The sequence below is a fragment of the Parasteatoda tepidariorum genome, chromosome 1 (assembly GCF_982258835.1).
Source record: "Parasteatoda tepidariorum strain Cologne lab strain chromosome 1, Ptep-v5.0, whole genome shotgun sequence".
In the NCBI taxonomy this organism is placed as follows: Eukaryota; Metazoa; Arthropoda; class Arachnida; order Araneae; family Theridiidae; genus Parasteatoda; species Parasteatoda tepidariorum.
The window spans coordinates 83,683,250-83,755,338 of record NC_141755.1 but is presented as its reverse complement, the minus strand read 5'-3'; the positions used below and the strand labels follow the sequence as shown (position 1 = coordinate 83,755,338).

The 72,089-nt window shown below is 29.6% G+C and overlaps 2 protein-coding genes across 2 annotated transcripts; both read right to left on the bottom strand.

Moving 5' to 3' along the window:
• Window positions 1–1,612: 1,612 nt before the first annotated feature.
• Window positions 1,613–17,726, bottom strand: LOC107444243 (uncharacterized). Its single transcript, XM_016058337.4, has 7 exons — window positions 17,589–17,726; window positions 10,082–10,161; window positions 8,785–8,871; window positions 7,656–7,736; window positions 7,089–7,202; window positions 4,756–4,783; window positions 1,613–3,740 (listed from the first exon to the last, which is right to left on the bottom strand). Exons 1-7 carry the CDS (start codon window positions 17,644–17,646, stop codon window positions 2,761–2,763), a joined length of 1,428 nt encoding a protein of 475 aa, XP_015913823.3. The 5' UTR covers window positions 17,647–17,726; the 3' UTR covers window positions 1,613–2,760.
• A 25,198-nt stretch (window positions 17,727–42,924) lies between these two features.
• Window positions 42,925–71,685, bottom strand: LOC107443793 (uncharacterized). The gene is made up of 7 exons (XM_043040867.3): window positions 71,527–71,685; window positions 69,226–69,308; window positions 54,609–54,695; window positions 52,138–52,221; window positions 49,637–49,756; window positions 48,458–48,503; window positions 42,925–45,006 (listed from the first exon to the last, which is right to left on the bottom strand). The coding sequence occupies exons 1-7, from the start codon at window positions 71,576–71,578 to the stop codon at window positions 43,604–43,606; spliced, it is 1,875 nt and encodes a 624-aa protein (XP_042896801.2). The 5' UTR covers window positions 71,579–71,685; the 3' UTR covers window positions 42,925–43,603.
• Between the last annotated feature and the right edge of the window lie 404 nt (window positions 71,686–72,089).

The following is a 72,089-nucleotide window of genomic DNA, read 5'->3' as shown; positions in this document are numbered from 1 at the left end:
GGAATTTTTCATCGTACATTTTTTGTTTCTTATGATCCAGAAAACACGGTCCATATTCAGGAAGTTATGACCGAGCATTTTTTACTGTGTAACTTTAAAAATTTTAACCATTTTGATTAGAATGAAACACTTTAGTTCAACTCTGTTGAATAAAATAACTGCATCTTATTAATTTCTAACTATTTTATTCTATTTATATTGTGCAATAATAAATCTTACTGGTTTTCTTGCTCTCTGATGCAGATATTTGCTCAAAAAACTTTCATGTCTTAAAATTCATTTACCACTTTGGGATTTTTACTGAATTCTGTAAAAATGGCAAACAATTTGACAAATCAATATGAGTGAAACAGAAAGAGATAGAAATAATTGTTTTGCTGTTTTCTGCTTAGGAGTTTATTTAATTTATTTTCATTGCTTATCTAAATCTTCAACTGAGGGCAACAGACAAATAATATAGACCGTTAAAGAATGTTTAACTTTCCAACACAAATGGCAACGTCGGATATCAACTTCAACAATGGTGTCGAAACGAGATGTTTTGAGGAAATCAACATTTTATTCGAAAATAACAATGTTTCATTATGCGTTTAGTTGGGAAAATGTATGATCTTCGTTCTATTAGTATAATTAGGCAAAGAAAAACTGCATTGTATTATTAATTAGAAATAAAAACAAATCCGTTAAATGCTTTCATTATTAAGCATAGTATTTACGAAAAATCTACATGTATTCATTAGGATAATGCTTCATTAAAATATTTATCATCTAAATGCAATGCTTAACTATTTAATTTAAATACATGAATAAGTAATTTATATGTATGTTTTTTACATGATTCGCTCATTGACCGTCCTCTTCTCTTTATTGCTTGTTTTCATAACGACAAACAGAAAGTTATATAAAAATTAAAAATGATTCAATTAAAAGATATCAATTGCCTTTATTGTATTAACACAGATTTGCTTCAACCAATTTAGCTTCCAGTCCTATTGGAATAAAATTTAAACTTACTAATTTACTCATATAATTGCAAATTTATCTGAAAAATTGCTTTTCGAATCCTCTTTTATATTAAGTCTGAACTAGATTATTGTTTTCCATCGTATTAAACTCGCTCATAGAATAGTTCAATGTAGAAGTATTTAATCACTTATGTTAGAATTTGATTTGTTTTGGGACTCAACATTTAAACCATTTTTAAGTAAGACTTTTTATTATATTTTGTTTAAAATCAAACATTAATATAACATACGTTGTCTCAATACTTTTGATAAACCGCTCTATGTTGAATTTTCTGCAAAAATATTATTATATCAGTTTGAAATTAAAACAAATGGTTTAAACATCGTGTTATATTTTCGTTATTAACTTTTCTTCTCACTTAAAAACAAATATATTTTTTTCTATTTTAAAAAGTTAAAATTATTTATTAACTGACAACTTAATATGTTAAAAGGATTTTTATAATCTGAGTACTGTTCAAACCTCTATAAATTTTGAAATAAATTTTTAAGAAAAATTAAGATGAAAAGTATATACTTGTACCAGTATTATTACCAAACAACTTGTAATATTGCTTTTAACAAATTTAAAGTACAGTACAGTAGAATTATACAAATTATAGGTTTATTAATAATGATTTATTGAAACAAGCAAAACAAAAACTTGTTCAAAATAACATGCAGCAATACAATTTCAATATCATCATACAAATTAGTTGTGTTTTTAATCTATCTATATTATTAATTGAAGTATTAATAAATTTGTTAAAACATTTATTTTCAAAACAATAAAGTTTTGGTAATGACATTTCTTTCGGAGATACCAATTTTATTGTTTAGTTATTTACAATTATTACAGAAACTAAACAGAAAATTACTTAATTTCTCTAACTAAGTTCGACTGCTAAATAATACTAATAACAGACTTAAACTTTTTAAAAAGTGTTATTTTCATAAATTTTGTCAAACATTTGAAAATATCATTCATATATTGTCAAACATTTGAAAATATCATTCATTCATATCAATTTCCTTTAAAAAAAATGGAAAACGTCAAAGAGGCAATATCAACAATTTATACTTCAAAGCGGTGATGCTATTTCAAGAAAATACTATGATCAAAGTTTTCAGATATTAGTTTTTTTCTTTATATAATTTTATGCGAAAATTGCTCATATTATATATTCACCGTAAAAATTAAAATATTTATATCTATTTTAACAACCGTATTTTTCAAAACATTTTTCTGAATTAAAATTAAGTCACTCCTATCTAAATACTTTCATTTTTAAACATATTTTGTCTAAAAATAAATATTTTTTTTTTACAAGTATGTCTGTAAATTAGTAAAAAAACAGAATTTAAATTTTCTTTTTTTTTTTAATTAAAAGAGCTATTTATGAGCTACTGCTTAATTAAAAAAGTCATTTATGAACTAACTTGGTGAGCTATTTATTAATTTCAAAAAGAAAAAGCCTACAGAGCTATTGTTTAAGAAGAAGAAAGATTAATTTGGCAAAAAGTCAGCAACCAGGCATCTTTTTCTATTAAAAAACAAAGCATACAAATTTTTCTGAGACTTGTGAAAAAATTATTTTTAGTTTCTTTAACCATAAGCCTTTTAACATTTTCGAAATTAAATTTATTTTCGTAATTTTAAAGAAAAGAAATATTGTTCTGATGATAATGCAGTGCATGAAACGAAAGATTGTAATTCGTTTTTATTCGAGATATTCGAAAGACCACCACACTAACATTAATTTATAAATGCGGAGCTTCCAGCAAATGCTGCTGCATTTGCTGCTGCGGAACCACCTGATTCAGCTGGTGTTTCTCCGGATGCTTGATTACCACTAAAAGCACCAGCTAATGATGATGATGAAGAAAGACTGCTAGCAGCTGTATTTACTCCTCCGGCGGAGTTGGCGTAACTTCCAGACTCAGCGAAACTGTTTGCTGAGGAGATTGCGTCACTCCCTCCGGGGTTTCCAGAAGTTGAGTAACTGCTAGCAGCTGCGTTTGAGTAACTGCTTGCACTGTTTCCTGTGTAGCTGCTGGCGATTCTGTTTGAGTTACTTCCTCCACTGATTCCGGAAATCGCGTTGTTGTTGGCGGCTGAGTTTGAGTTACTTCCGGCACTGCTTCCTGAAGCTGCGTAACTGTTGGAGACTGAGCTTGAGCCGATACTGTTTGAGTTAGATCCGCCTCCGTTGCGTTCAGCAAAACTATTTGCTCCAGCGGCGCTGTTACTTTGGGAGTATGAGTTACTTCCTGGGGCTGATACGCCGCTGGCAGAGAAGGAACTGGAGGAGGACCCGGCACTACTGCTTGCTCCTCCATTCCCAGAGGTTCCTGCAAATGACTGCGATCCAGCTCCACTGGCGCTTCCAGCTGCAGAATTTCCTCCACCGAATTCTGAGTTGCTGTTTGAAAAAGATTCTGATCTTGAACTGGAAGAGCTGTGGGAACTGCTTCCTCGTCCATTTCCGTTCCCTGTATTGTCTTTTTTAACCTTTTTACCAGAAGCATTGCTGGACGAAGTGCTCTTACTATTAGCTGTAGAACTCCCGTTAGAAACTCCACTTCCTTGCCCGCCATTTGTTGATGAGCTTCCTGCCGAGGCTGCTGATGCTGCTGAACTCGAAGATCCGTTTGAACTGGAGGCCGAAGATGCTGACGCGGCTGCCGCAGCAGAAGATGTTGTTGTCTTCGAGCCTCTGTTGAAAATTAATCCTCCTGAAGATATATTATTTCCATTAAATATAATACCATATAAAAACTTTTATTTCTGATTAAACTTTTATTTTTTCCTCGATAATGATAAAATTTACTACCAAAGAGGCCGCCCTTATACACATTACTTTTTCTAACAATATTACTACTTTTTCTTAACAATATTACTACTTTTTCTTAGCAATATTACTACTTTTTCTTAACATTATTACTATTTTTTCTTAACATTACTTTTTTTTCTTTTAAACGTGATCAAAATATGTTGTCAGCTTATAGTTGAGGTTCAATTACTTTTATTATCATGCATGCACTAATGAAATTACAAAGAGTTTAGAAAAAGATAACTTTACTTTCACAATGAGTTCCCTATAAGAAAATACTTCGAGTTGAAGTTTAGTAATGAAGCTGTTGAGATTCAAAAGTATTTCCGTATTAAAATCAATCTTATACATCAATATTTATAAATTATCACGGTTAGTTTTAATACTTTGAAATAACAACTTAACATTTGTGTTAAATTTCATTGGAAAACTTTTACGCGGCAGATTCAAGGCAAATGATAATTGAATACTTCCTCTGTTCCTAGCATTTTAAGTTTAAAGTAAAAATCACAACATAGTGATTTAGAATAAGGTTGATCCAAAACTAATGAAATTTAGTACCTAGGTCGGTATCATAATTATCCTTTTTTTTCCAACTTTTTAAAATTTTTCCACCTTATTAACATTTGTTTATGCATAAAAATGCTATTAAAAAAAACCTAATTAATTTCAAGTCAAAAGTGGCGATTTCATTTTTCAATTTGAAATTCATTAAAACTGTATGGCAAGCATATAACTTCGAAAGTTACCAAACTCTTGAGATCAAACTTTTATTAGAACAAATAATTTAAGCATAAAAAACGAATATTCAAATTAAATTATACCATACTTATTCTGAAATGAGATACCTAAAGCACTGTACTAACTTAAAATTACAATAAAATTTGCTAAACATAGATTTAAAGAAATGTGCTTACCTTCAACGCATCTTCCCTTCAAACATTGCTACAAGATAAATACATTTTCCATTATAATATAATAATATAAAATATAATCAATTATAATCAACTCAATGTAATTCGTTTCGTTTCACAAGAAAAAAAAATCGTAAAATTTTCCCAAACTTAAAAAGAACTTCGAAAAATAATTTTTTTTTAAAAATTCGAAAGTTATGTTTTGCAAAATTTAGAAACGTCTGAATAAAACTGTATTTGTAAATACTTTTCTATTTTTAAAACCAGATTTCTGATCATTTTATCATTGATAATCAATGCTAACTGATGTAATTAAGCCATAAATTTTGGAAAAAATTATTCATTAAAAGACAGTCCTACCAATTGGCTCGTTTACTATGTTTTTTTTTATTTTTATTTCTTTAGGGTGTAGTGTACAACTTGCTAACATCCATGAGATTTTGTTCCTGTTTTGTGCCACTCGATAGCATACAAAACAAACTTGTTACAGCTGTTCCTAAACGTAATTATTTTTAATTTTTCATTTCCTTTGATAGGACTAGCTAATTTCTGACACTCTCATATTTGGACCATCTAAATGGGGTTTTTTCCGAACACTCTGAAAATTTGATTGTTCTCCATGAGGTTTCTAATTTTGTTTTTGGGGGAGTGATCTAAAATAATGATTCTTTTTAAAAGTTCTGATAAAGAAAAACAACCTGAGTTTCAACACTCTCCGAAACAAAACTCTCACTTTCGACGATTTAGCAATCCTTGAGCAATATTTCATTCTGGTTAAGAATTATTTTGTCATGAAATCGCGTGATTTGTGACAAAATAGGAATCCTCAAATATAAGACGAAAAATGTTTCCTCCACTCCAAACCTCATCAAGCCTCATTGTGAGAGATTTTCAACTGGAACGACAAAGCTAGATTGAAGACTAGACGATCCAAAGTAAAGTGAAGGAATAAGCCGACTTGCTGTATGGTAGTCAAGAAGATGGTCTCGCATCAGGAGGACCTGGGTTAGAATCCTTCTTCGGGCATTAGTGTAATTCATCTCTGTGTTCTATTTGTCTTTCTTAAAATAGCACAAGTGTCATTGACCCAGATATATGGTACACGCGATAAAGTGATTATCGGAGCCATGGTGGCTCAGAGGATGAAACTCTCACATTTCTGTGAAGTGAACGGGATTCAAATCCCCGCGATTACTGGTTGATACGAATTCCGCAGCTGGCTCACATCGACCACAGTGCTGATGTAAAATGATGATGTGGTATAGCTCGTTCACCAGGAGTTGGCACTTGGCTCCGCCTTCATCACGTGGTATGCGACGATACTATTTCGCTATTTTTGGGAGAAGGTTGTGAGCAATCCTGAACAATGTTGCTATTTGGCGATCGTTTGGCAAAAATATTTATTTCGCAAACTTTATGTGCATTTTTTTAACAATGAATATTTCATAAATTTGATGATATTTTGCACTATTTTTTATGATATTTCTTTCTTGTGAGTGAATAGTTTGTCCTTTATGAGACATTTCGCTGGGAGAACAACAGTTTTTAAAATTAAACTATATTTAATTAGCTAGTGTAACAAAAGGTATATTAGCAGATGATAAAGCAAAGTAAGTGACTGAAAAAGAATTCACTTTCTGTGTTTGGCGCAAATGAAGGGTTGTCTCAATTTCAACAACGGAGATGTTTCTCTTCTAACTCCCGCGCTGAAATGAACTCTGCGTCCGAGGAGGTGGAGCCAAGTCTCAACTCCTGGTGAACGAACTATAGATGGATCATGGGTTAGAGTCCCCTTGCTATTAGGCTAACCCTGGGTGATTTTCGTAGTTTTCCTCTCCACGTAAAGCTAATGCGGGTTAGTTCCACCAAAAAGTCCTCCATGAAGGCAAATTTCTCCCACTACTTGATCCAGAAGTTCCCTTGTCTTCTGAATTAGGTTCTAAATTGTAAGGCTATGGAGTTGAACATTAGTAGTCGTAAAACCAAAATTGGGTCTGCTGTTCAACGACGGTTATAAAATAAAATAAAAAAGTAAGTATTAGAAATGGTAACACTATACGAGGACTTATTTTTGGAAAGCGACTGCAAAAATTCGTTTATTATTGAAGAAATTCATTTCCTCGAAAAAGAGACAATAATTATTTCGTCACTTTGACGAAATGTTCGTTTTAACCTATACCAGGAAACTGTTTCGTCAAAAACGAAGAAAGCTTAGTTAAATTTGAGTATCCATTTTTTACAGTGCATCTTATAAACAACACTCTGATTAAACGATTCTACTCAGAATAGCATTGTTTCAGGCATGCAGGAATTTACAGTTTCAATTTAAAACTTACCCCATAAACATTATTATAAGTAAAGCAACTTGCTCCATCTTGAAAATTCTCTTCATATTGCTGACAGGGCTGATTTTCGCTGTAGCAGTAATACACACATGGATTGGTAGGATTCTAAAACAACATAAATATCGATATAACTTATAAATAAAATACTAATGTTTAAAGTTTGCTCAGGTATCCATAAGTTATTAAAAGACTTAATAGCAGAAAAAAACTAAAATATTCCTCATAAACATCTGAAACGATCTAAGATTTAAAGAAACTGTCAGTGTTAAGGATTTTGAATAATCCGAAATAACCCGAAGACCTAAACTTTTAATACTGAAATATATTTCTAAAATTTCATTAATTGAATAAAATTGTAATTTTAGCTTGAAATATAATATGTAAAAACTAAAAAATAAAATATTGAAAGAAGTACACGCACTATAGTGTATTAATATTTATGAACATATAGTCCTCTTATATTAATTTTAGTGTTTTTGCATAATTTGTGAATAATTACATTATATATAACCATTTAATTTTATTAAGCAAATATATTTTATAGTGATAGATATTTACCAGAAGACCAATGAAGTGTTTCCCATATAATTTTTCACACTGATCAGGAACTACGGGTAAGCAATCTCCTTGATAGCAGAGCTGAGGAAAAAAAAGAAAAGAAACAAAAATCGTTAAAGCAATTCTGCGTTTTCTTTATATATATACATCTAAGATACAACAAATACGAGTTAAAAATACGAAGAAGACATTAAAATACATGTATACATTTTTTAAAGAGAAGAACACTTATTAATAAATAAAATATTTAAAAAATAAAACAGAATTAAAAATCCGGAAAGCAAAATAATTGAAAGATATAATCTCGTCATCAGCTCCAACAATTATATCCGCAAAAAGAGTGCTTTCTAATATTGCATTAATATTACCAAAGCAAAATATATCAATACGATAGCACTGACGTATTGTATTGATATATTTTACCTTGACTATAGTAATACAATGTTAGAAAGCACTCTTTTTGTGGATATAATCCTGGGAGCTGATGAAGCGATTATATCTTTTACTTGTTGTGTTTTTTGGCTTTTTCTTTTTTTCCTTTTTTTCTTTTTCTTTTAAACTTTTAAATATTTTTTAAAAAAATCTTATATATTAATAATTTTTCTACTTCTCTTTAAAAAAATTAATGTATTTTTTTTTCAATGTCTTTTTCGCGTTTTAAACTTATTTTAAGGGTCCTATGTACTTGCAGCTTATTAATATTTTTCTTAATTTTCTTCGCTAATCTCTCTTTTTTTGTCTTTATGTTTTACATTCTAATTACATTCAATCCCCTAAGCCCTCAAGGCTCACTAAAATTTATTGACGAAAGAATTTTGATTACGTTTAATGACATTTAACTTATTGATTCAGGTGTAAATGCGATTAAAAAAGGGAAATCTGTCTCCAAACCACACCATCTTTAGAAATTCATAATAAGCCTCAAGACTCGACGGATTTTCTCCATAGAGTTATTATTGTCTCATAATTTGATTTTTGAAAATTCATGTGATAATAGATTTAAGTACCAGTGTGAGCTGCCTACCTAAGTCATTAGTCTATCAACACATATTGGTAGTAAACAATTCCAATGATAAATACTTACTACAAAAAAAATGCCAAAAATTCTTAATTAATAAAATGTACTTACTTTGCCGCTTCCGCAATTAGTAAAGGTTTTTTCCACGGCATACGTATAGTTACCATCACAATTACAACTATACGAGCATGGTGTTATCTATAAAAACAAATAAAATATGAAAACAAAAAAAAATTAAAATTTGAAAAAAAGCATAAAGTTCAATACACAAAAGCACTACATAAAAATATAACTATATTATCTTAATTTTCTAATTAAAATTTTATAATACGATTTGAAACAAATTTGTTCATAATCACTAAATTAAAATTGCTTGAAATCTTCTTCTAAACCGAATTTAAATTATGTATGTAAATAAAAATTAAATAATAATTTGTTGTATTTTTTTATTAATATACTTGTTTCTATTTATGCTATAAATGTATAATTTTTTTTTCATTGAACCAGTATTTATTTGTGAAAATATTCAAGTACGTATTCGAATAAATGAAATATTTTCAATTCAATAAACTAACCGCATCAGAAAATACTGGATAAAAATATTATTTTCAAATATATTTCTTTAAAGCAAGAGTTACGTAAGAGGTTATTCTGTAAAGGAATATTATGAAAGTTTGGGATTTATGGGATTATGTTATGTAATTCACGTTTCGGTAAACTGAAAGTAAACGATATCGTTGCAACTCCGAGTTGTAATCTTTTTTGCATTTCAAATTCTTACTCTATCTAAAATATTACTGTAAGAACCACAACCATTAAGATAAATAATGGAAAGAAGTATATTATATATTTCATGCGTTGTAATATGTAATATTCTATAACATTTATTTTTATTTATGCTTCTATTAAGTTATGTAAGAAACAGTTAATGAAAGTTAAAGTAAATTACATCGACAAAAAACAACCTTTGCACAGAAAATTGAACAGTTCTTAAGAAATTTATACACAACACAAAATTAAAAAAGAAAGTCGTTTAAACGTTTATTTTTTAATTAATAATGACTTATTTAAGACTTCTTTTACTTTATGTAATTTTTGATTTTTTATATATATATATATTTTACAAATAAGAATGTTTCAAAAGTAAATTATATAAAATAATATATTTGTTACAACAGAAATATTTATAAAAAAAACAGTAGGTATTGAAGAGCTCGTAAGTTGTACATATACTCTTTGCAATATTGCGACGCGGACGAGGTGTACCTCTTGGCTGTTGTTTATTAAACTCTTGCACAACTCAGACTGTTTTACCCGTTTTAAGAATATCATTAAAATAAAATGCTGCTCAGTCCTTCCGTTTATTTAATTAAAATTATTGAAAACAATTTTTTAAGCAATATATTACCTGCTCAAGAGTCAATGACTTACACGAGCCTTTGACTTGATCACAGCATTTGTCACAGCAGACTTCATCACCGGGATGAGCTATAAAATAATGTTTTTTTCTTTGAAATTTTGCTTTCAAATGATAAATAAGATTCAAAGTTAAATGATTGCATAACATTTCTAACTTTTATTTTCATGAATTGATTCAGGCATTTCACTTTAATTTTAAAACATCACTTATAGCATTCTTAAAATACATATCGCCCAGGAACAATGTTTTCATGGGGCACATTAGGACCCATAATCCTCATAGAACAATCCCTGACGTCTGTAAGCTACTTGAACATAGTTGCAGACCAGGTTCACCCATTCATGGCAACAGTTTTTCCTGCGGGGGATGGTGTTTACCAACAGGATAATGCACCATGTCATAAGGGTCGAATCGTCATGGATTGGTTCGAGGAACATTCCAGTTACTTTCAAGTCATGTCTTGGCCTCCACATTCACCTGATTTTAATCCAATAGAGCATTTGTGGTCCTACTTGTAAAACCAAATTCGTGCTGCCACGCTACCCCCTCGCAAAGTGAGGGAATTGCAGGACCAGATGGTGAGCGCTTGGTACCAGATACCTCAGACTACCTATCAGACTACTATACCACGGCGGGTGCTAGCAGTTTTGAGGGCTAAAGGTGGTCCTACATGTTATTAGCCGCTCATTAATAGATATATACATATATTACGTATTAGATGGAATATATATATATATACGGTGTCCCACGAGCTTGAAAGTGTTATAGACTATCGTCTTCACAATTCGCAATCTGACTGTATCTCTTTGTATTTTTAGTTTCTTTTTACATTTGAAGTAAAATGAAGCTCATATGGATAATCTTTTACAGAATAAAATAACCCACATTAGAATAATCTTTTATTAAATTGGAAAATGAGCAATATGAATAAAATTATTATTTTTCTAAAGGGAAATAAAAGAAAATATGTATGAAACACTAACATTATTAAACTCTCCCGTAATAATAGTTTATTGTATTAAGAAAATGCAATCAACAGTTTATTATTAAATAATAGCCTTTTACTCATTTTGGCAAAAAAAGCCTTTCCATTGTGATAAGGAGAATTCTTAGCACTTCTCGCTAAATGTTATTCTTTCAGTAATAAATGAAATTGCTTCTTAATAAAATGGTCTCAAGAGAAATAGTTGGCACTTTTTTTATTATCCAACACATTATGTTTAGTGGAGAAAGACTTCTTCTTCGGTCTGATGTTGGCTTTTGTAGCAATGAAAGGCAGCTAAAAAACTTAAGTGTTTAACCCTCTTCTAATCAAAAAATTACCACGTCCGTTAAATAGCTACAATTCATAGATTCCAAACGTATTGTAAAAAAATGTATTCAGTTAAAGCTGAAAATTAGAAGAAAGTCTTCCTTACAGTGTCGTAAAAAACACCCCCGCAATGCGGGGGGGTACAGCAACTGATTATAATAAAAAATAATATTAATATATTTTAGAACTTAAAGTGCTTAAAAAAACAATTTTTAATTTAACATTCATGAAATCTCATATAATTCACTAAGTATAAATGTTCCAAAGTTAGAAGTGTACTAAACTGAATCCCAACTGAATGTTGAATATTATTTAGAACTGTAATACGTTTGTTTTGTTTCAAATAACTTCAGACCTCATACAATTTTCTAATTAAAATATTTAATTTTCATTTATGTTACTCAATAAAATTTTTATCTATTCTTCATTTTTTACTTTCATTCAAGAATATTGGAGGTAATTTATTTTAAAATAAACTTTTGTGTTACATGATATGATTAAAAAAAACTATCACTACCTCCTCTCTCTTTATATTTTTTTTCAATATATCTGTTTTTTAATAACCTGTTTCTGGAGAAAAAAAATTTCGAAAAGTATCAATTTGGTATTTTTTAGTTTCAGATGAATTTTAGCATTCATATAATTTATTTTTACGCAAATATATTACTAACTTAACTAATGGAAAGAAGAAAAGAATTAATTAAAATAATTCAGATAGTAAAAAAGAAATTATAATTATTCAAAATAATTTAATTTCATGCAAATATTTTATTAAGTTGACTGCTAAAAAGAATTGTGTCTGAAACACTAGCATTTGAAAAATTATCATAATTACCATCAACACATCTAGGTTCTTGGATTTGCGTTCATTCAAAAAAGGGTCGTTAGCCCAACTATTCGAATCACAATAGTTTTTTTTTTTCCTTTTATAAGATTTTTTTAATTCACTTAACAAATAATAATAACCCTTAACTAACTTTTGTAACTTAAAATATCGTCTGCTCTAATTAATGACCATATTTAAAGGCACCCCTTTAAATCATTAAGATTAAGTCCTAGACGGTGAAAATTGATCAATAGAACAAAAGTTATTTGTTCTAGTGATTATCATGATGTTACTTTTCAATGCTTACTATTATCATGATGTTACTTTTTTTCATACTATACATTCTTAAAAGGTACATGTTCGCAATTTGTGGTAATATTATGAAAGAAATATCGCTTAGATAATGACAGAATTTTTAAATATCAATCTTGTGCTTAGTGCAGTTAAACCAACTAAATATTCTCTATGATTAAACTAAACTTTTAATGAAAATGAAACAAAATTTCACAAGTGTATCAAAATACAATAGATACATTTATTATTTTATTGATTAATAATTTTAATATATAATATGGGTAAAACCATTTCTATTGGCGACGTTTCCCATTAACCTTAGCCAAACATAATGGTCTGTATACTTTTTGTTCATGCATGAACAATTTGTTTTTAATAGTATCTAATTTATATGACCCAAAATGATGCTTTGATTAATATAGCATTTTTTTGCAAAAAGTAAACCAGATATAAAAATGTAATTTCTTTTGCAGTTTTTGCTTACTGTGCGCAAAATAAAAAACTGAATAACTTTTGGTGTAATGGTTGAATCTTCACGCTCTAGGGATCAATCTTAATGGATTGAGGAGATGACCTCTGACCTTTAGACTAGATTACTGATTCTTAATTAAACAAGAAAAACATCGTTCAAGGGAAGGGATTTTCTTTATTGACAGTTTCAATAATATTTATAGGATCTCTCAGGTTCCACAATTCAACTGTAAACTCGCCAAGAAATTTATCACTGCTTAATGAACAGTGAAAAAAAGAGTTCTAAAAAATTATCAAACAGCAGCGGTTGCCATAGCAACACATGCAATGACGACGCGTCTGCACTGTTTGCTCTTGAACATACACCCAGTCTTGAAATTTGAGAAGTTTCAACACAATAAATGCAAGTACTAATTAAATACAATAATATTTATTCGATATATTCAAGCAAGCGCACATTTAAAATGATTTTAATGATAAAAATTAAATGTTATCGATATACGCATTACAATTTTTTTTTCTTTTTTTTGTCGTATGCCTGTTTAGGCAGGGGGGGTGCAATTGTTCCTGTTTTTCAGTGGCGCCATCTATGGCCAGGAATTCGACTTCTGCCACGCCATTCACACAAACACAACCCGTTTATAGGGCGGGTCACATTCACACACAAAGGAAAAAGGACATAGGACTCCCTGTTAGCCATTTTGCTCAGGATATTTACTGCTCGTACTTTTCCATCCTTTCCGCAAATTATTTCAGAAATTCTCCCTGTTAGCCATTTTGTACTTGGCATAAGCTCATCTTAAAGTAAACTAACTTTAAAATTATTCTTTGTAAATATCCCCTTAGATCGTTGTAGTAAATTATTCAAATAGTCCCCCTTCCATAGTTTCTGAATTCTTTGACTATACTTAGATACTTTTTGCCATTTAGAAAGTCTGTTCTCTGGTAACTTAACGAGTTGAGGTTCAGAGTCAAAGGTCTCCCTATTAGAAAGTGACCTGGTGACAAGGTTTCAAAGTCATCAAAATCAGCAGATGAAGGAGTAAGGGATCGAGAGTTCAAAATACTTTTAATTTCTAAGATAACTGTAAGAAATTTTTCTTAAGTCAAATTAGCGCTTCCGATAATGCGTTTTAGGTGATATTTAAAAGATTTTACCCCGGCCTCCCCAAGACTACCAAAATTTGGTGATATTGGGGTTATGAAATTCCATTCAATATTTTCCCTGGAAAGGAAATTAGCTAAAATTTGATCTGAATGTGTTAATGATCCAAAATTTACATCTAAGGTGATACGATAATGAATCAATGATAATGATCCAGCATATAAATATTTTACGTGATAATATCTTGCAATAATTAGTGTAAGGGAAAATTTATCTGGCAGAACCATTGGATGCTTTAGATATGTACTTAATTCAGAATTTTTAAATATACCTCCAACTCGTAAGACATTACAATAGGCTAAAAAAACAATCCAAAGGTTTTACCTTGCTATTTCTGGAAACACAGTATCACCTTTCATGAGATTTTTCACTTCTCCTAGAAACTCATCTTGTTTAATCGGTGATAAAATTAAAAGTGGATAATGACAGACGAGGAGGAGCTAGTTTGTTATTGGAATGATGTCAACAATTACTTGGATGTAATTATCGGATGCATTGAAGATATAATAATTTATCCAGAATTTGTCAACCTCCAAAATTATTTTATGAATAGACATTATGAAATATTTGAAGAATGTGAAGAAAACAAGCTTGAGTACATGGATAACCGCTGCGCACTGTTTGCTCTTGAACAACCTCAAATATGCTAATTAGTTAGTACAGACGATATTTTAAGTTATGGAATAAGACATAAAAATGCAATTTTTCAGCATGAACATATCTTTTCTTCGACGGATTCGAATTTCTGACCCCAAAATATAGGCAGTAACCACAATCTGAAAAATATGGCCCCAATAGTTTGGTCAGAAGAACGGTCCAAAGTTTGGACATAATAATGCTAATTTTACTTTTTGCGTATTTTCGCCATATCTATCTTTTAAGGTGAAATAAAAAATAATTGCGCACAATCATAAAGTGCGTTTATCAGAAGATAATTCCATGCACAAAATAATTTTTAGCAAACCTTTATTGCTTAATATTAGTTTAAAATATTTAAATTGTAAGGCATACATTTTCTTATGTCATTTTAAAAATGCAATTTTAAATGGCAAACTACAAAATCTGAGCAAAATCAGTCGAATAGTTCCAAAGAAATCGAATTTTAAGAAAGTCGTACATTTAAAAAATGAACTTAAAATATTGTCTGCCCTAATTAACTAGCATATTTGAAAACATCCCCTCAGACCATTAAGATTGAGAACGTGTAGATCCGACTATTAGATCAAAAGTTATTCTGAGTGGTCAAGTAATTTAAAATGGCAAAATACAAGCGATACGAAATAGAATTGAACGAAATAGATAGAATACTTTCTGAGTTATCTAATTGTAAACCCTAGTATATTTAAAATTTAGTTTTTCAAACTATAATCTGCCGATTTCATTCATATTTTGTGCTTTGCCAATTAAAATCATCACTTTTAAATTATATAAAAATTTGTATACCTCATAATTCAACTTATTTTCGGTTATTATAAAATGAATTAGTATTAATAAATAATTATTAAAAATAATTTTAAAAGCTTTATATTTATCAACAGGAAAGTTTTCTGCTTTAACTGTAATAGTCCAATTATATTACTACAGTCTTGTTATGAAAGCATGATTTCTTTAATCTATAAAATAATGTAAATGCACAGATTTTTACTTACGATAATAAATCTAATTATACTGTAAGTTTCTGAAATATTTAATCGTTCTCAGAAATTTAATCAAGTATTTATTTAATCAGCAAAATATTAATGCTTCCTTATGAAAATTACTGAATTAAGTTCTTCAGTAGGCTTAGAAATTGCAGTAACTTGTCTTAATATGATTGAAAAAGAACAAATTATAATTCTAAACATATGCTCATTTTCTGTCGAAATCCATTAAAATTGCAAGCAATTATGAAAATGAACAATTTGTAATATGTAACTTATTTTATCTCTTTCTTGATGAATTGCAATGTACATAAATGCATTGAAAAAAATCGTGTTCTGAGATGATAATTGTTCGTTTTTAATAATAAAATTATCAATTTCCAAGAATGTAAAACATTTTCACAGTTTACAAGAAAAAAGGAAAGAAGAAATATTATATTCATATTATGAAAATATCAAACAGTAAGAAATTGAATTATAGTTCAATTTAGATTTATTAGTTTCAAAAATATGCAAACGATTTTTATCAAATACCATGAAAAGTTATAATTATTTCTGCCTCGAAATATGAAAGTACACATGGAAAAACTGTCTATTTATTGATCTTTAAAAATAAAATGTTAAACATGATTTTGAAATTTGCAATAAACATACCATTATCTTAGAATATATTGCAACATAATAGCGTTTTGTGTGACTTTAATTTATTAAAACTAAAGTTTAATAATAAAAATTAGAAAATGATTTCAAAATCTTAAAATATTTTCCTCAAAACATTGTGATCTTTTTTCTCTTTAAAGTTCTATATTTTAAGATAAACTAAGAAATATAAAGACACTTTTCGTTGTAAATTATACAGCAGCAATTAGTAGTGCAAAATTTGAAATCTAATTTTATACTGAAAAGTTTCTAAAAAAATTTGTATTACTTATAAAAAGTGACAACAAAGTGGTCATTTTTAGTTATATTTCGAGTGTGTTTTAAATCATGTTTTTATTCGCATAAAGCTCCAATGCATGCTTTATCAAAAAATTACGGCTCTTTCTATTATATGAACGGTTCATTTAAAAAAATGCATTTTGCCCCTGATGAAAAAAATATTTTTATGCAAAATAATTAATAACTTAAATAGGAATCAAAAGGTACCAATAGTCAGGTATAACTTAATTCCTCTAGGATGAGTTTATCTTTTTTTTCTCATTCAAAAAAAACTCAGAAATAGTTCTTCCTCTTTGATGAAATATCTATTGAATTTGAGTCACGTATATTTTGATTTCTATGAAAATATTCAATATCTTAATTTGAAATAGTAAGTCATAATGTTATGCAAAAATTTTGAAAAGAAAAAGCAAAGATTTTTTAAATACAACTCGTCATTTTTCTTGTCTCTATGTTAGAGTAAATTTCTGAAATAATTACCGTATTTTATTGCAGAAAAATATAATTTTTAAGGAAATACTCAAGATTATGATTCAAGACAAACTCATCATGGTTTTGTAATAAATATCCAAGAAAATAAAAAGGAAAAAAAATTGGAAAAAAACTCATTATTTTTTATGATACTATAGTAGAAAGAATATATTTGCTGAAATAATTATCATGTTGAAGTTTCGAATAATTTGATTTGTATTAAAATACTCTATATCTTAATTGAAAACTGAAACTCACTATTTTATAATAAATATTCAGAAAAGTGAAAAAAAGGTTCTTTAAAAAAAAGACTTGTCATTATTTTATGATACTGCAATAAAAAGAGCACATTCCCAAAACTTTCTTAACTAACTTACCCGAAACTGTCAAGCATGAGCACCCTAAAAGCAAAATTACCCCCACGAAGTAAAGCATTTCCCTGACTTTGATGTGCCAAATACTTAGCAATTTGCATTTTCGTCTTCTATATAAGATAGTTATCCTCAATAATGAATAACAGCACCTGTAGACACTAAAAATTTTACGACATCACGAAATTTTAGCGCTGACGAAAGAGCTCAGGCTTTTGATTTCAGGAATAACTTGATGCACTTAACTATATTTTAGTTGGTAGCACTAAATCTAAATCTGATCACATCTAAACTAAAGTTTGAAGAACTTTAATCACTTGTTGGAATTTTAATAATGAATCAAAGAGTCGTAGACATTGAATGATAAATTTAAATTTAATTTGTTAATTTAATATTTGGATGAATTTTCTATGCTTTTTTAATTAATATTTTCTAAATGCAATATATTTACTTTTATTTCTACTATCCCATTTTATTTATTTTCAATATTAATCATAAGTCATTCATATTTTAAACATATAAAACATGTAGAGTGCATACATTATTTATGTAAAATGCTGATAAACGAGGCAGATCGGTCGAGTTGCTAACCCTTGTTTCATTTATCACTTTATTTTTTTAAGAAGATGTATGACATTTTTGTGTTTATGACATTTTTGACTTGTGACTTATGATATTTTTGTGTTTTATTTCCACAACGGATTAAATTTAAATTTAAATCATAACAGTTTTAAAAAAACATTGTTCTTAGGAAAAAGTTTATTTGATTGAATAACTAGATAAACTATGTTTTGCATAAGTGAATTTTTTTCTCGTGAATTCTAATAGAGGAATTATTTTTTCAAAAAACTTTTTTAGAAACAAATTACATCTTTCATGATAAAAGTAGTAATAATAAGAGGTAACTCAATATTTTATTTATTTTGAGTTATGTATGCATTAAGATTGGATTCTCTAGTCGCATACGGAACTGTATTTACATGAGTTGGTATCCATTATAGTACACAGTATTTTCCCCTGCAATGCAGCTGATTTAGTAGATTGTTGATAGAGGATGTGATATTACTTTCTCCATTTTTAATAGCCTGTGAAGCTGAATAGGAGTCAGAGAAAACGATTACCCCTTCTAAAAGGTCTAGAGCTAAAGTGTTGGTCAAGTATAAGTTGACGGCTTCTTTATAATCGCTAGAAATTCGTAGGAGAGATTGGAGGCAATTTGACCTATACTGATTTGACGTTTGATGATGTACTGATTTGATGCTCTGGAGGCAGCTTTACCACAGTATTTAGGCCTTTTTTGCCTCAGAGGGTTGGGATCTTCATTTTTGGAGGCTGGTTTCTGCAGGCTTAGAAAAATCTTCGTATTTTCAGGTGTCTTAGTTGGGAGTATGGGTTCTTGAAGAAAATTCAGGGAGGAATATTCCAATTGGATACGCTTTCTAATGCCGCTGTCAACTATTGGACCTTTTAAGTCTAGTATAACAATTCCAATCGTTGAGAGCTCTTCTGGAGATATGATCAGAGTTTCTGCAGAGAGTCTTGCTTATGAACCTTATGATGGTCACGTTACGCCAAGTTAAAAGTGGTATAGACCACATCCCTGCAAGAAGCGGCGCTAATAATAATTTTAGAAGCCCTGTGTTGAACGGAATCAAGTTTCTGCTTGACTGTAATCGAGGCTGGGGCCCAAATTGGGGCAGCATATTCCAGGACTGACATAATGATTGTGCAGTTAGTACTTTTCATTGTTTGTGGTCTTGAGCCCAAGTAGTACCACACAGTTTCCTAAGAATATTTAACTCCCTAATAGCTCTCTATTAGCAGTGTGATGTACTTAGTGAAGCGAAGTTATGTGCTTAGTGAAGCGAAGACTTACTATAACTGCAAATATATTTAATGAAATTAAAAAAAATTTTGTAGCAATTTTTAATTAATAACAAAAACACCATTTTAAAATTTGAAAGAAATTTGTTAAAAACCACAAAAGATCTTAGAAAGAAGCTCTTTCATAATGCACATGGGAGAAAAATTGAAAACAAAAATAATAATTTTGTTATGAATCGTATTGAAAAAATGAAATGATTCCTATGAAAAAATGAACTATGAACTGAATGAAAAAAATTCCTATTTGAATACCTTTAAAATTTGAAAATTTCCTAGGAATTTTCTAAGTAATTATGTTACTTCTAAGGGATTTTCTAAGTAATTATTGTACTTTTTTTAATAAAAGCTATGGTTGAAAACAGATTCTCTCCAAATTTAATTTTGTATTATAAAACAAAATCTAAGAATAAATAATACTACCCTATAAAGATCGGGCAGCAAGATGTGATGGTAAAAGGATAAGAAACGCGTGAAATAGAACATATTTTAATGGGGAAGTGTTCCTTATACTGTCTGTGAAATCTTATTTCATGGCGAAAATTGAAATTTGGGGAAATTTCATAATCATTTAGAGCTTCTTTTTCAAAATTCACTTAGAAAAATGTCAGAAACTTTTCAAGCTATTCCAAATTTCCAGATATTCAGAACGGACTTTTTTATAAGTAACATAATACGATTCACTACAGAATTGTGAAGAAAATTTAAATTTTATACGTGCATGCGCAGTATTAAAAGGCTGCTTTAAATGCTGATATCTCATGCAACTTTTAACAGCATTCTTTCAAATTTCAAACTGACATTTCTTATATTGTTTAATATTTTTAAAGTTATGGTAAGTCTAAAAAATTGGATCTCAATGAAAATATCCAGATTTCAAAAATATTTAAGCTAAAATCCAAATTTTATGCCCTAATTGCATTTAATATTCAAAGTATCTGTTGCAAGTTACATGCTTATTGCTATATTTTCTGGTACAGGGAGTCCAAAAACACTCTTTTTCGTTCGTAATTTATTGCTGGTCCCTCAAAAATCTAAAAGCCTTCAACTTTTTTTTGATGAGTGTGAGAAATTTTTTGCCCTAAACACACCAAAAGTTATAACATAACTTTTTCAGAGTTTCATGTAAAATTTCAAAAATGTCAAAAACTGAAAGTGTACGTTCATTATTGTAAGGTATTGTACATAAAGTCTCTTCCTCGCGTCCTACTTCCTCGCGTCCTCTTCCTTGGTCCTCGCGTACCAAGTTAACGCGGTTAATCAGATGTTGCGAAGTAGCTTTTACTATACTTGACGCAAACTGGATATGTCTTAACAAAATGGAAAAAACTGAGGATTTTTAAATGCCCAGTAGATAGTCGAGTTGAAGTAGTCTAATCACCCCTTTCAATTTTAAAACTTGTTGAAGAGTTAGGACTCCTAATAAGATACTACGGGTATGATGGCATTTGTTTCCAAGAGGTACTTATGGAATCCTTACTTCTCGAGAATAGCTCAAGGTACGTCAGAGGTCCCGTACTAAGCTTAATCAGTGAAGTACCTTCGTTCGCTAGACCATCAGCAGTATCGCTATATTTTAAAAACGGTAAAAAAATATTCTGGTCACCGGTCTGCATGTTAATGACATTTCTGTTAAATAAAAAACAATAATAAAAAAACATAATTCTAGTTAATAAAACCAAAATATTTATTTAAACCATTCATTTGATAATTTCTCCGTTCCTATAATAACGGCTTATTGAAAATTCTGGTTTTTAAAAATCATAGTTCTTACTACCACACATTTTGAGAAAATATAAAATGACAATAAATTTCACCAAATTAATGATTTCTATGTATCCAAAAATTCAAAAATTAATTTTACTTTTAATAAAATAATTAAAAGTTAAGTTAACCAGATTATTGGTTTTTAAAAAATTATTATATTTTATCATATTATTATACCATATCTCATGGTTAATTTTACCGAAATATTTAGCAATAAACTTCGGTTAAAATTATCGAGCTTTTTAGTGTTCCCACAGAGCCAGAAATACGGTACATTTTACCATATGATCATACGTTTTACCTAGGGACAGAATCCACTGCAGATGAAGTACAGAAGAACGAAACGGAGTTCTGAGCTTCTCCAAAATTCTTATTTTCTTTAAACAATGTTAACAATTACTTTATTGCTACAACAATGTTAAAAAATATATTATTATTTAACGTATCCGGAATGAAATTTACAGAAAAATACCGGATAATAAACTCAAAAATGTTTGGAGAATATCTTCATTCATAATTTATAATCGATACTTCTTTGTTTTTTACTCTCTTTAATTCTTAGGATAAAAAAAAATTAAGGGGATTTTTCCTATGTTTTATAATTGAACGTTTCTTATGCTACTTTTCTTTTTTATCTGAATTTTTCTGAATTTATAGGTGTTAGTTTTTAAGGCAATTAAGATTTTATTTTTGCTTCGTTTCGTAATTAAACCTAATGAACTTAAGATACTTAAGTTTTATGGTTTTTCTTAAAAAACAACTGTTGAAGAAGATTTAAATGTAATTAGTATTGATAAATTAGTAAGCGATTGTTTTTTATGAGCCATTTTTTAGACTAGTTTTTGTTTTATTTGATTTTTTTGGTATTTTTAACTTATTTAATTCTACTTTATCCCTTTCAGTTTGTTTTTCCTTTCTAATTATTTTAGTAATACGGTGACATTTAATATAATACCTTTTGCAACAAATATTTTAAATTTTTTTTAATTTTTCAAGCCCTTTGGAGCTATGATAAAAAATGCATTTTGATGAAAAATAAAAACGATTTAAATTTTTCCTTTTCCAAAAAAAAAACTAAAGTGATATCATAAAAAAGAGGCATACAGTACATTATTAAATTGCTGATTTAAAATTGCTAACTACACTTTAGTGTTTTCAATTTTTTGGGGGAAAATTTAATAAATAAACTAACGATAGTAATGTCTTTATCCATTGAAATTGAATCTATTGTTTTCATTTTAATGGGAAAAATCTAAATCTATCATGACATCTATTATTTCTTCCTTATCAGATTCCTTTGAACTATTAAGGTATATTGTTCATTAAAAATAAAAAAGGCATGTAACTAACAACTAAATGATAAAAAATTAAAAAAAGTTCAAAAGTTTGTTTCTTTTTTCAAACAATTATTTTTCACCGCGATCGTTTTCAGTAATTATTAGTAAATATTTTAATTAAAGTCATTTTAATTTTCGACACGAAATATTTTCAAAATATTTATTTGTTGATTTATATCTTGTTGCCATCTTCAAACTGATAAGCAAATAAATCCAACATAAAACAGTTCACTTCAAATTTAAAAAGCATAATTTAACATTTATTAAGTAAAAGAAGTTTCATAAAACGGAAAATATACTAGTTGTATTAGTCCCTACAGCATAAAACGTTGATATGCCATTTCAAATATATTACTTTCGCATCATTTGTATAAAATTGTTTCGCAAAGTCACAGATTATTTTAATGCTAGCTTTTTTGAAATATTTTATAGATAGAAGTATAGAAATAATTCCTTTTCAACCAAGCCGAAACTTTTATACGATTACATTTTAGAAATATTTCTGAGATATGTTTGTTTTCTGAGAAATTTTCAACGCAAATGTAATAACAACGTTATGAGTTTTATGACGATTGCTAAATATTTAGTTGCTAAACTTCAAACAGATTGTTAACACATTATTACGAAACATGTGGTTCTGAATCATTTGAAACCAGCAAGAGTTTTGCAAGGAAATATTTTAATATCTTTAGTAATATCTAATGCAAATTTAATAAAAATGATACACTTACCTAATATTGATTAGAAGTGAAGAAAAATAGTTCGAATTTCTGAATGCAAAGCTGTATTAGAGGAAATATAACCGTTTGACTGATATGTGCTTAAGAATAGGTTATTTCGTGTTTAATTTTTGACGGATAAGAAAACATATAATATAATATCCTTATTATGATAAAAAATGCAAAAACATAATTCAAAATTTTTGAACTAATTTTGTATTAATCTTTACTCGTATTTTAAGTTATGGATCATTCTCACAAAAAGGTGATTTTTTAAGTCCTTTGGTAATAAATATTAGGAAATACAGCAGATTTCTTAATATTTTTCTTCATCATTTTTAGTGAAGTTCTAACTAACAAATGATATGCATTTCTTCTAAATGTATTTAATATTTCATTCTTATTTTTTAATAAACATAACTTCAAAATCCCCTCTGTGGACGTCCCTACGTCTGTGACACAAAATAATTTTTAATGGCTGTTAAACAATTCAAATGTTATTTTAATGATTTTTGTAGTTTTACCTAGTTAAATGTTTAGAGTAACTTTTTATTTAATATTTTTTTGAAAAAAAATTATTTTTATAAAATAAAGGACTAGTAAACTTTGTCCATCAAAAATGAAATCTCCCTCCATGGACAATTAATATAGTTCGGAAAAGAACTGACCCATTTTTGTAACTTTAAAATTAAAAATCACTAAAATTCAAGAACTAGTTTTTGTTTCCTCCGTGGTCGTTCCCTCCGTGGACATGACAATTTCACGGAGGAGAAGACACAGTCAATGGAAGAGACAATGTGTTAGATAACCATAATACAATTTTAATAATAAAAAAAACTATTTTCCTTTAACTGATATTTTTTAAAATGGAACAAATGTGTTAATTTGTTCGTATTTTTAAAGAAAATCAATTAAGTTTAACTTTTTCTTATCGGTGAAGTAAATATTGACAATTTTTCTAAGTAATTTCTGAGATGCTTAACATTTTTTTTCTCTACGAATTTTAGGAAAAAAATGGCAAAACCAACATGTAAAAAAAGAAAGCAATCAAATGTTCAAATGCAAAGGAGAAGGGAACAGAAAAAACTTAGTATGAGACAAGCTAGACAGAAATTAAAAGAAAACCCTATATTGTTTGAAAAAAGCAAAAAAAAAGAGCAAGAAACTTTAAAATCTGTATCAGAAAAAGATTTAACAGAAAAATCGTGATTAAATGTACTTAAATTTCTAGAAATTGATAGAGCAAGCCGTTTGTGCCCAAGGAAAAAAGAAACAATAGCAAGAAGAAAAGAGAAAAAACAAAAACGTCATTTGGATGACAGTATGTTTAACTTGCATAAAATGTTCATAAAAGAGTACCCTCAACACTCAACTTTCATGTGGAGTCTGAATTTTTATTTAAATAGTCCTTACATTTTAATTTATAAATATTCAGTAAGAGTTACTTAAAAAATTGTACACTTAGGTTAAAAATGGATGTTTCCTTTCATAGCAGCATGATTAATCCGAAGTAGCTCTATCTCTAATAATGAAATATTTTATTATTTACTTATTAATGTTAAACTCATATCAGTTGTACCCAATAATTAATGAATTAGTCTTCATTGACATTTTATATTTTATAACATAAAATGTTATAAATGTTTAAAATATTTTAAATCTTGCAAAAAATAAAATAGAAAACTTGACCATTAGTATAAGGACATATAACAAAAATAAATAAAGGCATTTATGTAATTTTCATCATTTTTTTAATTACTTCAATTTTAGAAATTTTTTTAGTCTATTTATACCTTTTCAGTGAGTATGATCCTTATATACCTTGAAATATATATTAAAAAATATTTGAAATGAGTGGAACAATTTTATTCTGAACAAAATTAAATATTCTCTTCATGTATGATTCCACATTATGCTTATATGCATCTAAATTAATCAATGTTATATATAATCATATGTACATACATATTATACATATATACATAATTATACGTCCTTAATAATTGTTATATGACCACTTGGATCAGTCTGCGTAGGGACCGAGGGTGTGCGGTATTGGTCCTCGTTAAACTGTTCTACCGTAAAGTGCTCGACTTCGCATGCAGGTCTTCAGGCTAGAGAAGCGGGGGTGCCAACCTCTCTGCAGAGGATCAAAATTGTGATGGCATGTCTTTTTATCATCCTCAGGGGTGTTTCCCAGACCGTCGCCAATAGCCCACCATGCAGCTCTAGTGTGAGGTAAATTAACTACAACAACAACAACATAATAATTGTTATACTAAAAGTGTAGTAGTGCTACAAACTATCATTAAAAACCAATGGGTCAAATCAAAATAAAATGTAAAAATTTATGAAACTTTTGGTATTTTTTAAGAATGAAACTTTATGGAGCTATCAAATATATTTATTGCACATATTACAAAACATACCCTTATAAAAAATTGATTATTTTTTCTAAGCTCAAAAAATATTTCTTTTTATATATTTTTTTCTTTCGTATACACTTTAATAATGATTTTACATTTTTCAGAAGGGAATTTTCTTATTAAACTAATAAAATTAATTTTTATTTAAAAAGTAAATGTTAAACAAATATGACATGAATGTTAAACAACTGTATTTACTCTGAAATAAATCTAAATCCTTCTTTTTACGTATTTATTTTCTTGAATAATGTTATTATAAAATAATATTATCAGAAAAAGTTTTCAATTTAAATAATCAAATTTGCTGTTACATCTGACTTTATTGGAAATATTAATCCATATACAATGTTCAGCATTAAGTGGACATAAACAAGGAGTAAAAAGGAACACAATTACATTAACAAGCAAAGAGAACACATGACAAACGCATATTAACACAAAGATAAAATTAAAGTAAAAGAAATATATATGGGTCATTCTCACAAAAACAGTCATTTTCATGTCCCCAGTATATTTTATGTTTGTTTTACAGCTTACGAAGAAAAAAAATTTAGGGAAAGCGTCCTTCAGAATGCAAGCTAACAAAAGAATAAAAATAAAATTATCAATTTTCATTTTTTATTTATTTTAGGTAATTAAAATATACCAATATGTCATTCCCTCACTTGTCCCCACTGCTGATTTAAAAAAAGAAAAAAATTGTTTCTGAAATAAATTTTTTTTTTTTTACAAATTCGTGTTTTTTATTTCAGAATACTGAAATATAGAATTCAGAAAATCAATTTTAAATTTAATTTCTGATAAAAATATTAACATAGCACTATTTTAAACTTTGTCCCCAGTGTTTCGCGTCATTCCCTCACAACAATGTTCTTATCACCTGCAATCTTCTTAGAATAAAAATATTTTAATAAAAACTTCAGAAGTTAACAACTGGCAAAATAAACTGGCCCATATATGAGAACAAAATTGCAGTATGTTTCCATCTTCAACTTAAAGAAGCTTTGCTGTGGAATAAATTTGAATGAATCAAACCAGGTAAAATTTTTTACATTTGTCATTTCCTCATGTCATTTTTTAGAGTAAAATAAAATACAACTTCATCGAGAAAGTGGATAATTATATGTTGCTTTCTTGTATGAATATAATTGTATGTGATTGACTTCAGAAATTAATTAGGCCTAACTGTTATTTTTATATTTTATGGAATTCGTCATTCCCTCACTTGTGTATAAAGTGAGGTAATGACGCTGAAGTGAGGGAATGATTCAAGATGAGTATATTATTAATTTTTTTTTTCAATCGTGCCAGTCAATTTTATTTCCCAAACCTGTAAAAGCTATTAAATATATAAGACTAAATTATAATAAATATTAGATATACTTAGTATGTTATCATTTTCAATCTTTAGGTAGATGTAACTTAGATAAAAACATGTATTAAAATAAAATATCATTCCCTCACTATTAGTGTCATTCCCTCACTTTTTAAATAGTGAAAATAATTAATTTACTTATTAATTAATTTGAAAAATAAATTAAAAAATTAATAAATTAATTTATTAAATTAATTAATTTATTTATTAAATTAATTAATTAATTATTAATTATTATACATTCATTAATTATAAATTAATTATTTAAAAAATTAATTAATTTAAATATTAAGTATAATTTATAGGATATATACTTTCTTTATAATGTCATTACATATTTCTATTAATATAAAAAGTTTCAGAGCTATTTATTCACTTTACTTTTTTGGGATTTTATGAACTGAAAAATGACAGTTTTCGTGAGAATGACCCATGAATACAGTGAAGAATGAGGAGTAGTCTTAACAGAGAGTTCACGAGATCTCTGGCATCCCAGTAAAGTTTACAGAGATCACCCCGCTTTTGAGATTGTTTGTCCAGTAAAGGGCATACAAGCAAGTTGTCTAAGTTCATGGTTCCCGAATTGCAGATTTGGCACTCACTAGATGGAAGGATACCAGTTCTGTTGAGGTGCTCTGCCAAGCAGTCATGGCCTGTTAAGAGTCTGAAGTTTGCCACAACCTTGTTGCGAGGACTGTGACAAAATTTCTTCCAACTGTTTTGGATGTTAGCCCAGGGTTTTCCGATGGATTTTACTGCTTGGTTGCGCTTTAGGTCGGTCATAATTTTCTCAAAAAATTGTTTTTTAAGAAAAAAAAATAATCAAATTTATTTCAATAAAAAAAGCTTAATAAGTTTTTATATCACATCTATAATTACTATAGGTATTTATTATCTTTTAAAAGATTGAATGCACTACAAAAATCAATGAAATTGATTCGAGAGCTGATTCACTAAAAGAACAAATTTTCAAAATAATTTTCATTGTGTAAAAATCATTAAATTTATTAAAAATAAATTCATTTAAAATAAATGTAATTAAAATAAATGACAGTAAAATTAATGAAAAAAAAATAATAAAATTTTAAAATTATTCTTCATTTAATTTTACTGGTTTTCTCTCATTTACTTGCGTAATGAATGCTGTTGGTTTGAAAATTTTCAAACTCCAGCTGCTCACAAAAGCAAATAAAAAATTACCCAAATAGTTTCTTAATGAAATACCTAATTAATCTTACCTCGAAGGGCATTATTTCATTTTTATGACCTTTATTTTTAAAATTTTATATTTTATAACTATAGTTTAATTCTTTGTGAATTTAGCATTTTGAAATGTTTGACTATTAAAATTATTTTGATGAAAGGAGCACGTAAAAAACAATATTTAGTTACTCGAAATACTTGCTTGAATTGAGCTAGGTTTCTGTTTAAATTCATATGAACATTTATCAAAATAAAATAATTTTGACAATAAATTTTAGTGAAGAGGGGAGACAAAATGATATCCTTTAGATTTTAAAAATTATCATGATTAAAAACAAAACTGGTTTTTATTTTTAATTCTATTAATTTAATGAAACCTTAGAAAAAAATAAAAGTTTTTATAAGATATTTTATTTTTATCGAATCTATAAGCAGCATTACATTTTTATGAAAAAATTAATAGTGATATTCTTTGAAGTGCCACTAAAAATTATGTTTATCAAAATAACGTCACAAAATTAAAACAATTTTAAAAAAACTTTGATGTACAGTATTTGTTTGACTAGACTTCAATTACTAGACTTCTTGATAGCCTGAATAACCTAGCGACAATTTTGTCGCTAAAAATGAGTTAGGATATGATTAAAAAAACATTCTTCAGATTTCTATTTTGTCGATCATAATTAAATTATTGAATAAAAAAAACAAGCTAGGAAAAATTGGTTTTTGCAAGAATTTATTTTTAGGTTTAGCAGATTTTAAAGAAAAACACAAAAGCCTTTTGTTTCGCATAATTACTTTCAGAGAAATGCCAGACGAAGCAGAGAGTCAAATTAAAATTTCACTCTATACCTTTCTTCTAAAATGAAAATTTTCGTAAAAACAGCAGCCAAAAATGTTTTGACTTTTTTTTTAATGGCATTACAGTTCATTTTAATGCATTTAAAAATTTATTATTAATATTTTCCATCAAAAATTGCATTCAAATCTCAACTGAAGTTATTTGTTGTGAAAATACATTTTCAATTGAAAAAACAAACTTTTAGAATATTTTGAATGTACACAGAAAGTTTGTTAAAAAATTGCAAAGCGGATCTCTTAACTTTTTGAGAAAAATATTTTGGTCTCGTGTTTACCGTTAAAATAGTACTTAAAACTTATCATCTGAATTGTGTATTTTTCAAAAAGAATAAATTTGAAGAAAAATGTCTTTATATGCCATGTTAAAATGGGCACGAATTAATTCATCAAAAAATTTGCAATGCAAAAGTTTTGTTTCCTTTCTTAAATAAATACGTTTTAAACATACACATCAGTATGGCACTGTACACAAAAGGTACTGTAAGCTTTGCTTTTGAGTTACAAATATTTCGATTAATGGCAGTCAAAAAGAAGTGCCTCCTACACTGTAAAAGATCAAATTATGGTATAAAGTACCGGCACTTTGGGTATTTCATCAATAAAATCTATTTTATCGTACAATACTATACCAGAATGTTACAGTAATATGTATTCGAGTGATTCAATGGTTGATGTTATTTTTAATGTAAAAATTACGCTATTTATTCAGTAACATGCTCGGGTAAAAATGAATTCTACGGTAAAAAGTACCGGCACCCTGAGTGCCGATTTTTTTTCATCGGAATTTCATCCAGAATTTTTGCAGTATAAAAACATATATTTGTAAAATTAGTTTAATATAAAATTAAACAATTATCATTAAAAAATTCAATAAATGGTGAGGTGTAACTACCACTACGAAAATTAAACAACAATTCACTGGTATATAAGACATGGTAACTTGATTCAATTACGAGGTACCTTTTGATAGATGAAGGTTGGCCTTCTCGATAACTCCGCCCCCACATTGGTGACCCGGACGTGATTTGAACACGCAGTAACGCCCTCTTCGAACTAATAACACCTACTTCTATGGATAGACCACATTCGATGGATTCCACCCCTACAAATGTATTGCTATAAAAATTTTACTATTTGACAATTTAATATAACAGCTAAGTAACGATTTACTAGTAAGCAGAGGATACAAACACAAATAATGTTTCCAATAATTACTTAAATTTTTTTAGAATTTGATTGACAATTAATTTTTGCAATTTTTTAAACATAGTTTCGCTGGTAATTATTCATTCAAACACTACTTATAAAACCTAATATTATGTCATTTTCAAATTATCTAATAATGCAAATTTTAAACTATACTATTAGCTATAACTGTCACTATTAATTAATGAAATATATTAACTTTACGAACAAAGCCTGGATCGTCACCGATATTTGTGCAATAGTATGTATAAAATATTTTAAAATATTTTTTATTTTATGTTTTGTTAAAATAATATTCCTATTGCTCCAATCAGATTTAATATTTTGGATGTAAGATATTTTAGTTCTAATGACATCATTATTCTAGTAATATTTCTCCTTCAATAGTCTTATCTCGATTTCTGGAAAACATTCTCTCCTTTAAAAGCATTTGTTCTAATAGTTCTTCAGCCTCTGGTAGATTCCTCATTATTTATCAATAAAGATACTTGAAGAAAATCAAATTTTTAAGATATAGATTCTGGATAGAAAATGTTCGTTCTAAGATTTGAAATTATTTATATTTTCACAAAACTGAAATTAAATTCCATGTAACGCTAAAAGTTTTTTTTTTTTTGCTTAGTCATGTAAATTCAAAATCGTCATTTAGTTTCTAGAGTACTCATCATGGTAATGATGCCCATATTGCCCTGCTATTAAAATTCGATTTCTTTTTCCTAATAATAGGAAGTACTTATAAGAAATACTATATTATAAAATTTGATTTCATGTATTTTAGGTTTAAAAATTATGCTTGACATGCCGTAAATCAGGAAACTGTAAGCAAATATGGTAAATGGTTGCCGTAATCCAAATTACAAATTTATTATCCAAATTACAATTACAAATTCACTAAATTATTGATGTGCTGCTTCACCTCTTTATTATCATGCTGATTCCCCATTCCATTTCACTTATTTACTAATTCCAAGTTTTTTTAATTCTACCCTTCCTTTTTTTCATTTCTTCACTTACTTTATTTAGAATTCTTCCACACGGAGTAAAATTAGGTAGAATTACACCGAACTGCATGGTTGTGACATTTCTGGTACAAAACACAAACTGTAATTCTGGTATTGAACCGAAATATACGGTATTTAAACCATTCATTTTGTAATTTTTTCGTTCATATAGTAATGGAAATTCTGGTTTTCAAAATTATAGTTCTTATTATCACTCATTTAATAGAAAATGCTAAACTGAAAAAAAATTAACCGAATAAATGGTTTTTGTGCCAATGTCTTAAGTATCATCATAAAATTACCAAATTTTTCCAAAATCATTACTAAAGCGCTTCTGAAAAAATTATAAGTTAAAATTAGCCAATTAGCCCTTAACCAAAAATATGGTAAATTTCATCTTTTTCTGGTAGTTTTGATCATATTTCTTTCCTCAGCGAACAGTTATCAAGACGATGCGTAAACTTAAAATAATCAAATGCTTCTAAAACTAAAAGGAAAGTATTTAAAAATGGCCATGTGTAAAATAGAATGATTAAACGAAAGAAAAAAAAACTTAAAAATGAGTGCATATTAGAAGGAAAAAAAAACAGACATTACAGCAACAAAAAAATGTTTATGTTTCGCGTGATTAACTGTCACTTGCAATCCCTCGTCCCAGATTAACATGTTTTAAAATTTGTAAAAAAAATGAGACGTAAATACATGTAACGCAGCAAGTGATATAAGCATTCAGCTATAAAAAAACATAGTACAATAAGAAAATACAAAAGCTCTTTTTTCTTAATTGTTTTTTTTTTTTTTTTTTTTTTTTGAATTTTGATTTTTTAAAAACGATTAATTATTGATATCATTTATTCAAAAGCACAATTTAGGAGTGAGAAAATGGTAAATGAATACTTTCGCAGTGCAGTCGTATTAATTAAAAAGTAGCTACATATTTATTGCCCAAAGGAAACAATAAAATATATTTTGCATGATTTGATATATATTGTGAATTCTGCATTACACAGTTGTCACTGTTTAAACTTTTTATTACTCGAAGTTCATCCAACGGGCTTAAATAACCTTAAAAAAAATGATAGCCAAAATTTCAATACAATTTGAATAATTTTAACGAAAAATAACTTACTCTCTGATGTGGAAGGCAAAACTACTTCAGTTATGTCTCAATGACTGATATTAGTTGGTATTTTATTCTGATGTAAGAAAAGTATACTGGGTTTCCACAAAATATTACATATTATACTTTGTTTTATTGTTTCATTCTCCAATATAAATTCTAAAAGTTTTGTTTAAGTCCTAATTCTCAAAATCAAATTTAGTTACATAGAATATAAACTCCTCATCCGATGCATAACTTCGTGTACTTTAAATTAATTATTCAGAAAAAGCTTTATATTCTAAGCTAAAGAATTTTGAATTTATTAAAACTTGAGAAAATAAATTGATTTCTAGTTATTTCACGTAAAGAGAAGAAAACTAATTTATCACGGCTAGATTGCGGGTGGTATCCCATTTCTGAGGACATCAAAATCAATAGAACACAATATCGGAACATAAGGCCAGGATCTGAAAAGGAAAGAAAATAAACTACTAGATACGCGAAGGATGATTTGTTTCCACACCAGTTAAAGGCAAGACCAAAGGACACAGCGGAAATTGATTAATGGGTTAACAAATATTTTCGCTTGAAATACTAAGAAATAGGAGAAATATTTGCTTTTGTGGGTTTTTTTTTTAATAAATTCAAAATTGAAGGCGGAAATATTTTTATATTAATGAAATATGGATTCATTTGAATTCGAACTTGAAAAGTTAAAAAGGATTAAAAAGTTTTTGTTTTCCCGTTTGTATTATATTTTATTTTGTTACCTTTTTTGAAAACGTTTTATTAAATACTTCAATATTTCAAAAATTTACAATTAATCTATGCAGTTATAAGAAAGTTTATCCTAGACGTAAAATTACAAAATGTGGATTTTTTTTTTAGTAACAAAAGTTGCTGATCAAGCTAGAGTAAATCTAAATGCGGATATGGAATATACGAGGGTTGCTATTTATATTTCTGGCCTTGGCAACAGTAAGTGTTGCTAGGCGACCGCAGACGATTTTAATCGAAAGTTTGATATTTTTAAACATAAATTCAGCAGACGATTTACCATTATAGCTTCATTTGTGTTGTTGACATTAAATTGAAAAGTTCGTCTCTTTCAAAAAATGGAATTGAATCGTGAACGTTTTCGTGCCATTATTTTTCATAACTTTCGACGTGGATTGTCAAGACAAGAGTGCTTCGATGAACTTAATTCTTTATTCAGCGATAAAGCGCCATCCTACAGCACTGTAAAAAATTGGTATAACGAATTTAATCGTGGTCGATGTTCGATCCAGGACGAATCCAAAATCCGTTGTTGTGCCAGAAAAGATCGATGCTATGCGAGAACTGATAAAGCAAGATCGTCATGTGACATACCGTGAGATAGACGCGTCTTTGGACATTAGTATGACTAGCATCAATAAAATATTGCATGAACATTTGACCGTAAAAAAAATTTGTTCGCGTTGGATCCCGCATAATCTGACAAACGCTCAAAAAAAGGCTCGTGTCGATTGGTGCAAGGAAATGTTGGAAAAATACGTTCAAAGTACATCAAAGGCTGTGTATAACATCTACACAGGTGACGAATCATGGATCTATGCATATGAGCCGGAAACAAAACAGCAATCAACTGTATGGGTCTTCCAAGACGAGGCAAAACCAACAAAAGTTGTTCGAGGAAGAAGCACATCGAAACAAATGATTGCCTGTTTCTTCGGCATTAACGGTCATGTGGCAACAGTGGCGTTAGAGCAACGTAGGACGGTCAATTCTGAATGGTACACGACCATTTGTTTGCCAGAAGTCATTGGAGAAATTCGAAAAAAGCAGAAGAACAGGCGAATCATTCTTCATCATGACAATGCGAGCTCTCACACATCGACTAAAACAAAGGCATTTCTGACGGAGCGAAGGATCGAACTGATGGGTCATCCGCCGTACAGCCCTGATTTGGCACCCAATGACTTCTTCTTATTCCCACACATCAAAAATAAATTACGTGGACAACAATTTTCGACCCCCGAAGAAGCGGTTGATGCATTCAAAACGCATGTTTTGGAGTTACCTCAATCGGACTGGAAAAAGTGCTCTGAAAATTGGTTCAAACGCATGCAAAAGTGTATTGATCATCATGGAGAATATTTTGAAAAACAATAAAACCAATTTCGATCCTACATATTTGTTTTTTCATTATTAGGCCAGAAATATAAATAGCAACCCTCGTATATATATATATATATATATATATATATATATATATATATATATATATATATATATATATATATATATATATATATATATATATATATATATATATATATATATATATATATATATATATATATATATATATATATATATATATATATATATATATATATATATATATATATATATATATATATATATATATATATATATATATATATATATATATATATATATATATATATATATATATATATATATATATATATATATATATATATATATATATATTCCACCTAATACGTATTATATGTATAGAGTTAGAAAAAGAGATACATTATAGATCCCCTTAACAAAAGTAATTGTGCCGATCTATCATATGTAAAAAGTCAATACTAAAACTTCTAGCAATATACAACAGTATATTCTGCAGATAGGGGACAAATGATATATAAAAGAAACATTTGTTTATATCAGAAATGGCAACAGATGTATTATCCTCTGAAATATTTTCTTCTTCAAGAAAAACGTGCTTTTGCTTAAAGAAAATATACAATAACAATTGAATATAATGCTAACAAGTAAGTATATATTCTATTTATGCTTAAGTTGCATCCTTTAGACTTCTTTTCTTTTAACTTCATTTATTATGGTATCTGCATGAGATAGTATCCTGCGCAAATCGCTTTTATTTTTGACTCTTTATGTGGCTACATAATTGAAACTCATTTTACGAAAAGATACATTATTAATTTCTATTTTAAGTCTTTTCTATTATGATTTGAGTCCCATTCAATATTTACTATATTTTAACAGAATATCTTCATATTTATTGCACCATATCAGTCATTAGGTCATAAATATTAGATATAAGAAAATTGATCATGAAAGAAAGAACTCGAGGTAATGCAAGAAAAGTAAAGCAAAGAAAAAATTGTTTTGTAAAGCAATTCTGAGAAAGAATAAAGACAATGTTTAATTTAAGACAGTGGAATAAAAATCTGTGGTAAATCATAAGAGACGGGTAAAACTTTGAGGGGAAGTAGTGTGCATCATAAGGTTTGAAAACAAGATATTACGATAAAATAGCTATTATTTCAAAGCATGATATTGTAGCTATTATGACAATAATTACTAGAAACTGTGAAATTCGGATAAATTATGTAAATAAATGTGTTTCCAGTCATGGGTTACGATGCAATTCTGTTACCAGCGTCTTATTTACGAGTGTCTTATTTTACCTCCAAGTTTTGTCCGTATTTTATCAATGGCAATGCATATATAGACCGATAAGAAAAATCATATAGCTTCTTCAGAATGTGTTTTTGCTAGCTCTAAAACTCTCTCTCAAGATCTCCCTTACTTCCCCTTTTTTCTCACTTCTTTATTACCTTAATAAGAACTATTATTCTGCTCTAAAGTATCATGATAAATTTATCAAATTTGTTACAGATTATGAAACCATAATTTCTTGTCATTTTACCAGAATCCTTACCAAAGCTCTTCGGCAAGAAATACGAATATTTTCGGTGCTTCCGTAGAGACACGCTAAATTTTACAATGTCCTGGTAGTGTTGATCATTCTTTTTTCTCAGTGTATTAATACTGTCGACTTAACTGATTATTTGATTATTATTGTTATTGTTGTTTCTAATGCAACTTGCCACACTAGCAAACCTGCTTGGTGAAACCGAGCAAATTCAGAGGGTGAGTTTCTTGTTCTTCAGTGGCGCCATCTATGGCCAAGAATTCGACTTCTGCCACACACACATCGCAACCCGTTCATAGGGCGGATCCATTCATATATCCATTCATTCATCCACAGATCGTAATTTTGACCTGAATCAGAGAACGATCGATCTCCAGTCCAGTACTCCCAGAGGTATTGATTTGTTATGGGAACATGGAGGACTTGACAGATTTAACGTGCTTCAATCACCATTTACTGCACGAGAATTCTTCGGCCGGTGGGATTCGAACCCACGAACTCTCGGACATGGGTCCAGCGCCCTACCGACCAGGCTATGCCGGCTGCATGTAAACTCTCTTTACACACATAGTATCCCCAAGAGATTTTGAGTGCGCTTATTGGCTTTCTTGGCAACGCCATCTGTGACGTATGGTTACTTCATTCTGCCATGCTTGTTATTTTCAGCATAGAGTGATTTTAATACTCCAGCTTTTGTGTACAAACTTGAAATGTCAGTTTTTTCAACAGAGAAACTGCCTTCTGCATTTAAAAATAAAGTAAAAAATATTTCCTCAAATACCATTACCCTTAGAAGCAATGCTCTAAATTTAGACGATTGCAACAAGTTGGTAATGGAATTTGGGGAACTTACCAATATGAAATGAAATTCTAGAACTTCCAAATCTCATGGACAAAGATTTGTTTGTAGGTAAATAACTAGTTTAGTTATTTTAAGAAAAATTTTGTTTTTTTTTTATGGGAAATGCTTTTTTCGGTAAATTTATGATTATTACATGCATGAATTCTTATGAAGCTAATATCCCTCTAATTTATTGAATAACATTGAAATCGAATTTAATTGCCTTGCTTAATTCTTATACTCACTATAAAATGAAAACAGAATAGTTTTCACTTGATATTTATTTAATTAAATTAATGTTCATCGAATTAAATTAATATTTTATTTATTTCTTGTGGATTACTAAAATTAAATTATAAAATTTTTAATTTAATATTTATTAGTGGCGCCATCTATTATTATAAATTAAAACTAAGAGATCTGCATTATACCTACCTATTTATAACTTATTTTTAATGTTTTTCTTTTTTATTTGTGAAATGTTTTATAATACCGAAAAACTATTAATTGACATCAAAGAAATCAAGCAATTGTCTTTTAAGATGCTTATTTTATTAATTTTTGATTGCATAATTCCCATCAAGAAAAAAATTTATGATAATGAATTGTCCATTAAATTAACACCACGAGTATTAAAAGAATAAATTTTCAAAAAATTCCCTCTTTTAATTCTAGTACATTTCTATTGGATTGTAAATATTTTTTTTATTATTTAATTGCAGGAAATTATTTGTTTGTCACCACAGTGCGTTTATAAAAGTGCCGCAGGAGAAATGTAAAAGTTCTTGAAAAATTCTACAATTTCTTTGCTGAATTATAATTACATTTTTTTAACATTTTAGAATATTTTCCTCTAAGATATGATAAAATCTTTTTCAAATAATCAACCATAATTTTAAAAATTTATTTATTTACATTTTAAAATCTCATATAATAAATTCAAACTTAACTGAGTGGTTCTGCAATCATACTTAATAAATTTAAGTAAGAGATTTTAATTTCTAAGTGCATAAGGATCTTCACAATGCTATTCAACTTGAATATTAATCAATTCTTATATATATATTACATAAAAGCTGGCTAATAAAACTTTAATTTGTGTTTAATAATTATTATTATACTAATTTGATGTTTTACCAAAACATGATTGTTTACCTTGCATTTACCTAAAATTTATAACAAAATATTAGCATAATAATTAAAGCAAATTGGATTTAAATAAATGTGTTATTATTAAAATACAATTAATAACGCTGTTTAATTTTTTGAACGAAACTTTAACATTTGTCATAAAATTAATACGAGAAATATACTGGAACTGTTATTTACGTTTGATTTACAATTTGGGAACAAACTACGGAGAAATGTTATTGGGGAGGAGCTACAGAAAGCCAATCAGCGCTCTCAAAATATCTTGGGGATACTATGTGTGTAAAGAGAGTTTACATGCATCCCGGCTCCAATTATTATTGTAATACTAAAATACCTCCATCTTTAGTTTACATCAATAGAATTTCGTAACAAATTGCGTGATTGTGGAAATATGATCGACAATGAGCACACACCGCCTTTTCTTCCCATATAGTACTCATCGCTAGAGTGGCTTCAAGCCGCCACTGGAAATCAAATCATCCTTCAGAAGGATAGTTCATTGTCTTAACCACTGAGCCATTGTGGTTCAACGAATTCATTTATTAACTTAAAGTTAAATATGGTTTGAACTATTATCTTTAAAATACCATGCAGCCGACCGGCCTGTGTAGGGGTTAGGGAACTCTTGCATCAGAAAGGTTCTGGGTTCTAATCCCGGGCAAGGCATGGATGTTCTTTTTTTCTCTTTACTATCTATCCTTAGTGTGGAAACAACGTTGGCCCACCTAATATGTTGCCACTAAAAAAGTGGCCAACAAATCTGCCCTTCAAATGCCTGTATGATCAAAGTCATTATCCAGGTGGGTATTGGAAAAAAAATATCATGCATTTCAAATATACTGCGAAGACAAATGCAAAATGCAATCAAATGCTTATTTTTAACTTTTGCTTGCTATCGTGCGTTTTTTTTTCTCATCATTTTTTTCTACGTAACTTCTTTTTTTTCAAAACTTTCCTTTCCTTCTTTCAAATCCCTCAAAATCAAAACCCAATCACATATTAATGAAAATACTTGTCGAATGGCAAAGATTGAAAAGAAAAATTTAATTAGCTCACATTAAAAAAGTGTATACCTTTGAAATTTACCCAAAATAAAGTTTTGCCATTTCCTTTAAATGGAAAGCTTTCTAGAATTTAGTTTAAAAAAAAGACTAGAAAAGGGAGGGATCTGTCGTGCCAGTTTAATTGCAGAATAAAAAAAAGGTTCTGGTGTTACCAGAAATAGGTAAGGATTAGAAAGCCTTAAAAATCTTTCTCTCAAATATTAAAGATTAATAATTAAATTCTTTATCTAAGGTAATTTACGACACATTAAAAATCTCATCATGAAAGTACAAAGAAAAAAAATTGTTTTTGTTGACAGCCTTGACAAAATACTCTCAAATTCTATCAAACCTTCGACAAGAGATATAGGAAAGTCTAATATGCAATAATTAGTGCAAATTATTGCGTATAATTCAAATACTTCCATCCATTTTTCTGGTTATCTTATCTTCTACGCCATTATGTAATTATATCGCCATTTCAATTCCATGACATAACAGATTCAACAAATGTGCAGTGTACGAAAAAATAAACGGACCACGCTGAATGACTCTTAATACAATAATTGGGTCTTCATATTCTAGGAATCAATTTTAATGGTTCAAGAGGGTGGCCATGGAATATGCTAAATAATTAATGCACGTGATATTTCAAGTTACAAAATAAAGCTCAAAAATGCATTTGCTCTAATTAAACATATCGTTTTTCTTTTTTTTCTTTTCTTTTTTTTTGCGCATTCGGATTTCTGACTCTCAAAATATAGGGGGTAGTCACAGTTTGAGAATCATGGTCCAGATTGTTTCGTCGAGAGAGCGATCCAAAGTTTGAACCCCTTCCTACGTATTTCACCGTATTCCGAAAACTCCTTAAACGAAATTTAAAAAAATTACGCACAATTATGAAAAAATGAGCATATATGAGGGCATTAATAATAATGAGCAGAACTGCATTAATTAATTATAATATTTAAGAGAATTCCGTCGAATTATTAAGATTGAATCCTGAACGTGAAGATCCGATCATTATATCAAAAGTTATTCTGTAGGGTCTGTTTATTTCTTCTCCGCACTGTACAGAAATTTAAATTTAAAAAAATCACTACGAAAAATTCTAAACAAATTCATCATATGACATTTTCTGACTAATACTTTAATTATAGTGTGATTTCAACAAAAGTATTTTTAATGCATTACAAATCTTTCTAAACATATATGGTAAGTGGTAAAAAAATATTCCCATTGCATACGAAAATATGGTTTGATCTTACCCCATATTAATATTATTGGTATATATAGGTATATTGGTTTACATGCCAATATTATATTTCATTTCTCTCCAAAATTTCTAACAGAGCAATACTCGTGGTCCCTTTATAGTGACAGTTCTGAAAATCAAGTAAATTATTTTGAAATATTCAAATTTATTTCAGATTTCATCTCAAACAGCACATATTAATCCTTTAGTTGGTAACGTATATTTTCAGAATTATTGGATTGTTTTAAATCATAATATAGTTTGAATGTTTTGAAAACCTTAACCGTTCAAATAGAATATTAGATTCTCGGAACATGCCCTGTTTTCAAAAAGATAAAAACTGGTAACTTAACTATTGCATTCTTAACATTTATCTTGGAACATTCATATACACCAATATTCAAATCTGTATTTTATTCTGAAATCATTTCACTGGTATATTTTTAATTCCAATTTGCAGCTAATGAACTGAAATATATGCTTATCGAAAATGGGCCACCACTTTTTTCATTAAAGCCCTTTTTTCCATTATTACAAACTGTTAAGGCGACAGATAGGGGGTTAACATGGTATGAAATTGAATTATGTAATCGGACATCCTAGCCATGTAATCTTTCTGTGTAATAGTTCTTCCTGATCACTCGCCAACCGGACAGTGTAGGGGAAAGGGAATTGGCCTAGCGTCAGAAAGGTTCTGGGTTCGAATCTCGGGCAAGGCATATATGTTATGTTATTTCTTTGACTATCTGCTATCACAGTGCGAGCAACGTTACCCCCCACCTAATATGATGCCCCTGAAAGAGTGGCCAACAAATCTGCCCTCATGTACCTGAATTGACGAAATGTCAATTCCGGGGGGGGGGGGATTGAAAAAAAAAGAATCGTTACACTATAATATTATTCAACTTGAGCTGAAACTTGGTTAAAAAACACTTTAATAAGGTTGCTTTAATTTGAATCATACTATGGTTCATCAGGTAGATATTATAGTTGAATTTTGAAACGGTATTTTTGAGAGTATAGATATTTAATTTTTATTTTCAAGTGATTTTTCTCAATGTCGGCTATAGACTTGAAAGTTTTTTTTAAAAAATTATAATTGCTTTATTTATTTAAAGTCTGCAAACATTATAAACTCATTTTAAAATAATTGTTTCCTGGAAAATTCACACCATTTTCAACATTATTAAATTGTTCGCATTTCGCGTTATGTCCCCAATTTGCTTGGTTTTTCTACTATTTTAAATATATCAAAAACAACTCAATAATTTATATTTCTCTAAGTATTTTTTCAAAACAAGGTTTGGTGATTTTCATAAGTTTACGGCATTAATATAAAAATTATTATTAAAAAAATTTCCGCTCAGGTTTTGATGGATGAATCAGCTATTGAAAAGAATCAGTAGTGCTATGTTGGTGTGCAAACGGGGGGGATAGTACATTTCCTGAATATTGATGTCCATGTAAATTTATTTTCTAGCTTACTGTGTATAAGTACGTTATTTCGCTTATGACATTTTTTAAATCACATCGATGCTATTTTGTACTGTGTTGAAAAAACTAATTTAATTTTAAGTTTTAATTTTTTATGAAACTTTTTAAGTTTTTAGAAAAAAAAATAAGATTCCTTTAAATTTAAACTGTAATGCAATAGCTATCAAGTGAAGAAAATAATTCTGGAAAAAATAATTTACTATATGGTAATGACATTTTTTATTTAAAAAAATAATTATTTATTTTGTTTAATAAAGCCAATGCGGTATTTAAACCATTCATTTAGTAATTTTTCAGATTATATGTTTGTGGGAAATTCTGGTTTTCAAAATGATAGTTCTTAATACCACTCATTTCATTAAAAAATATAAAACTGAAAAATTAATCTTGCCGAATAAAAGGTTTTTATGCCATGCCCTAAGGCATCATGATAAAATTACCATATTTTACCACATTTAACAAATTGTATCACAAATTATAAAAATCTATCTTATTGCTGATTTTACCAAAAACATCCAAGCTTCTTGGTGTTCCCATAGAGCCAGAAACACGGTAAATTCTACCATATTCTGGTAGTTTTGATCCTTTCTTTCTCAATGTCTCTTATTTAATACTATCAACTTAACTGATAATTTGAACATTACTAAAACGCTAAAAAAACGTCCATCTTTAGTTCATATCTACAGGATTTCGCAAAAAATGGCGTGATTATGGAAATGTGGTCGGCAATGCTCACAGGCCGCCTTTATTAAAATTTTACCATTTTCTGGTAATTTTGACTATTCTTTTTTTCTTCTTGGTGTGAATTAGGCACCTGATAAAGCATTTAAACAAGAAGCCTCCTTACCAGAAACTAAAAAATTTCTTAAAACTTTTCATTTTTTAATAATCAAAAATTTAAAGCACGGAAAATAGAAAACTTAGAAATGGTTTGTTTAGTTCGTCAACAGTTCAAATAAAATAAAGTAACTGAAAAGTAAAGGATAGTCAAATATATTTTATTTCATTCAAGCAAAGACAAGTAAAATTAACAGGAAATATTTATTACTTTCTTTAAAAAAAACTATAACTTTTCAGACAATAAAGCTGTTTTAGCTGAGATAACGGAAGAGAATTACATTGATATATGAAACGATTTAATAGAAATCTTTAAAATGCATTATATTGATTCATTAATGTAAATTAGCAAAAATTAACTTGAATTTAAATCATAAATTTTAAAAAATGCTTGTACCTTATCAAATATAAAAATAAAGCTTAGAACTAAAAAAAAACTTTTAAAATAAATTCATTAGTTTTTGCAGTGATTTCAAATTTCTCGTGACCAGAAGCGTTATTAAATAAAAATACAATATTCAAAAAAAATTAAAAAGTAAAAACTTGATCATTAGTATTGAATTTTCAACTTCATACAAATTTTATATATTTTCTTAAAATACCATTTAAGTTTGCTATTCAAACCTTCCCGGAAAATACAAATTCATTGTGGAAATGTGCAAGCGAAACTATATTTCTGTGTAGTACTTAAACATGTTATTTATTTCATTGGAGAACAAATTGGAATGTTTTGCAGCTTATAGTCCAATCTAGTAAATTTAGAAATAATTCCAACAACAATTATATTTTTTGTTATAACGAACATTAATGACATTGTTTCTAAATTATAGCGAGCTAACAGCGCCACCAACCCCACCTACAGCTGAATTTCCTGAACTTCCTGCTTCTTGCAGCACACTTTGAGATGAACTTGAGGCAGAATTTGTCGCAGAACTTGCAGCGGATGATGCACGTTTTGTTGCACTTGTTACAGATTTGGAGGATGAACTACTTGTCGAGCTTGCTTTTCCTGTGGTATCGCTCAGAACAGAATTTACTGCCTTTCCTACTTTATCAAGTAAGGATGATGAACTTGTAGCTGAACTAGATGAAGAACTTGACGCACTTGAAGATGAACTACTTTGGTTTTCTATCAAATTGTACAATAGTTTTTCTAAGACACTTAATAAACCACCATTTCCTGATGATAGGTTATTCAGCGCTCCTCCATTTGACGTTTCTCCAGATCTATCAGCACCTAAAGCACTAGTTATTTCAGACAGCATATTGCTAGAGGTTTCAGACTTCGAGGTACTTAAGCCACTTAAAATTTCTGATAATAAATTGTTAGAGCTTTCAGATCTTGAGCTACTAGAACTTCCAGATCTTGAGATACTAGAACTTCCAAATCTTGAGCTACTAGAACTTCCAGATCTTGAGCTACTAGAGCTTCCAGATCTTGAGCTACTAGAATTTCCAGATCTTGAGCTACTAGAACTTCTAGATCTTGAGCTACTAGAGCTTCTAGAACTTGAACCGCTTGATCCACCCGAACCACCGTTGCTCTTACCACTAGAGCTATCGTCATTCAATTCGCCTAAGGAATCACTGTTATCTTCCTCAGAACTACTACTTTCTTCATCTGAATCACTGCTGCTTTCATCCGACTCACTGCTGCTTTCATCCGACTCACTGCTGCTTTCATCCGACTCACTGCTGCTTTCATCCGACTCACTGCTGCTTTCATCCGAGTCACCGCTGTCTTCATCTGAATTGCAGCACTCTTCGTCTGAGTCCCCGTTGTCTTCATCCGATGCACAACAATCTTCATTCGAATCACTACTATCTTCACTCGAATCACTACTATCTTCACTCGAATCACTACTATCTTCACTCGAATCACTACTATCTTCACTCGAACCACTGCTATTTTCTTCCGATTCACTACTGTCTTCAACAGAAATACTACTATCCCCCAATGAATCACTGCTGTCTTCATTCGAATCACCACTGTCTTCTTCCAAACTACTACTGTCCTCATCAGAACTATTATCAGATGATTCGTTATCATTTCCTATCGGATTATTACCACAACAAGCAACAGTCTGAGATCCTATACTTGGATTATTATCAATATTATTTCCTCTTACAACCCTTTCTGGTAGTGAAACATAACCTCTTGGGGTTGCAGAATCAGCTGGTGTTCCAATAGTGTTACTTAATCCACCTGCAAATGCCACAGGATATCCTAAAATTAGAATAAATAAATGTAAGATAAATAATGAGTGCAGATAAATGTTTATAATTACAGTCAATTTCGTTTAAAACTCTCCTCGATTTTTGAAATCTCTGCTCTTACAATACTGAATTGAAAATGCCATAGTTCAAGATTTTTAAAAAGAAGTAAAAGGAAGGTTTTATTATATAAGTGTTCCGTTCCACTCAATGACTCGTAACTCAAATACATAGAAACTTTATTTGAATATTTTTTTGATCTCTGCCTTTTTCATTTTGAAGTAGAGAGCCTTAAAGTCTAAGAAATGTAATGTTTTAATCTCTTGTTTGTTTTCAATGTATGGCAACAGAAATCAACTATATATGTACTAGTTTTAAAATAAGATATAATATACTCCTAACAACATGAAAATTAGCCCATCCTCTCTATTTGACTGTAAAATCCTCAAAAACTTTAATTTAATAGCAGAACAGTAAATTTATTAGTATTTAAAGTAAATTTATTAGTATTTAAAGCAAATTTATTAGTATTTAAAGCAAATTTATTAGTAAAGTAAATTTATTAGTATTTAAAGTAAATTCATTAGTATTTAAAGAAAATTTATTAGTATTTTAATTATAGAACAGTTCTAATTAAAAACAGCCATACAAAATGATACATCCCATTCTCTATCGTACATTCCATTTTACTTACCCAAGTCCACATAGGTAACACAAGCTAATCTTTAAGGCGAGGAGTTGTGACGTCACTGCGTTGATTTTAATCTTTGTTAAAATAAAGATGGGACTTATATATTTGAAATCTGGCTTTGGCGAATTATAATAAGTCAAGACAAAGAGATAACTTGATTATTTTATTAATTTAGCCAAACTTAATTGCTTATGCAGGGAGAGAAAAAATTCTTTATTTGAGAGCAATTATAAGCATTTAGTTTTTTCAGTTCTATAGGTATCGTTATGGCTACAAATGACGACCGGCCTGTGTAGGGGGCAGGGAACTGTCCTTGCATCAGAAAGGTCCTGGGTTCGAATCCCTGGCAAGGCATGGATGTTTCTTTCTCTCTCTCTCTCTCTCTCTGTGTGTGTGTTCTTTCTCCTTTGTGTGTGAATGTGACCCGCCCTATAAACGGGTTGTGGTTGTGTGAATGGCGTGGCAGAAGTCGAATTCCTGGCCACAGATGGCGCCACTGAAAAACAGGAACAATCGCACCCCCACTGCCTAAAACAGGCATACGACAAAAAAAATGGCTACAAATCATATAAAACAAATGAATTTACCCCTGTTTCCTGACCTCTGGAATTTCTGATCATTTTCTAAAATGATTCAATTTCGATGGACCCTTTCACTTAATTATTATTTATAATAATACAGTTATTATCATTAATTAATTAATTATTATTTTAATAGCTTAAAGTTATTTATCAACTCGATTTATTTATTTTTACTAGTTTATTTGTTACACGTTACACAAATTAGCCAAACTGGTGTGTCAAAAGGTGTGTGATTTGTTACACAAATCACACACCTCATGTGCGTGCCTATGACGCACCGTAAGAAATTCTTTCTGGTGTTTGCATAATGGAATATGGCAACGGGTGTTGTTTAGGCTCAGCAACACATCGCATAGCGTGCCAACAAGTTATTTTCCCCGATTGATCTCACTACAATCTGGATTCCGATGAATGAAGAGTGCGCGATAAACATTACAGAAGGGAACGTCTTCTTCCACACCGTGTTATCCATACCACACAAACGCCTAGCATCATGATGTGGGTAGCTGTTGGGTACAATAGTAGATACCATCCAGTGCGAATTGCTTGTAACCTCAACAACAAACGCTAAACAAGGCAAATCGTAGTGCAAAAGAACCTCTCTATTCTTAGATGCATTCCGGGTGGTTATTTCAACACGATAATGACATGTTTCTAAGACTGCACAAGCTCTCTTCAGTGCACAACAGGTTTTATTTCTTCCATGGCCTGCTTATTCCCCAGGTATATCTCCTATTGAGCATGTCTGGGTTTTTATCTGATAGCCACTCTCTCGTACAGCTCATTGGACACACAGTAAGAATAAACTTTGGCATCTAGTCGAAGCCATATGGAAAGCCTTTCTTTTTGCACTACATTCAGAATCTGCATGATTAAAAGGCACGACGTGTACAGGCTCTTATCGCTCAAAGCGGAGGACACATAAAATACTGATTGTGGGGAGAGAATAGTTATCGACAATTTCAACCTTCATCTATAAAAAGGTATCACGCCATAGAATTGAGTTAGCATGTCTTATATAGTAGTGAATCGGAATTGTATTTTTTGTAGTGGTAGATACACTACAGTACTCCCCCACCAGAATTATAGGTATGATAGAATTTGATGAACGGATACCACTAGTTGATTCATTGCCGTTTTGTGAGAAGACGGGAGAGCTGTATTAAAATCACCGCACTTTTTGAGTGCTGATCGTGAGAGCTGCATTGTGTTCGCGGTCGTGGTCGCTCCTGTGTTGCCATTAACAGTCGAGTGTGCACAGGCCAAAGTTATGTGTAATCGACATTGAGTAGCAACAGCGAGAGGAAGTGGATAATGTCGCAGTCACAAGTAGCAAGTCAACGGTTCAATGTGGACCATCCATCGAAGTAGGAGTGTACAGATCGAAGTTGGAATTACTATCAAAATAGGTGTGTTAATATCGAAGTGGATGTTTCTGTCTAGGTAGGCATGTTCACATTGCTTCCGGGTCACCAATGTGGGGAGAGTTGTTATCGACAATATCAACCTTCATCTATGAAAAGGTATCACGCCATAGAATCGAGTTAGCATGTCTTATATAGTAGTGAATCGGAATTGTATTTTTTGTAGTGGTAGATACACTGCACTGATTATTTAGTAAATTTGATCGTTTACTTTTAACTCTATCAATAATCAGTGGAATAAATTTTATTAATTTCTAACAATTCCTTCATGGTGTTGCAATTTTAAACAAAAATTAGCATATATCTGGTGATGTTCCACAAAATATTAAATAATCATAAAACATTGTTGTAACAAAACATTAAGATACAAAAATTTTAAACTTCAAAGTGGTGACTTTCGCTTCCACCTCAGAGGTGATGACGGAGTGATAAAAAAGTTAAAGGCATTCCAATATAGAATTATATCATTAAGAAAATTATACTCCTTAGAATTGCGCAGAAAAAAGCTTTATTAAATCTTCAATTGATATATTTGCAAGCTTTTAAATATCATAGCATTAAATTATTCAAAATATTAAAACTTAGCGTAAAGCATCTTTTCATACTAGTTAATTATCATCTAATACGCAATAAATCAAAATTAAATAGTAAACGACCAATTCATAATTTATAACATGTATTAAAGTAACTGGATGCAACATATTATAACTTTACGATTCGCATGTGAAATAAGCTTATATAAATATTTAAAAAAAAAATTTTACTTACGAGGTGAAACAGGATTTGGTGAAACACAAACTCCTTTTTGGCATAACTGAAAGAAATATTTAAGATTGCATCTTTGAAATTTTACATTTCTTTTTCATTACAAATAATTTTATTACAATGGGGAAATAATTTTAAAACAGAATTCTAGTGAAAAAAATATTTTTTTTTTTTACATTTGCAGTTTTACATAGCATTTTTACCTGAACTAATATGGAAAATGAAGAACCAGCAAGAGTGTAACTTGATATTGATATTCATATAAATTTTTGAATACATTAAAATATTTATTTTTTACTCTGTTTTTACTTTTCATAGATAAAAGTTCGAAACTCTAAAAAAACATAAGCTTATCAAAAAGATTTTGAAATGTAATATGGATTTCTTAATCAAATTTTTCAATAAGTCAAAATATAGTTTGTACAGTGTAAACAATCAACGTGAATCCTGATGCTTTTAATTTTAACCTAACCGAAAGAAAAATAAAAAATTTAATATACCAGCTCTTTATTTTTTATATTCAATTTAAAGGAAAAGTTAAAAATATTTATTTTCATTGAAATCGCAAAATATTTAAATTTTTGCAGTACTTTTAGCTGTTAAAAATCAGACCAAGAAGATAAAAACCAAAAGAAAATATTAAAAAGAATTTTACTCAAAACTTCACAATATTAAATAACAAATATTCATGAAACTGTTTTAGATTTTAAAAAAATTGTCTGCATTTCAATATTTCAAAAACTTTTTTTAAGAAAATTGTGTATGAAATTCAACTTTCTAATATTTCCACAAACTATTAATCAGTTTAATCTTAGAAAGATGATCGTGAATTTCTGCCTTATAATTTATGAAGCATTCTTTTAAATACCAAAAAAAAGAATTTAGAAGAAGTTTGTTTTCAAGATTTCATGCCTGGAATTTTTAATTTCAATAAAAAGATTCAGCAGTACATCATAGAGATCATTCACGGTTCCCGCTCGCTTAAATTTTTTCAAAAGTTTTTTTTCTTACCATTTTTATAAATTTAATTTTCCTCAATTTATTCGGTTAGTTTTTTCTATTCGGTTTATTCAATTTATTCGGTTTTCAACTTTTTTTCAGAACAGTTTCTCCGAAACATGTTGCTACTCTTTTACAAAAAAAATCAAATGAGTCATTTTATAATATACATATTTTACTTACTCCCAAATTACTGGAGAAACCAACAACACAAAGAGCATTCGTTGGCACATCTTCCACAAATATTTTTCCACAACCTTGAAATGTTCCAATACATTGGAACTGGCAAGTGTTAAACGGATCCTGAAAATGAAATATCTTAAAAATAAATTATTAAGGTTAATAATAATACAATTGAGGGAACCATCGTGCATAGACAGAAAAGTAAAAACTCTGTATGAATTTAATAAACTAGATGCTAATTAATTTACTTTTAATTTCTCTTTCTAAATTTTGAGATATTTCGTTTTCATAATCAAGTCTAAAGAAAATTATGAAGACAAATTTATCATAATTGTTGTCGTTGGCGTCGTATGCCGTTAAAGCAGAGAGAGTGCGATTGTTCTTATTTTTCAGGGGCGCAATCTATAACCAAGAATTCGACTTCTGCCCCACCCATACGTCACGCCCGTTTATAGGGTGGACCCATTCATACATCCATTCATTCGTTCAAACTTAATCTTGACTTGATCCAGAGAAAGACGAATCTCCAATTCTGTGGCCTAAGAGGTACTGATTTGTTATGGGAACATGGAGGACTTTGTGACCCGACAGATTTAACGTGCATCAGTCACCTTTTACTATATGGGGAGTCAGGTATATAATTTAACTACAAGAATCAAATTCCAAAAATAGCACTGGTGAACATTTTCTTCCATTGCATAAGGTTTTTTTAACAGATTTTTTATCCTTTTGTATCGCTGATTTCAAATCTGCAAACATTTTCTCTCTGAAGCTGCAGTATTTTAATGATATTTTTAATCTATTTTTGCCAAAATGTACAAGTTTCAGGACATTATATCTAACAGGAGTCACCTAAATGTTACGACAAACTTCTATCAAAGTTAGGGCACATCATTAGGATTAAAAGAGCATAAGAATCCACTACCGGATATATCGTCTTATGCCGCTACGGGTGCTTTAGGGTTATGAATTGTTTCTTCTGAACAAGTCATAATAGAGAAGCAACTTTATTTGCTTATGAGGCAATGGTTTATGAAGGCAATGGTTTCTGGGCATGGTTTACTAAGCAATTTCAACCCTGATGTTGTGCCTTAACTCACTAAACATTTGTCGCAACATCTATGCGACCCCCTGTAACTTACAACGTTTTTAAACTTGGCACATTTCTTTAAAAATACATATCGTAATAATAATTTCTTCTTTCTTCTAAAAATGCCATTCAGAAAAGAAAAAAAATCTGTAGCTTTAGGAGCCAAACTACTTTCAGACGTGAAATTCAAACACCCGAATCAAGTGAAATTAAGTGTTTGTAAGAATGCAACAAAAAAAATTTTCCCAAGTGTAATCGAATATAAACTTTTATTCCAAATACATTAGAAGAATTAAATGTAGCATGAATAAACTAGGGCATTGAGCGTTGAAGAGTGAATTTTTATTCACAAAGTATAAAATTAGTTAAAAATAACTTTTAAAACATTTTCTCTCTTAAAATACACTGTTTTTAAATTAGCATAGAATAATTTTAAGAAATTAAGCGTAAATGATAATGGATCTCAATGTATTCGATATTGCATGCCTACCATTTTTTTAACGCTTTCTGGTTTATATTCTTTGAAGTGGTTATTGTTTTCCAACTAATCAGTGGTATAATAATAATAATAAATAAATGGTTGTAATTTTCCAATTGTTAATAAGAATTATTTTAACTCTGCAAACACTTAAAATTTTAAAAGAGCAATGATAAGACTTGTATATGTTTATTTAAATTATCTATAGTAGTGGTCAAAATCATTATAACCAACTTTGTTAAACTAAGATAGTAATAATAACGTATAAGTTTTGTTACCTTTTAAAAATAATTGATGGTTTGAATTAATGGTATATTAGCAAATCCATATGCCTGTAGGCCTTCTCGCAAAGTTCACACATTATATTAGTTTAATCTTCGAAACTTTTTTGAATTATTCACGAAATTTTTTTTATAATTTACGAAGATTTACAAAAAGAATGTCAAATTATATTTTTTAGTTTCGATTGCGATTTTATTTATTTTAACAATTTAATTTTGATAGGTTATGAGTAACTTTTTTTTTCATAAGATTTCATATTGCATTAGAACACTGTTTGCATTTGAAAATTTTTATGATCCAATCTTTCATTTCATAAATGATGCATTTTGATATAAAAAATTATTAAAGAAATAATTTCGTTTCGTAAGTTTTAATGCGATCACTTTATTATAATAGTAATAACTTCGCATAATAAACGATCAATCTCATGTATAATCGAGATCTTAATTGCATCTGATCTTGGTTCAACTATTGCGTGCAATTTACAGAACCAAAATAATTTAAAAGCTCGAAAAAAATACAAAATGCCCTATAAGAAAATACAATAATCTGCTTATAGTTTTTTTTCATGTTCTGCGTAATGATGTTTCTACTTCACTGAAAAGATATGCAAAAAAATAAAAAAAAATAAAAAATAAAACTTATTTTTACCTCTAATCCTATAAAATCTTTTCCATATATTTTCTGACAGATACTGGTGTAACCAATATCACGGCATTGGCCACTATAGCAAATCTAAATTATTTAAAAACCAAAATTAAATAATTCCTTAAAAGAACATAAATATTAAAAAAAAATATTCATTTATATTTTTGTGCTTTTCAAAACATTGTAACAAATAATTACACGGACAAAAAGGAAAGTTCTTCCCAATTGTAATATTCGTTTAATAAAATATATTTTTGTACAAAAAATAAGAGAAGTATGAGATAAGGAAGGAAATTACACTATTTTACCATCTATATCGTTCCATTTCAAACTTGACCTCAGAATACCGAAATAAAATAATTTATGTCTGCTGGTGTTTATTTTTTATGCAGACTGTACAGCAGTTTAAAAAACATTACATAGGTTGCCAATTTTGGTAATTACATATAAACTGCTGTTAGCAAAAGTAAAAGTTAAAACATAGAATCTTTCCCAAAAGGAAAAGTTGTATTTAATTTATTATGGGTAACATAATCTAAAATTAAAATATTTATTTATAAAAAATTATCTAACTAGTAACCATATTTATTTTAGAATCAAATTAATTGTGAAATTTATTCACGCGTTATTTTAATATTCGTGATAATATTTAGTTGCGTCATTTTAAAGTTACAACTGCATATTTACTTTCGAATTTAAATACACTTTTTAATGTTTTATAACCGGTGTTGCACAGTTGACTCATTTCTGATAATACGACTATCGATGTTCAACTCCGTAACCTTATAATTTTCAATCCCCTCAGAAGACAAGGGAACTTCTGAATTAAGCATTGGTACGAACTAGCCTTCGTGGAGGACTTTTTTTATGAAATAAACCCGCATTTATGTTACATGGAGAGGAAAACCACAAAGACCTTCCACAGTTAACTCGTCACTAATGGGATTCTAACACATAATCCGTCTACCACTGAGGATATTTTGCATCAGCACTGTTATCAGTCATAGCCAGAGGCATAATTGGTGTCAGCCACAGCTGGGATTCAAACCAGGGTTACCTCAATGGATGAATGCTCTATCCCTTGAGTCAGAGTGGCTCAGACTATTAAACAGTAATTAATTAAAACCATTCAATTTTCTCTTTTTATTTTTGATGATTTAGTTAAAGATTTTCAAATCGATATCCATGCACGATCCACCGAAAGAAAATTTGTGTACGTCACTTCCAAGCAATTGAGATTACTAAGCATAGCCACACGCTTTACTTGTTGTTATTACTCAAATACACAACTGCAAAAACATACACAAATACAAAAACATACACAAATGCAAAAACATACATAAATGCAAAACTTACAAATACATATTACATATCGTTTGAATATTTATACGTATTTGAATAGTTCTAATTTATTGGGAAAAGCAGGGCTCGAAAAACCGCCCGTCCTAGGCGGTCAAAAATTCCCGGAGGGCAACGAATTTCTCGATTCCGACCCCCGCACGGACGGCCATTCTCGCGTTAATGTTCGTGATACATTTTCAATTTTCGTTATCTTACAAGAGTTTAGCTCCTCACTTCTGAAATGACCCTCTGATCTAGAAATAATTAATTCCTCCGTTAATTCCTTCGTCAGCCTTTGCTTTTCTGAAAAAGTAGATAAAGAAAAATTTTCTCAAGAATAGGTGTCATTAAAATTTAAGATACATAGCATCGTTAAACACCAGAAAACTTCAGCCCTCCGAGTCCAAGCTATTTATAAAGACCTAATGCAGCAATATGACCCACAATACAGCAACATACTGCGCATGGTGGAATTGATGTTTTCTCTGTCTGAGAGTACTGCAGCGGTTGAAAGGGGCTTTTCAGCAATGAATTTACAAAAAAACACATTACGTACTGGTCTTAAACAAGAAGCGTTAGACGCAATTATGAACTTCTACCTAAATGGAAAACTCCTTTCAGATTTCTGCTCAGAAACCTCTGCAAATCATTGGCTTGATTGTGGTCAGCGTCATATTTGATTCATTTAATAAACGCAGTACCCTCGGATAAATTGACATTCCTGATAACTTGACCTTTGACGTTCAAATTATTTCATAAAAGAAAGAAATTATTTCCTAAAGGAAATACTAGGTTACTATTAGTAATCTAGTATTTCTTTTATTACTGTATAATGTAATCCTAGTATTTGTAATCCTAGTAGCTACTAATTCATTGTGCAATTTATATAAATGTTTGAAATAAATAAGAGAAAATTATATTTTTATTTATTTAGAAGCTACGAGTTAATTTCATAGGAGGACGGGTACATTGTTGGACAAGCCGTCCTCGGGGACGGGTAAAATTTCTGAGTTTCTTCGAGCCCTAGGGAAAAGCATTTTATTAAAAAAAAATGAGATTTTTTTTTCGATATAGAAGTAATCTTTATATCTAATAATAATCATAATCTAAGATATAGAAGAAATGATCTTTACTTTATTGGTTCCACACTTAGTGAAATCCTTTTCATTGTAATACTGATAGATTCCATTCACTGAACATCCGTAAGAGCAAGGACTGTACTGAAAAGATAAGTATTTTTAAACAGTATGGCTTATTACTCTTATATAAATATCTAATAATTCGAAACAAGAAAGGAGAAATATTTATGAGGAAAATGTTCTGTTGCAATATATCGATTACTTATTCTGAACAATTTCATATTTTCAATTCACAGTTAAAAGAAAGATTACTACTAAAAACAAAATTCATTTAAAGTGAAAAAAATACAGAATTGAAAAAAAAGAGAACTAAGCTCAAAGATTCTAAAAGAAATTAATGCCTAATTGAAAATACAAGATTGAAAGGTAAATTTCACTTAAAATTTCATTTTTAATCCATATAAATCAATTTTATTTTACTTTATGTCTAATTAATTAATTTTATTTTAATGAAAAAGGGGTACGCTTACAGATCTACCTCCCCGTGGTGTACCCTGGTAACGTCTTTTGACGGCTAAGAGATCTGTAGTTTCCGGCATGTCTTCGCTTTGCTCCCGCACCTCGAGGGTTTTCGGCCTGCGCGTCCTGCAGTGGAATGCTGGTGGCCTTTCCCAGACAAAAAGGCTCGATTTGTTGCGTTCACTTGGGGATCACGACATTGATATTTTTACGTTACAAGAAGCCAATCTTACGGAGGAAACTCTTTGTTTCTTTCCATTTCAAAGTCATCATCTATTTTTATTACCAAAATTTAGACAAATCGCTAGTGGTATCTTGATGGGTGTTAGAAATGACCTAATATCTCGATTTAAAATCGTGAAGCAGATGGGCACTACTGCCGATAATTCTGAAATCATTGATTGTCATGTATGGAAAAGGGGTCATTTTTTCCGACTCTACTCCTTATACGTACCCCCTTCATGTAAACCAAATCTATCCAATTTACTTATTGACGACAAAACTATTATCATTGGAGATTTTAATGCCCATTCAACTCGATGGGGCTATGATGATGTTAATGCTGCTGGTAAAGAGGTTGAAGACCTTCTCAATTCTAGTCCTCTTGAGCTTATCTTTAGAGACTCAGACATTCCCACATTCCTCCATTATAATGGAACTCTATCTAACCCTGACCTCCTCCTTGTGTCTTCCCATCTTTGCCAATATACAAGGAGATCTGTGATTGAAGACCCAGGTTCTGGTCATATTCATGGTTCATGGACAAGTAATTGCCACTGTTAAAGTCCCAACATCACAAATGGCTAATAAGGCCTCGAAGAAAAAGTCTTGGAACTTTAGAAAGGCCGACTGGAGAAAATTCTCTAACATCTTAGACGAAGTCTTACAAAACAATCCTATTGACCTGTACTTTCTGCAAAACGAGCGTCTTTTGAGCGTTTTATTAACAACCTCAACTTTAGGGAAAACAGTATCAAAACTTATAAGTTCCTTAGCAAAATCCAGAATAAGTTTTCCCCGCCTCTAAGACAACATATCCATGCTGATCATCGATGCCTAACTGATGAAACCAAACTTGCAAACGCGTTTGGAAATTTCTATCACTCTTCCCAAAGAAAGCGCTGCTTTGAGAGAAAGAACTCGAAGGTTCTCAAGAGAAAATTTAATAGCCCTCACGCTGAAGATCGGCAAAAAGACGAACATATCTTCTCTGATCTTTTCAGCGAATATGAATTCGATCTGTCTTTAAAAAGACTTCCTATAAAAAAGTCTCCTGGCGATGACGGGATACACTCTGAATTTTTGAAGCACATGGGAAATTACGCAAAAAAGGTACTTATAGAAATCTTCAATGTTTTTAGGAAAAGGGGAGTCGTACCTAATTGCTGGAAGAGTGCCAAAATTATCCCAATCTTAAAAAAGGGCAAAAGCCCAGACTCCATTGAAAATTTTAGGCCCATCTCTCTGACAAGCACTACTGCCAAACTAATGGAAAGAATGGTCCATACGAGACTCATCTGGTATCTGGAACATTTCAATTTAATACGTCACGAGCAAGCAGGTTTTAGAAGAAATCGATCCACTGTTGACCAAGTTACCTTTTTCAGTCAGGCGGTAAAGGATTCCTTGAATAATAGAGAGGTACTGACTGCTGTTTATATAGATTTTAAATCTGCCTATGACTCCGTTTGGAGAGAACTCTTGATACAAAAGCTCGCTGACTTTGGAGTCCACTCATGCATGCTTAATTGGTTTCGATCTTTCCTTTATGGAAGAAGCTGCAGAGTTGAATTCGGAAATGGAAAATCGAGAAGCTTTAATCTCCGTACTGGTCTCCCACAGGGAGCTGTTACCAGCTGTGCCCTTTTCAACGTCTGCATCAATGACTTGATTAACACCTCAACGGCAGTGCCTAACATCCATTGCCTCCTATATGCGGATGATCTTGTTTTCTGGACCACAGCATCAAAGCGCCACGCTAAATCAACTGTTGAGACCACACTTAATCTTGCACTGGAATCCCTCAGTCGTTGGTGTGAGGAAACTAATATGGTAGTAAATCTGAATAAATGTGCCACTCAAGCTTTCTCACTAATGCGTCGACCTATTATACCAAATCTCTCTTTTTCTGGCACTACGCTTGAAAATGTTGATTCCTTCACTTATCTCGGAACCGTTTTTGATTCTAAACTGAGCTGGAGGAACCATGTTGCATTTGTTGCCGAACGGGTAATAAGACGCCTCCCTATTTTAAAACGACTTGCTGACACTCTCTGGGGATGTGCCCGGTCTACCCTCGCTCTGACTTATCAAAAATACTTCCTTCCAATTTTTACTTACTGCTCTGAACCACTCATCTCTATGCCTACATCCCTACTTCAAAAGCTTGAGGTCTTACAAAACCAGGTCCTTCGACTAATGACAGGTGCTGTAAAAACTACACCTATAGACGCAATGACCTTGCTCACAGGCATTAAACCTTTGGATGTTGTCTTTAGGGAAAGGGCTGTCTTACTATACTTTAAACTTACCCAAATGGATAATTTCTGGACTAACTATCAACTTACTCCTCGTAATTTAAAAACTCAAAATGGATTTATTCAGACTGTCAAAGATCAATTGGTTGGGATCGATCCGCCCCAACTAGAAGGTCAGGTGGAACTGGTGAGCCCTCTTGACTACCAAAAAATTAATGTCAGACTCTCTCTTGAACAGGACATTGTTAAAAGTGAAACATCTACCGCTGCTCTCCACCTTCTTGCGCTAGAGACAATGGGAATCCGTTACCCGGAACCGCTCTGGCTGAGAGTTTTTACAGATGGCTCTTTCCATCCGGATCAACCAAATGCTGGAGCTGGTATCTCTTGTAATCTCTTCTCCTTTGGTGACCCAGTGGGTGCCAATAGATCTGCTTTTGACGGGGAAGTTGTTGCAATCCGTATAGCTCTTGAACAGCTTTTTTGTTTTATTGAGTCTTTTTCAAATGTGGTTATCCTTTCAGACTCGAAGGCGGCGCTTTGCTCGATTGAATCTATGCATTGCCCTTCCAATTGCGACGTTCTAAAATGTCAGGATGCGATACGTAAACTCCACCATTTTGGCAAAACTATAGCCCTACAATGGATTCCCGGGCATTGTGATATTGCAGGAAATGAGAGGGCTGATGTTTTGGCAAAGAGAGGCACAAGAATTCTCCAGGCTCTTAGTAGCCCAGTCCCCTTTTCAACTTTAAAAAGGATTATTAGATCAAAAATCAATGGGGATTTCCACCATCAATTGTCAGAAAGGGTAAAAACCGAAGTGTGGAGAGATCTTCGACAGAACAACATTCCAGACTGGCCCCTCCGCGAAGTGGTGGCTCAGTTTCGACTATATACCGGACATGACTGCCTTGCCACGCACCTGTTTCGTTTAGGGCTGGCACCTGATCCCTATTGTTCTCTATGCATGAGCCAAGCTGTTTTGGATGGCAGCTACATCCTGTGCTGCAGGGCCCTCCGCGGGTCGTCGTCTACCGAGCGATATTGGGAAGCAAGAGCGCTCCTAAGGAAATGACTTTTTACTTTCTTATTTTGTTCCTATGTTTTTGCTTTTTCATGTCAATTACCTCTGCTATTTGAAATAAATAAATAAAATAAATTTTAATGAAAAAATATTTATATTTTTTTCCAAAACTGATAATACATATTTAGAATAGAAATACATGCTTGATTGATTTTTTACGGGGGGGGGGATTACAGGAGATTGGAATTAAAAATTGAAAGCTTTGCTTTAATCTACATCTTAAAGTCTCATTTTCAAACCAGAAAGTGCTAAGTCACAAAAAAATTTAGCGAAGCAAAAAGTAGTATTATATTTGAGATTAAACATATCGAATGGATTCCCATTTTAGTTATCACTTCAGTTTTAAAATGTCATAATAAAAAAAATCAATCTTAAGCTATATTTTTATACACTCTCGCAACTTTTAAACTATTTGTTCTGTTGACTCGTGTATAATTTCATTCTATTAAACACGAAAAATAAATGGAGAAAAATATCTCACTTGTATAAATAGCTATATCAGATGCGTAAAAGGGTGCAAGAACAAGTTTGAACTTTTTGAACATAAAACCCATATAACTTCTTAACTATTAGTCCCATCATCCATTAGTCCTTGCTCAGTCTAATGGTTCATTGAATTTAGCATGAAAAAATACATCGGATATGCTTCTTCAATTCACCGTCTAAAAATTCGATTCTCACTCTCGAATCACGTGAGTCCCTCAACAAAAGAAAAGGGGGGGAAGCGTTATTATAAATGATACGTGAAAACTCCCCGACTCTCAGAAGGAAGTAAAGAAGTTTTCAGGTATCATTTTTAAAAACGTAACAAAACGTTTCGTCAAAAAAAATACCTCGGGTTTTAATTTTGTTCGAAGAAACACTCTTTTATTTGCTTTAATTACTGGACTGCTATCGCAACTTCCAGCTATTTTTTTTTCATTTAAAAAAACCACGAAGTTATAATATCTTAAATTTGAAACTATTATTTTGTATTATTTGTATTCGATTTCAAAATGAACTCGTCTTTACGTTTTTAATAACCATTACTTTATAACCTTCATTGAACAGCCGACCCATTTTTGGGGGGGTTTACGTCTACTAATATTCAACTCCATAGCCTTGTAATTCTGAACCCAATCCAGAAGACAAGGGAACTCCAGAATCAAGTATTGGGAGAAATTAGCCTTCGTCGAGGACTCAATCATCAATTTTTATTTGATTGAATTTTAATGCTCATTTTTTATTATTACAAGCTTATTTTAAAGAAGAAATTTTCTTATCTTACTACATCTGGTAGCCCTTTTTTTTTCAATTTTTATTTTCAAAAATGTAGAGATTCTCTACATAAGTACAGAAGTATGTTCAGACATTTTGGAGTGCACCAAACCACAAAATCGTGATATTCGCTGCAATCCTATACGATGTCAAGTAGAACTATATTATTATGCAAATTAAATAATCTAAAACACGCTTGCATGATTCAGATTTATCGTGCAAATCAAATCATCTAAAATTAGTTAACCTGATTCAGATTAATTGGTAAAATGAAATCCTCTTAAACTTTCTTACATGATTCAGATATTTCGTGCAAAATAATCAATCGAACTTATATAAGATTGAGATTCTTAAAACAAATCCTCTAATACTCGCTTAAGCGAATCAGATTTATCATGCAACTTAAATACATTTTAGCTTGTTTACACTACTCTGATTTTTCTTGCAAATTAAATCATCTTAAACTTGCTCACACAATTCAGATTTATCGTGCAAATTAAATCATCCAAAATTAGCTGACTCAATTCAGATAAATTGTGCAAATGAAATCCTCTTAAACTTTTTACATGATCCAGATATATCGTGCAAACTAAGCAATCAAACTTACTCACAATTGAGATTCGTTAAAAGTGAAAACAAATCCTTTAACGTTCACTCACGTGATTCAAATACATCGTGCAAATTAAATACTTTTAAACTTTTTTACACAATTCAGATTTATTCCGCAAATCAAATTATCTGAAACTTATTTACACACTCCAAATTTATCGTGCGCATTAAAAACTCTTAAATTTTATTACACGACTCAAATTTATCCAGCAAATTAAATAATTTAAAACATAATTCCGATTAATCGTGCAAATCAAATCATCTAAAAATATCTTTTTGAATTCAGATTAATAGTGCAAATGAAATCCTCTTCAACTTCCTTACATAATTCAGATACATCGTGCAAATTATATAACGTTTTATATAACTTTTTTGAACTTGTACAGTTGGTTAAAAATTAGAGTAAAAATATCATTTTGAAAAAATTTGTTGCCTTAAAAGTACAACTATTTCAGATTTAAAATCACCACACCCGAATTAAGCAAGATCAAGTATTCGCATAAATGCAACAAAAAATTTGTTCCCCAGAATAATTTTTAAAAAATGAATAAATTAAATAAATATCTATCTCTAAATATTTTAAAATGTATTGCTACATAAGTGATACAAAAAAAAAGACTGACAGCTTGATAGTTTTATACTTTCTCCAGACCGAATAATGGAGTTGTATGTTCCATTTATTCGACCAAAATTTCAGAATGGAGTCATTTTCAACCAGGCAAAATGTTTCACGTAAACCACTGGAATTAAACATAAAAATTTATTTCGATATTTTTCTGAATTTATCCCAGAAAGTAACACAACTAAACACTCAAATTTTTCACTTTCATGGCAGTAAAAAGAATAACCGAAATACGTGAATGGAAAACGGGAGAAAATTTCGTTTGAATAAGGTACGAAAGTTTTCGTAAGTTTTAAAAAACTAGTAATAACGCTCCGCGTATGAAAAAAGGCAATTGCTTTTTCCCGGAAATTAGAAAGCAGGGACTTTCAACTTTCAGATATAAAACAGAATCGATTGCACTAACTTTTAAAAAAAACTGAGAAAATGTTAATCCTTGAATTAAACAATTAAAAAAAAGGTTAAAGAGTGAAGCGTGTTAACTGCAATTCATTTTTTTTTTTAAAAATTAGATTATTTTGTAAGAAAAGTTAATTTTATTAGCTTCAGTAGTTACTAAAAACAAGACCGAGTGCTCAGTTTTTAATTCAAGGGAGTTAAATGAGAATAAGTAGCTATTTAATTTGAGAGGTTTAGTTCGGTACATATTTTTATTTCTTTTATTTATTTTAAAACCTTTCTGTATTTTCTGAAGAAGTCAGTTGAAAAAATACTTTACTCGAATTGCAGCTGTGCAGAGATTAAAATTTATTTTTATATGAAGTGATTAATTAAACTACTATCCGATTCCATGTCAGAGATACTTGATCTGTAATGATTTAGATTTGATTATCTATGATTGTCAATTAGATTATCCATGATCATCTATTAGATTATCTTTGATTATCTATTATATTGTCCATGATTATCTATTATATTGTCTATGATTATTTATTATATTGTCTGTGATTATCTATTATATCGTCTATGATAATCTATTATATTGTCTATGATTATCTATGATTATCCATTATTTAGATTATCTATGATAAGATATGATTTTTATGATTATGATGATGATTGATATTGTTGATTATGATAATATTTAGATATGCTTATCTTTGATTAGATTATCTATGATTTAGATTTGATATAGATATTTATATCTTCATGAGATATTTGCATAACTTTGATCTGAGCCTTGATGATTTCAGAAAACTATTTAAAGTGGTAGATTTCAAGTAAATCTTTCAGTAATATTAACTTTCTAAATCTAAAAAAATTATTTGTTTTAATAAATAAATTTAGATTTGTTTAATAATAATATTAAGAAATAAATGTGAAAATAACAAACAAACATTACAAATAACAACTATCTGACTAACTTTGACGTGTAACGCCTAAACGAATTAAAACTGTACGTCGCTTAAATGGAACAGCAAAATGTTAGCTACCTCTGAGTACAGATCTTTTCTCGTCTAATCTTAAAGTAAATAATTCCCGCAACAGCAAGTTGCGGATCAGAAGTGCCATGTAGATTAAAGATCGACAATAATGGAACCAATGGCAGGATGATGGCAAAGTGATCAGCAGTGCACATCGGGGGCCATTACTTTTAAGTGCCTCCAGGGATAGAACCTCCGTAGAGAGCTCGTGAATCACTATGCCATCAAGAGGTGCTCGGGTTTCCATAATTGAGTTTTTGGATATTTATCGGTGCTTCTATTTGGTGCTAGTGGAGATTTCCTTTAAGAGTTAAATTTTATGCGCAATGTAAACAAAGTGTAAATTGCACTGAGGAACATACTTATATTTGTTCCCTGTTGCACGAGATTTTTTTAAACGGATCTTGGATATTTCCACGTCACTGATTTCAAATATGCAACCAGTTTCTCCCTTCAAGTTTCTTTAAATGATATTTTTAGTCTTTTTTTCGAAATGAAGAAGTTTAAGAACATTATGTATAACAAAGAGTCGCCTAAATGTTTTATTTTATTTTATAACCATCGTTGAACAGCCGACCCAATTTTATGGGTTTATAACTACTAATGTTCAACTCCGTAGACTTGTAATTTTGAACCCAATGCAGAAGACAAGGGAACTCCTGGATCGAGTTTTGGGAGAAATGGGAGAAAATGGTATTGGTAGCAATTTGCTTTCGTGGAGGACTTTTTGATGAAGCTAATCCGCATTTGCGTTACATGGAGAGGAAGAACACGAGAACCTCCCACGGTTAGGAGACTCTAACCCATGATCCGTTTACCCCTGAGGATATTTCACGTCAGCACTGAGGTCGGTGCAAGCCGAATGTGGAATTCGTATCGACTGGGATTCGAACCTGGTTCGCCGCATTGGAAGGCGAACACTCTATCTCTTGAGCCATCGCAGCTCTCGCATAAATGTTGCGAAAAACTTCCATTGGAGTTAGCGCACATCATCAGGATTAAAATTCCATGCAAATGCAGCAAAAAAATTTACTTTTCAGCGTTATCTATTTAAATATATTCCTTTAATGTGTCGCATGTTCCTTTATTTGTGTGAATTAACTATCTTATTTCTTTTATTGTGTTATATCATGTACGACAGTTCTAATGTATCACGCGTATTGTTTTCATTCATGCAGAAAACTTTTTTAAGTTATAAAAGTCATTTTAAAGGGCTATTATATTTTTAATGCGCTTCTTTCTTTAGAATAAATCGTACATTACTTGTTTTCTTAAAGAGCAACCATATAACAAGTTAGAAAGAAGAATGAAGAAATATGTTGTATTTTTATCACCTAAAGAATGATTAAGTTTTACCACCTATATAATGGTTTTTCCTACTTTTATTATCACAGAGTTTGCCAAACTAAGGGATTTTTTTCTTTTGTTATGACTAGCCCTGACACCAGGGACTATACATCATTTCGGGACCTAATGATTTGTTTATTTTTATGTTTACTACAGATAGAAAAAAAAGTAGCAGAATAAAGTGATAACAAAAGAGGAAATTGGTGTTTTATGTTAAATTTTACGAAAAACTTGAGAGAATTTTCTTCTTTGTGTTGGGACTAACGTTTTTTTAGGAACTCATCAAAAAAGAAATTGGTTTTTTATTTTTTGTAATAATTTCTGGAAAAAAAAAATTAAAAATAATTTTTATTTAGTGAATACGTTTTTAAGGAAAAATATAACACTTATGTTCATGAACAAATTAAAAGTCATTTATTTAAGACTTGAAACAGAAAATAATAACTTTCCCATTTTCAAATCGAAATCATTCGTAAAACAAAAACAAATTCAAATTAATCAGATACTGCTAGAGTAAAAATAGACACTTGTTACGATGCTATTGAAGTTGCTATTGACATTTATTCAAACATTACAGGATAGTTTTAAAAAATATATAATGCGCCTACGTATTGAAACAAAAGAATGTAAATTAAAATTTATTTTTAGTGCGTTAGAATCATTTTAGCGATTTTAAAAAAATTAATGATTTTTTTCTCTAATATTTTTATTAGTGTCTTCTAATCTTTTAGTGCATTGGTGAATTTTTCAGTGATTTTTGGTGCATTAGTGAATATTTTTCCTTTACAAATAAAATTATGCGTGTTTCTAAAGAATAAAGCTTTTGACGAAATGTGTATCTTCCACTAAGGAAAAGATAGTAACATCACCTATTTGACAAAACGTTTGATCGGATCATTTTCAAGGGAAATGTTTCGTCAATAACAAAGAAACTTTCGCGAACATTATCCATTTCGTATTGTGAGTGGCTAATGAACTCTAAACTTCGCATCCTCAACTAGCAATAATTAAAATAAATTCCCTAATAATTTCTAGAAATACTGATTACTCATTCATTCATATTTCCTTCATTTTATGTTATATTTATTAAACACAACTTGGACAACTTCAACGTCGCCAGAAAAAATGCTTCTTGCAGTGAATTCCCGCCCATGTGAACCTTGAGTTCAATGAAATAGCTGATTTCTTGGCTAAAAATGCCAGAGATCTCAATCAAAATACAATCCCAACTACGCTGGCAGATGCAAATGCTTTTGCAAAGTCATGACTATTCACCCCCTTAAAAATCAAGGCTCACGATCAAATAACTAATCTTGACATCGACAGGGAGGACAGCCACCACTCTCATCAGACTAAGAACAAAACATCATAAAAACATGAGAGTTTCTGCAGATGGGACTAGAAAATGTCAAACCTCTGGCAACTGTCTTAATGTGGAACTCACACCATATCATTATTTTAACTGCCCTGCAGTCGTAGCAGGCCTTCACCTCTTAAACTACCCTATAGAAGAAGATTTATATTCACTTAATGCCAAAGAGATAGCAAAGACTATTCAAGCACACCATGAGATATGATTCAATTGAGGATACGACAACAACCAACTATGTTGCACTAGATTTTGACGCAATTCGTATCCTTCACTGAGGAAAAGATCGCAACATCCTCTATTTGCACAAATCGGCTCATTTTCGAGAAAAAGGCTTCGTCAATAACGAAGAAAATTTCGTGAACATTGTCAATTTCGTATTGTGAGTGACTAATAAAATCTTAACTCCGTATCATCAACTAGCAATAATTAAGATAAATTCCATAATAATTTCTAGCAATACTGATTACTCATTCATTCATATTTCTTTCATTTTATGTTATATTTATTAAACACTATGTTGCACTAAGACTAATGATTTTGAAGCAATTCGTATCCTCCACTGAGGAAAAGATCGTAACAAACTCTATTTGCACAAATCGGCTCATTTTCGAGAAAAAGGTTTCGTCAATAGCGGAGAAAATTTCGTGAAAATTATCCACTTCGTATTATGAGTGACGAATAAACTCTAAACTTAAACTATTTTAATAAGAAAAGAATACATGCGGAACCAGTTTTGTGTTTCTTATTTGCCCATTTTCTACGGAAAGTGTGGTTAAAATTCTTACAATAAATTATTACGATATGTATTACAGTAAAAAATACTTTCATCCTGGTCGAGAGTATTTTTACCTTAAATTTTTATATCTTTTTTACATATTGTATAGACGCTTTTATCTGCCGTTTTTGTCGTCTTTAGGTTTCAAAGTAATTCTAAGACATTTAATAGCGCAAGTAAGATTAAAAACTCTAAAAATTTCTCTTGTTTCAATAAAATTATAATGAAAGTGCGGTTAAACAAGAAAATAAATATTTAAACGCATAAAAATTATTAAAATGAGATATCTGAAGCATAAAATGAGAGAACTGAAGCATCAAGGCGTATAACTTCAATAAAAAGGAACTAAATGCCTAAACTAGATGTTTCCATTATATTATTAAAAAACAGGATGAATTCAAGAAAGCTAAGTAAGTATAAAAAAAAGACTTTAAAAACTTTTGAAAACAGTAAAGAAGTGAAACCAGGCTTAAAAGGTAAATAAAAATATTTGCTGAAGATTAATTAATTTAGTTCTTTAATAAATAAAAAAAATTAGAAAATGTTAAATATCTTGTTCTTGACTCACATATAAAATACCAAAAACATTTTTCGTTTTTGAGTTGTTTCTTTTTATTTATTCTAATTATTTCGTTTACATAAATCTCTAAAATATTCCACTAAAAAATCAAACATTCAAACATAAATCTCTTTGTTTGCTAGAAAATATCTTTTGCTTTAAGCGTGATTAATAAATTAAAAATTTTCATTATTTAAAAAAAAAAAAACATAAAACTTTTTTCTTGGGGTACTTAATTTTGTTGCAGAGTTCTCTGCTTTTTTATAAAACGTCTACTTTTATGTATTCAATTGAAGTAGTGTCGTATTACGATGCCTTTTTTAATAACAACGTAATAAAAATAAAACTTAGTTTTATATCGTATGAGAATTTTTAAAAAAAAAATCTTAATAGATTAAGTTTGCGGAGACGAGTCCGAATTTTCCCGAATACCCTTTCTAGGCGTGGGGGGTTGGTGCGGGGTAAGTACACTCTTAATAGATTAAGTTTTGATTGAGTACGTAAAAATAAAATCATCACTGTGAATTTCTTTCGTTAGTAGTTATAGTTTACGTTTAAGTTCCTTCAAAAGCAAGATAGAGCGTTTTTAATCTAAACATTTCTAAAGTATATGAAAATATTTGTGTCTAATTAATAATTATTCAAAAATTTTCAGCAAATAATTAGGTATAGCAAATATATATTTCATAAATTCATAAGCTTTAATATTATCATTATTATTATTATTATAATCGAAATTAGTACTATTGAAATTATAATTATTGAAATTATTATTATTGAAATTATATATTATTGAAATTATTACTATTGAAATTATAATTATTGAAATTATTATTATTGAAATTATATATTATTGAAATTATTACTATTGAAATTATAATTATTGAAATTATTATTATTATTGAAGTTTTTATTATTGAAATTGTGAATTCTGAAGAAACTTACAACTCTGAAAGAAACTAGTAATTAGATCTCTGATTGTTATAGCACACAAGATTGAAGAGGTCTGGACAATACAGTTACATTTCTTTAAAGGTACCATTCTAACATTAAAATGCTCTTTAGTATTGTTTACATGTAGGTGCGCTATAAGTTTCTAGATTTCTCTCTAGGTAGTAGCACGATAGCAGCAATCTTCCAGCTTGTCTGGAAAAGAAAGATGGCTGGTGCGCAATAATAACCACATTGGCAACATCATTTTGTTGGTATCACGAAATTGTAAAGTCTTAACCTACATGACATCTCTAGATCCCAACGAGCAGCTGCAGGAATGCATTATTTAATGCGTTAAATATTGCTTTGCAACTTTTATCGTTTTTCCACTTCCTTACATCAATTAAAAAATAATCAATACTATTTTTATCTATCGTTTAAATGGGGCTTTGTTTAGGGAACAAATAATAATAAATAATAATAATGTTAAATATTACATTGCAACTTTTATCATTTTTCCACTTCCCCACATCAATTAAAAAATAATCAATACTATTTTTATCTATCGTTTAAATGGGGCTTTGTTTCGAGAATAAATAATAATAATGTTAAATATTACTCTGCAACTTTAATCATTTTTCCACTTCCTTACATCAATTAAAAAATAATCAATACTTTTTTATCTATCGTTTAAATGGGGCTTTGTTTAGGGAACAAATAATAATAAATAATAATAATGTTAAATATTACATTGCAACTTTTATCATTTTTCCACTTCCCCACATCAATTAAAAAATAGTCAATACTATTTTTATCTATCGTTTAAATGGGGCTTTGTTTAGGGAATAAATAATAATAATGTTAAATATTACTCTGCAACTTTTATCATTTTTCCACTTCCTTACATCAATTAAAAAATAATCAATACTATTTTAATCTATCGTTTAAATGGGGCTTTGTTTAGGGAACAAATAATAATAAATAATAATAATGTTAAATATTACATTGCAACTTTTATCATTTTTCCACTTCCCCACATCAATTAAAAAATAAGCAATACTTTTTTATCTATCGTTTAAATGGGGCTTTGTTTCGAGAATAAATAATAATAATGTTAAATATTACTCTGCAACTTTAATCATTTTTCCACTTCCTTACATCAATTAAAAAATAATCAATACTATTTTTATCTATCGTTTAAATGGGGCTTTGTTTAGGGAACAAATAATAATAAATAATAATAATGTTAAATATTACTTTGCAACTTTTATCATTTTTCCACTTCACCACATCAATTAAAAAATAATCAATACTATTTTTATCTATCGTTTAAATGGGGCTTTGTTTAGGGAATAAATAATAATAATGTTAAATATTACTCTGCAACTTTTATAATTTTTCCACTTCCTTACATCAATTAAAAAATAATCAATACTATTTTAATCTATCGTTTAAATGGGGCTTTGTTTAGGGAACAAATAATAATAAATAATAATAATGTTAAATATTACTTTGCAACTTTTATAATTTTTCCACTTCCCTACATCAATTAAAAAATAATCAATGCTATTTTTATCTATCGTTTAAATGGGACTTTGTTTAGGGAATAAATTATAATGGTTATATTAAATACTAAAAAACATTCGAAATAAAAAAATATAGAGATAATTATAAAAAGTGATAGTTTTACCTGAGCAAAAAAATCTGCATCACATTTGCCACCACTGCAGCATTTATTGGAGCATCCTCCTTCTTTAATTGCATTCATGCTCACTGTAAATATTTTTAATTAATTAAGTTAATTAACAAATTTTTTGTGTGTACAAACATTGAAGCAAAAGTAAGAAAATGGCAGATGTTCCCAAAACAATAGTCACATAACCATTTTTATGAATGCCCAAAATCCAATTATTATTCAGTAGAAATTTAATAATTATTTCGTTCATTTTTCCGCTTCTACAAATATGAACTTAAGGATGTGTATAAAAAGTGAAATTATGTGATTATTTTTTATTAGAAATTGCACATTTTCAGAACATCAGCTATTTTAAAAATGAACAATTTTGCACGGAATAAATAGAAAACTTACAAACATATTTCTCTTATAGTTATATTCAATGGAAACAAATGCCGCCCTTTGTATAGAATTGACAATAATCTATGAGATTGTATTAACAGCTTCTAGAAACAAGAATTACCAACATTTTTTACAGCAAATTTTATTGCTTACGAAAAGCATAACCATAATAGTAACCTTTAATGTTATTATTACTCAAGATTTATGACATTGAGAAGTGTACAAACTCTTTAAAAGCAATACATTTTAATTCAACGGAAACATTTTAATTAAAAACCAGTATCACTCTTAAATTGAATTAAAACCCATGAATCTATTCAGGTTTAAAATATCTTTCACTTGAAAAGCTACTAATTGCTTCTTTTCAAAACCAATTTATCTTCACCCCAAATATAAGATTATAAATAGCATTTTCAAAAGGAAATCTTTTCCAATGAAACTCCTTGAAACCTAGTTATGCTAATTTTTACTACTATTTAATACCAATTCATTTAATACTAAGGTGAGGTGAATAACTTAATTTTGATTCGAGAATTGCATATCATCTCCATATCTTAATTGTTTATCACTGGTAATAAAATATTTTTAATTCAAAGCAAAACAATGAATTAAAAGCGGTAAAAATTGTCAGCCATTATGAAGGAAACTTATTTTAAATTTGTTTTAACTATTGTAAAGCTAGTTTACATTTTAGTATTGTAGAGTTATTCTTCATCCATTGCTATTTTCTTTATAACTCTTAATTTCGTAACGATATGTTCTTTAAAAGAAAGTATGTGAGAAAACGGTATACATTATATATTTCCAGTTCAAGTTAAATAAAATGCTTTTTCCAACTGACTATGTCAGTTATAATTAACAAGTATTTTCTAATTTATGAAGAATTTTAAAAACTTGCCTCAGCTGTTGGTATTAAAATCATTAAATTAAGTAAAGAACTGAAAAATCATTAAAATAAATCAAATGACAATGAGAAATTGATAGGGAGAATCGGCCTATTTCTTGCTCCAAAATAATTTGTTTTTATTTTCTTACTTTAAGGGGTCACAGTACCTAAAAAGTGACCGAAATATCGAAATTTTTTATTGCTTTTAATAAAACTTCAAACTATTTCAAATGCACTGAAAAAAAATCATCTCTCTATCTACATTTTTGAAAAAGTTATGAATGATTTTAGATTGTTCGAATACCGAAACTTGCTCAGCAGACAGACTTTTTTCTCATAAATAATAATTTTGTGTTTTAATCTTAATTAAATCCCTTTTTCTATTTAAGATAAAGCTTTGAAGTAAACTTTTTTGTCTTAGGTATAATACACTTATTTAAACTGTGTATGGAATAAGCATTTTATGAGGTATTACAATTTTTCATCATGTTATATATACCTAACAGAAATTTTTAACCTTTTTTTTCTACTCTTTTACAAAATAATCTATTAAAAATATTTTAATTGATACATCAACAAATGAATGTACGAAATTGTTAAGATGAATATTGTAAGCACTAAGAAAAAAAATTTTGAAAATATGTAAAAATAAAAAAGCCTAAGGTATTTAAAAAATTTTAATTTTTTAAATTTTTTTTAAAATTTTAAAAAAATTAAACAGTTTAATTATTTTTTGAAGATAAAATATTGATTATAAGTTAAATGAGCATGTAAAGCATCCACAAAATGAACGATTTTACCTTTATTTAAAAGCATTGTTGCAAAGGTACTGTGACCCCTTAAAATTGTAATCATTTCTTTAAAAAAATAGTATTTAAGTTACAAAATTTGACATCAAAATTCTTTTTAACAACAATTGACATTATTTATGGTCAAGTTCAGTAATAATAACATATTTATGAAATCAAAAATAAAATTTATTTTATTTATTTCACTTATAATATTAATCATGAATGTAAATAATTTACCTTGAGCATTCGCTGTCAACAACACACCAAACAAAAATATTAATCTTCGCATATTTTAGTATCTAAATTAGTTCCTATTATTTTAAGTCCCTTCGATGAAAATGTTCCAGATATCAAATCCTTTGAAACTTGCAGTCCAAACTTTTATAGACGAATTTCAGACGATCATAAAAACATAAAATGCTGAAACTTACAGCTTTGTAAATTTTGTTCGAAAATTCTAATAACTTGTTAATCTCTGTTTGCTTTAGAAGTGATTACATACTGGAATTTTAAAAATGGCGTAATCTGCCTTTTCGCCAACAACCAATGTTGAAAAATGCTATGAATCTTAAAATGCTCACATTTATTCAGCAGAATTGAATTGTAATAATTTCTTAATCATGCGAACGATGTTATTCATTTATTTAAACGTGATAAAGCAATTAAAATAAACTACGAGTGCACTTTAAATTTTTATTTAAAATTATCGAAAACAATTACCAAATTGATTTAATGTTTCACTGACACAAATAAAAACACGACTGAAACATGCAATTAAAGCCAGCTTGAAGGCAAGGAGA

Bases quoted from the DNA above. Each gene is read 5' to 3' on its own strand.
- LOC107444243 (XM_016058337.4), bottom strand. From the start codon at position 17,646: ATGCTTTACTTCGTGGGGGTAATTTTGCTTTTAGGGTGCTCATGCTTG. The intron at 7,203-7,655 runs GTAAATATCTAT...ATGTTGTTTTAG, and splicing joins AACACTTCATTGGTCTTCTG to AATCCTACCAATCCATGTGT. The intron at 3,741-4,755 runs GTAAGCACATTT...ATATATCTTCAG, and splicing joins GAAGGGAAGATGCGTTGAAG to GAGGATTAATTTTCAACAGA.
- LOC107443793 (XM_043040867.3), bottom strand. From the start codon at position 71,578: ATGCGAAGATTAATATTTTTGTTTGGTGTGTTGTTGACAGCGAATGCT. The intron at 52,222-54,608 runs GTAAAGATCATT...TAAATAATTTAG, and splicing joins CTAAGTGTGGAACCAATAAA to ATTTGCTATAGTGGCCAATG. The intron at 49,757-52,137 runs GTAAAAATAAGT...TTTCATTTTCAG, and splicing joins AAGATTTTATAGGATTAGAG to GATCCGTTTAACACTTGCCA.